Consider the following 70,259-nt stretch of genomic DNA (forward strand, 5'->3'; position numbering starts at 1 on the left):
GAGAAGGACTTCCAAAATGGTGTTCACCCCCTTCCCTGGGACTTGCTGGTGGGTAGTTCAGCCTTGGGAACACCTGCTCCATCCTCAGATGGGATGGGTTCCTCCTGCCCCTGACCCTTGCTGTGGTCCCAGAGGGGCTCCAGGCCACCCTTGTGCTACCCTCAAGCAGCATCTGCACATTTGGTGGTGTTCTGAGCCAGCTCTGCCAATGGAGTGACTGCTGACAGAAGGTGGGCAAGAAAGGCACATGAGTGTCCCAGCCCACCCTCAATGGGGGGATGGTGCCAAGGGCTGTGCCACTCTATCTGGGACACAGTGAGGTGCCCTCCCACTCCTGAAACTGCTGCTTCTGCCCACGTGTTGGGGTTTGTTTTTATGGGGATCATAGTGGGCAGTCTGGAGGTGGGGATGTGTCCAAGCAGTCTCCTTGCCACTGAAGCATGTGCAGGATGTCCCAGGCAGGGTCAAAAGCAGCCCACAGGTGGGAAAAGGCTCCAGTGGCAAGGGTTCCCCCTAAACCAATGCCAGGAAAGATGCATGGGGGCGACGACACCAGGCAGCAGCTGGGTGAAGTCATTTTATTCAAGGCACGGTCATAGCAATAAATCACGAGAAGGTACAGACCTCTGGCACATTCCTGCAGAGGGGCAGCCAAGGGCAATCAGACCAGCAGCCCGAGCTCCCGAGGACACAGTGCCACTAGCAGGCACTTGCTTCCACCCTCAGAGAGGCCACCAGCATCCCCGTGCCCTGCCTGGGACTGCCTCTGGAGCAGGCAGTGAGGGGAGCAGCTGAGCTGTGGGCAGCCACTGGGGCACCTGGGCAGGAGGCCACAACCCCCCCAGGGACTTTTTTGGGATTAGAAGGGTGTGTCTGAGCTCAAGGCTCCCCCCAGGCAGCCCCTTTGTGGCTAGGGTGCCACAGCCACCGCCCCAGCGTGCAGGAGCGCGGGTGGGACGGGGCTGTGGGACTGCCAGCTGGCTGAGATGAGATCCACCAGCCCCACAGGAACGTCCTAAGGGCCCCCTTAATGCTCTCCCTGCTGGGCTGCCTCTTAACCTTCCCCCCAGCCCAGAGCTGGCACACTACCCCTCCTCCCAGCGGCACTGCTAATGCTAACCAGTGCCAAGGAGCATCTGCCTTCACACAACAGCACTTGGCATTCCAGCAGCCCTGGTGCTGGCAGAGCTGTGCCTTCCTCCCTTCCCTCCCTGCACTGCCCTGGGACGATGCAACTCTGGCTGCTCTGAAGCTAGCAGGAGAATCAGGGACAGGAAAATCAGCCCTGAGGCCAAAGCAGGGCTGAGTGAGGAGCCAGCATGCCCAGGTGGGTTATGGTGGGAGAGAAGCTGAGGAGAATGAGTATAAACCTTCATCCCCAGAGGCCACCACAGGTACTCTGGATGAGCTGGAAAACTCCAGGGATGCTGTCTGGGCAGGTAATGGCACATTTACACTAATCACAGCAGGACTCACACTTGAGAGGCAGTGTGGCTACTGGGGGAGCATCCCACAGCTGCAGCTTGTGGACAAGGGCAGGCAGGCAGGATGTGGTGGACCAGGAGGACCTGGAAGTACAGGTCCTGCCAGCCTCCACCTGTCCCCCCCTGTTCTGTTGCATTAGGACAGAGCTATTCTGGGTCCCATGGGCAGCCCCAGTGAGAGCATGAGCACGACAGGTGCTGCCAGCAAAGAGGAGTGAAAAGGAGCTGCCCTCAAAGCCATTAAACACACTTGTCTCTTGATCTTCCACTTCTCCTCAAGAGCCCAAGGGCACAGGCATTGTGCAGCAAGATGGGGGGATGGGGTGGGAGGCTGAGGAAGAGTTGGGCTTGCATTTGATGCCTACCTTGGTGCAGGGCTGTTGGTGCTCATGTAGGGGCTCTGGTGGCAGATGTAGGGACACTCACCTCCTCCACCAAAGCACAGGCATGTCAGCAGTCCCTGCTGAAATGGGCAAAGAGGGGCAGGCAGCAGCCTGCAGGCCAGCAGCAGGGGAGGCAGCAGGACAGCTGCCTGAGCAGTGGATGGCTGGGGTGAGATGCAAGGGTTACGGGTGGCTGTCCCCTGCCACTGAGGACCCAGAGGACAGCGTAGTGGCAGGCACATTCATCTGGGCTGTCTGGGCTGCTTCCTCCTATCAGAGGGGACAGGGCCTCTCTCCTGCCCCCAAAAGCATGGCCTCTCAGAGAGACCCTCTCCCTATTCTGCTGCACCCCCTCTTCCCCACGGTGTGCTGCAAGAGGCAGGTGGGGACAGGGGGGCACTAGGGGGCTCAGCCAGCGCAGGCAACAGGAAGGACCATCAGACCCTCCTGCCACTGCCCATGCAATGGGGTCTCTCCCTCACATCAGTCTTGTCATCCCCTGCCCCATCAGCAAGGTGGCCCCACCAGTGCAAGGAAGGCTCCTCCTGCCCCAGGGCACGTCCTCCGCTCCCAGCACAGTCAGTGTCAGCTGTGGCAGGGATGCTCACTGGTAGCGAGCCTGGCTCTCCATCACGGGGCCGCTCCTGTACTCGCCCTCCACGGTCTCCAGCTCTGTCTCGAAGCTCTGCAGCCCCCCATCCTCCCCATCCTCTGCTGGCTCCAGGTGGTTGCCCATAGTGCCATAGGACTGGTGTGCTGGAGAGGCTGCCGGCGTCAGGCTCAGCTCAGGCTCCTGCAGGACAGTGGCCACAAAGAGCTGCCCCGGGGGCAGGGGGCCATCAGAAACCAGGGGAATGAGAGCAGATGGCCACAGCAGGGCTGGGGAGGGGCACTCACATTGGAGTTAGGGGTGGAGGAAACACTGCTCCGCTCCACGTCATTGAAGGCGCCCTCAGACTGGTCAGACATCTGAGGAGAAGGGCATCATGGTTTGGAGGGCCCAGCTTTGGTAGGGACAGCCAGGTGCTATCTCAGATTCCCCAGGGCAAGCCAGGAGGGGATGCACTGGGGTGAAGGAACAGAGCAGGTGGCTGGCTGTGCTCACCTGGTAGCTTGAAGGTTTCCGTGGCTGCAGCTTCTTCAGGCAGAGGCCAAAGAAGGAGAAGATGATGCAGGAAAGGAGGACCACAAAGGTGAAGAGGGTGACAGGCCGGGTGGGACCTAGAGCACAGAGACACTGGGGTAGCACATAAGCCTCCAAGAACCTGCTGCACATCCAGCTGAGGCCCAGGCTGGTGCCTGCTTTGGGTTTTACAAGCTCTCAACCCCCTTCCCAAAATACAAGCTGACACCTCCTTCATCTGCCAGGTCTTCACACCACCCTTATCACCCTCCATGCCATGCCTAACTCAAGGGTGACACCAGTGGCTCGTCACCCCCAAACATCAGACAGGACCCTCAGCAGTGGCAGGGCACAGCCCCAGGCTCTCCCTACCGAGGCGCAGGACGGAGAAGAAGAGCAGCCAGAACATGCAGAGGATGGGGGCCACCACGACCTGGCTGATGGCCGCGACGTGGAGGCGCTGGTTCAGTTTGGTGGGGATGTACACGTAGTAAATGTTGTACCGGTCAACCATGTGCTTGAGCAGCATGTAGAGCAACCCTGGTGGGACGAGAGGAGCCATTTTGATGGAGGGCAGTGGGGACAGCCAGGCCACAGGGAGAGCAGGGCAGGCCCTGGGAACGATGCCCAAGGGTGCCCTCTGTACCATGCAGGAAGCTTGGACTCCCGTGCTGCTGCTGGTGGCTGGGACAGGCTGTTCTTGGCTTGGCTGGGACCATGGGCATGGGATCATACTCACCAAAGGGGACGATGATAGGGCAGGTGATGCTGTAGGTCATGACAACAGAGAAGATACAGCAGGTCCAGGCGTACTCTAGTCCAAACTGGAACTGGTAAGCTTGACTCTGGGGCACAACCAACAGTGTAATTGCCACCTCTGTCACTGCAAAGCCTGCACTTGCAGCCTGGCCCACAGGACTGCCTCACCCCCACTAGTCCCCAGGGGGCCTGAAGAAGTCCCCACAAGCATCCCCACAGAACCATGACAGCCTGAGTTTGCATCTCTGCTGTGCTGGGGTCACGAAGGCTCCCGGGTGACCAGAGCCACATACCCGCTTGACATGGAGCCGCTCGGGCTCGGACTTGGCGAAGCAGAGGCGAGCAGTGTAGACAAGGAGGCCTGGGATGCGCAGCAGCTCCATGGCCGTCCCAATCAGGCTGGAGGTCACCACGTAGTTGACGAAGAAGGCGCCGTTGTCTGGGAGGAAAACGCACCTGCCCCAGGGACAGAGAGGTGACACAGTGAGAGAATGCTCATGCAGGAGCTGCAAGAGCTGCTGGTGGTGGACAACAGGTGCTCCCGCTTGCCTGGGAAGTTTGGGAGCTTCCTGCTACTCACTGGAACTTGACTTCAGCCTCATCCAGAAAGTGGGTGTCGAAGAGCCAGCGGAAAAACAGGTCCAGGCTGGAGGGGACACAAGAGGAGCAGCTCAGACAGAGGGGGAGCTACAGAGCGATGTGAGAGACACCCAGCAGGCATGTGCTTTTTTCCCCTGTCCTGAGTGGGCAAAACCCTCTGCACCCTACACTGCCAGGGCAGCCCCTTCTGCCACACGAGACCACTGTGGAGTGTGTGCTCGCCTCCTGGATGGCTGCCAGGATTACTGTAGCTTGAGCTATGCAGGACCTGACCGGGTCATTTTAGGGTCTGCTGAACTGAAGCAGCAGCTGATCACTGCCACCAGCCCCCTTGGGTCAGCTGTCACAGCCTGGTAAGCTGCTCTGCTCCACTCCTCTGCAGGGAAGGTTTCCATCTGTGACCATGTATGAGGGGCTCAGCACTGCTAAAGGAGTGTTTTCCTCCCCAGAGATCGCTGTGTTTCGGTGGCCATGGGATCTTAGCCCTTTGGGGCTGGATTGCAGGGGTGAGGGGCCTAGGTGTGATCCTGGCAGCTCAGGAGCAGGGAGAGCAGCATGGCAGGGTGTCTGTACCTGCTCAGACCCAGCGAGGGCAGGATGATAACCATGAACACCAGGAAGAAGAAGCACTTGTGCATGGTGATCTGATTTTCACTTGACCTGCAGAGAGGGAAGACAAGAAAAGAACATTGCACTTTTCTGGGAAAGAGCAGAAGGTGGGGTGAGAGGCTGGGCTTGATCTCGCTTTTCACCAAGGAGTTACTCCCTGCTTCACAAAGCTGTGTGCATTTGGTCTGTACATCCACTGGGGCCTTGCAAAGACTCTCCCAGGCTAGGGTGTGTCACCATGAGGAATCTGCTGCAGCCTCTCATCTCCTTCATCTTTGCCCTCTCCTACCATCCCTGCTGGTATAGACACCCAATAAGAGGCAAATGTCTAGCGTGAATTCATGACCTGTTTCCCCCAGAAAAAGGAAGGGAGGTGGTGACAAAGCTCCTGCAAGGACTTATCAGATGAGGCACAGGGTGTGGGGCTGATGGAGGGTCAAGACAAAGAGAGCTCCTTGTAGGAGCTGGGCAGTTTCCCCTACTTTAAGCATCTTGAACCCATACCTCCGCCTTGGAGGACTGGAAGCATGCCGGGGATGGCCCTGCTGCTGCCAGTCCACCATCACACCGTCCCTCTTACAAACTTCTTCCATCTTTAAGATCCATCTTAAAACCAACTGACTTTGTCAGTAGCCTGAAAGTGTTGAGGACTTTGGGAAGCAAATGGCTCCTTTGTGCATGGGCCCAGGGGGCTCTGCTCCACTGTGGGAGTCTGCTGCTCACTGCCTGCCTCCCTGCAGGCTGGGTTCCCCTTCCACTGCAGTTCCTCCCATCTGTGGCAACCCTTGGGGGCTGTGGGGGCCAGCCCCATTACCTTGTCCAGTGAGACTCGAAGAATGCTGAGTAGTAGACAAGGAAGGGCAGGAAGACGGAGAAGGCCCAGAGCAGCAGCGTGGGGAAAAACTGGGTGATGATGGGGTTCTGCAGGAAGAGAGAGGCCAAACACCCCCTCAGCAACCCACCACAGCACAGCCAGGCTGGAGACTGCACACAATGGTCTGCGCAGCAGGTGGGCTGGAGCACCCCCTCCCTGAGCAGGGGCATTTGTTTCAGGAAATAAGAACTTGAGACCAGCCAAGGGCACCACAGACACGTTCTGAGCCCCAGTGCCCACCCAAAAGCTCACAGGTCAATGAGCAAGAAGGGGCTGTGCTGCTGGCAGCTCCTGACATCTCCTGAGCTCTTTCCAAACCTTTCTTTTTGAATAGACAGCAACCTGCCTGCCTCCATGGAAGCACCAGCACCAAAGCTCAGCTGCTGCCCCAGGGCTCTGCCACTGGAAACACAATGAGAAGGGGATGGATAGCAAGCACAGACATGATCTCATCAATGACTTTGTTTCCCATCAATGCCCATCCTGGTGATGGCTCACCTTAGGACAGTGTAGAGCTAGTGCCCTTCACCTGTCACAGATAAGCCTGGAAATTACAAACTTTCAGGAAAATTGGCATGGGTTAGGGACTACCTTGAGGCTCTCCACAGGGTGTGTGACATTGAACATGTCCATAGTGTTGACAATGATGGCTGGCGTTGTGAGGAAGAAAAGAAGCAGGAACAGGCAGATATTAAGCAGAATGAATCGCACCCACCACGATGTGCCACGGACTGATAAATTCTCCCTGTAAGAGGAAAACACAACTTGAACATGTAGAGGAAAAAATGCCCTGTGTCCTGGGCCTCCCATCATAGCTTCATGAAGCTCTGCCTCCTGCTATCTGCACCAACCATCCTGGCAGACATTGTTCTGAGCTCGCCCTCTTCCCCTCCCCATGCTGCTTTGCTGTCATATGCAGAGCCCCCCAAACCAGAGAATAGGCACAGTGGAGCCTCGTACCATGAGGAGGCTTTGGAACCAGGCCAGACAAATCACAGTCCGGCAATCACCCCTAATCTCAGCTGGCTGGGCCCTGCCACCTTTGGGAGGATCACCCCAATTGCTCCTGCTGACTTCTGCTATGGCAATAGGAGGGATTTTCAGCCCCCATCACCCTTGGAAAGCATACTACGGAAATAGACACAGGTTTCCTACAGCTATATGGGCTCCCTACAGCTATGGGCATAGGCTCCTTACAGCTATGTACATGGGCTCCTTATAGGTATGGACATGGGCTTCCTCATATCTGCTTGTTCCCCCTGCCTCCCTCCCTCCCTCCTGCCGTGGGGGTTCACCAGATGATATCACTGGGTGAAGGGGCATAGCGAACACCCCAGTGGTGTGACTTGACCACGGTGGTGACAGAGGACTGCTGGGGGTGCTTGCGGCAGCGGATGTGGCTGTAGTCCTTCAAAATCCTGCAGGAAGAGGGAGCCAGGGGTCAGGTCTCACTTCTTGTGAGATGCTTCCCACAGCCTTAACAGGGCAGGACATGCTGCAGATGGCAGAGGCAAAGAAGAGACCGACCCACTGCCTGGCTTTGGTGGGAAAAGCTGGCAAGGTGCCCCAGCTCCCTGGCAGTGGTGGCCAACAGGCTGAGGGACATCCCCATGGCCTGTGCATGAGGGGCACTCACACAGCTGTCATCCGCTCGTCCTGGAAGGTGACGAAGGCCATATCAAGCCGCTTGAGTGTGATGCGGTTGCGCTCCGCATTGAACTCATCTGTGAGTTTCTCCTCCAGCTCCCCATAATACTGCTCAGCATCCACCTGTGGGAGCAGCCAGGGCTGTGCTGTGCACGGGGCTGGGGCAGGGGCAAGCTGCCATGCTCTGCCTTGCCCGTGGTGCAGGTGTGCTGCCTGCAGCCCTGCCTGCAGCCTCCCACCTCATCAAAGCCACAGAAGCGGCAGCAGAAGATGCGGGCGCAGGGGTGAGTTTTGATCATGATCTTCCCCTCCTTCTGTGCCTTGGTGGTGAAATAAAGCCGCCCCTTCATTGCTTTGCGCCTGCCAGGAAGCCGATAGCAAAGGTCATGTGGGGAGCACCAGACAGACAAACATAAAGCCAGACTGGGTACCTTGGTGTGGTGGGCAGGAGCAGCACACCCTCCCAGAGAGGCCACAAGGACGTGCATGCACTCACCTCTCTGCATCCAGCTTCATCAGCTTGCGCACGTCAAAGCAGAACTGGACATTGGTGACGGTGCAGCTGGGATAAGCCTCGCTGCAAGCACAGGGACATGGTGGCACCAGCAGCCAGGGGACAGGGACACTCCCTGCCACCTGCCTGCCACTCACCCAGCAAGGCTGTGGCACATGGCTACTCACTGGAAATGCTTGATGATAAGTGAAGGGTCTGTGATCTCCTTGGGGATGTGGGTAACCATCAGTGTCCGGGCGACCTTGGGGAAGAGAAGAGGCAAAGGGATCTGCAGGATGGATCTGCAGGATGGAGCTGCAAGATATAATGCTGCCATCCTGTCCACCCAGCAGCGAGCTGGACCACCAGCTGCAACCCCAGAGGCAAGTCAGGACAGATCTCCTCAATGCCCAGTCCCAAACCCTGAGGGCACAGCCAGACAATGCCATATCCCAGACAGATGGATACAGCAGGACTTCAGTCTCAAGATACAAGACAAGAGAGAGAGATTTCCAGGCTGTCACTTTATCCAGAAGCTGGTGAAAAACAGCCACACCTTTCCTTGCCAGCCCAGTTTCGTACTGTTCCTAAAAATCTCTGTACCTACTGGGACCAGCATTTGTGCAAAGCAAGAAATTGGCCATTAGCAGCACTGAACAAGCCAGGGTTGGAGGAGAGGTGGTTTCTCACCTTCTCATTCTCTCTGTATTCCAGGTGGACAGAGTGGTGAGCCATACAAAGGACAGTGAAGATAAAATAGATTAGGGCGAAGATGCTGTGCAGCCACAGAAGACGGTCTCTGGAAGAGAGGAAGTGGGGAGCAGTGAGCACTGTGGTGAGCATGTGGCACAAGGACCAGCCTGGCACTCAGCATCTCACTTATGGCCACCCCTTCCACCCAGCAGGACCTCCTGGTGCCAGCTGTCAGACACTCACCCCAGGAACTTGAGGGGCAGCACCCAGGCTCTTGACTGAGATACTACAGAAATGCAGCTACACAACATCCCCAAGAGCACTTCTGCCAGCAGTGGGGTGCAAGAGCAGTGCCACTGGCTTGGCAGCCCTAACTGTGCTCATGTAGTAAAGAGACAGGAGAGCCAGTGTGAGTGGTGTGAGGCTCACATGGACCTGTCCCTGTCCCCAGCACAGGGCTGTGGTGAGTTCTGTGCCTAGGTGCTCCCAGCAGTGCCCACCACAGCAGCAGCACACACAGCCCCCCTTCCTGTGGGAGCACCTACTGAGTTGGGATGTTGGCGATGGTTGTCCGGCCAAAGTGGGTAGGATTGTGTCCTGCAGAGGAAGAGGAGAAGCAGAAGGTTAAGAGAACCCAGCGCAGTGTGCATGTCCATATTGCAGTTATTGGCTGTGGTCTTTGGTCCCTTCTTTTCCATCTCCCAGATCCCCAAGTCCCCACTGCCCTGAATTTCCCAGCCTCTTATGCTCCTCTGTCACCCAGCTGAGGGTGAGCTCCTGCTCACATGGGGGCTTCTGAGAGAGGTTTTTTTTTTTCCTTCTTCCCCAGAGGCACAATGTTTGCCCAAAGGCTTGGAAGCTTGCATGGCACTCCTGAGTCATCCTGTGACTAGGGAAGCACCTACCCAGGAGGTCCCCAGAGAAGTTGACAGGCAGGATGACAGCCACAGAGAGCACGCAAACCAGCATCAGCAGGACCAGGAGGTGCCGCTGGAAGGAGAGGTAGGTGGTGGCATCGATCCCACACTTGCTCTGAATCTCCTCATCCCTGGAGAGAGGCAGGTGGGGGTCAGTGCTGGTGGTTCCTCCCCACCACCTTCTTTCATGGGGACACTGGCTTGCTCCAGTTTCCCACAATCCACAGCAACTCATGACACCCTGACAGTGGCACAAAGGATTTGAGCACAGAGGGAATGAGGGACCCAAGCAGCCCTCCAACTGCATCTCATTACAGGATTGGTGTACAGGAGAGGTTGAAGCCCTTTTCTTTGGGATAGGATCTAGGGGCCAGGAGGAAATGCAGAGGTGAGCTGTCTGCTCTCTCTTCAGAGAGGATGTTTTAAGAGGGCTCTTCTCTGCCACTGCTCCCAGCAGCTCCTGGTGATGGGGCACCACCTGTGGGCACCAGTTCCTCATGGCTGGGCAGTGGTGGGGCAAGACCATAATGCCAAGCACACACACTTACTTCATCTGGTAGATAGAAAGGAGCCAGGAGCAGAATCCCTAGAAGGAAAAAGAGTCAGGATGAGACAAGGACAACCACCCCCACCTCCCTAGTGAGGGACCGAGTCACAACATATGCTGGGGAAACACGCAGAGGCGGTGCAGTGCCTGTGGCCTTGAGCAAATGGAGGCAGTGCCCAAGACAGCTCAGCAGAGCTCAACCCAATGGCAAAGGCAGCTGCCTCAGGAGAAGAAAGGAAAACACATTCCAAAGAGTGGATGGGAAGGTGAGCACAACCTCTCTTCCAGCCCTGATAGACCATGTGACCTTCCTGAAAGTAGTGATAATTCCTGTGAGCGGGAACAAGGAGTCTGCTGGGGCAGGGGTATAAAGGGACAGGGAAGTCTCTCTACAAACATCAACCATCCTGATGGATGTCAGCTGCATACTTTTGGCTGCAGGAGGATTTGCAGAAGAAGCTGAAGTCAAGCATTAACCCAGTGTTTCAGGGGTGACTTGCCAGACTTCAGCTTCCTCTGAATATTAAGGAGCATCACTGCAACAGGCTCCTGCTTCCAGAGCTCCCTCCTCTTCCCCTTCCATGACAGTCCCTAACATTCAATGCATGTTTTTGCCACTAGCAAGTGCTGAGGTGGCACTGCTGCAGAGTGCTACATGACAACCTAAGTTCTTGTGCCCTAACTAGCTTATTCCCTGTCACTGTGTACACACGTGGGTTTTCACACATTCCCCTGGTGAAGGAGGACTGAGTTAGAAAACACCTAAGCACACCTGACATCCACAAGTCTGTGTGCCCTGACAGGATGCATTCTGAGAGAGCTGGTGGAGACCACAGCAAGGCAGCTCATGATCATCTTTGAAAGGCCATGGTGATCAGGAAAGGTGCCTGAGGACTGGAAGAAAGCACCATACACTGTAAAAGATTGCCCAGAGAGGTTGTGGAGTCTCCTTCACTGGAAATACTGAAGATACAATCCTGTGCCATGTGCTCTAGGATGACTCTGCTTGAACAAGGAGGTTGGACCAGATGACTCACGTTGGTTCCTTTCAACTCTGCCCATTCTGTGATTTTGTGATTCTGGACTTTTTATGCTCTCTACAAATTTCTCCTCAAAACTGCTCTTCTCCCCTCTTAGTGTATTCTACAACTAACCTGGCAGAGTTGAGATTTTCCTCATTTGTGAACAGTTTGACTTTTTAAAGGATGTCTTCTTGCTTCTAATAATCTCCTTTAATCTGCTCTTTAGTGTGCTGGCTTTCCCTGTAGTCTTTCTCACTTATTTTTTGATGAGCAAAACACATTTGCCCAGAGCACCTGGTACAGAGCCTTTAAAGAGGCCTCCTGCCATCTTGCAAGGATTTTGCGTCTTTTGCTTCTTTCCTACCTAGATTTTTTAATAAGTCATGACATTTTATCATAGTCGTACCAGTGGCTGATTTTCAAGCTTTTGCTGCCAAAAAAGAAAGAGACAGCAAGAAATGTCAGTCTTTGTTTCCAGGAAAGCTTGATGTGCTAGAGAGAAGGAGATTTTACTTTAAAGCCCCACCATGCTGGCAGAGGAGGAAATATGGTGTGGGGGACCCCTTGATCCTGAGGGGTGGGAAAGATCCTTGCAGCCATGCAGCTGGGCTCTGGCCATGCATCGTACTGGATCCACACAGCTGCAAGGAGAGCCATGCAGCTGGGAGATGCTGGCCAACAGGAGCATTCCCCCCAAACTGCCATTCAAAATAGATGCCTCAAAGAATCCAGGACACAAAACTCTCCAGCTTCCAGGAATTCCCCACTGCTGAAGAGTGTTGGGCAGGAGATTTAATTTCTCACACTTAACTTCTGACCAGGGTTTCTGATGAAGAACAGGACAGGCTGGGCTGGGACAAGCCCAGCCCAGGTTCCCACAGCCACAGCCACTGGCACTCACCACATCCTTGTTGTCAGCATCCAGAGGGCTGCTCTCCGACGGGGACTTCTCCTTCTCGCTCTGCTCTCCATAGAAAAGCGACGTCAGGCTTTGCAGTGAGGGGAGGAGCAGAGGGGTGAGGCAGAAGAGAAGCAGCAGACACGAGAGGATAAGCACCCTTGGAGAAGTCTCTCCTAGGACAGCAGTCCAAGAAATCCCTCCCCCCCTCCCCGCATCCTACACTGGGGCTGGTACAGTGATTATCTCTGGCCTTGAGACAAAGGGGTTCCATCTTGCTGCCTCCACACCAACGCGTTCTCCCCAGCTTCTTTGTGGCCTGACCCATGATGGGCTCATGGAGATGGAGCTGTAGCTCCATTACAAGGGACTGTTGAACCAGATATTTTCTATTCCACTGTTTTCAGATGTCTCAATTAGTTTTACAGTAAAAAGGAATCTAATCAGAGCTTGCATTTTAAATCCTGATTGCCCTTTGATCTTACTGGTGAAGGGAAAACATCACATATTCATCACCAGACTCAGCTCCAGATTCAGAGGCCAAGAGGAACTGGAGGGGAGAAGGCAGAAGAAGGACTTTAACAGATCTTACTCTTGTGGGCTGCCCAGCCTTGCACAGACCCCTCCTGTGTGCACCAGCCTGTGCAAGGAAAGATGCTTCACTGCCCAAGGTGAGCTGTGCTCTGGCAGGCAAGCTGTTGTAGGTAGTACAGCCCACCTGGAAATATGGTCTGGGCTCTACTTTTACCAGAAAACTGCTTATTTTTGTGGAATTCTGCACCTAGCCCAGACGATGGGCCAGGCAAGTTGCTGTGGTGACATGAGGAACAGTGTTATTGCTGTGTGTCTCCCTCTGCCCCCTCCTCCAGCCAGTCCCGTTCATCCCAAGAGAGTGGCAGGAGAAGAGGCAACAGCACAGTTTCCACTGAAAAACAGCTCTTTGTCCTTCCCAGAACAGTGCCCCCAATGGCACCAAGAACACTGTCAACAAATGCTAGAGGGAATGAAAGCTGGCCTGGGCTTTCCCTTTCCCTGTAGCAGATGGTGGCTATGTCTCCATGGGAAATGGGGGCACCAGGCCATTCCCAGTAGGGAGGAGGGACAGGAACACCTGCTGAACTCTGTGTCATGCCACAGTGCCGCCCTTCCTTCCAGCCCTCTTGAAGAGAATGGAGCCATCACCTGCAGCACCTCTGCATCCTCCTCACCTGTCATTGTCCATCAGCAGTGCCAGGCGCCCGTAGTCCCAAGCTGCTTTCCGAAGACATGAGAAGACCAGAAGGAGAAGCTGGAAGAAGAAAGAGAAGTGTTTTGCTATAAGGTCTCACCCCATGGGATCTCCTCATATCTCCTTTGTGCTTTCTCAGTCATGAGCCCAAGCTCGTGCAAAACTCTTACCTCAAATTGCTCCTGCTCTGTGACCTCACCACTGCTGCCCAAGTGTCCTTTGCTGCCCACCATGATGTGGGCAAAGCCCTTGGACCCCTGTACTCACCCCTGTTCCCTGGTTTGCCAGGTGCACCAGTGCACTCACCCCTGTTCCCTGGTTTGCCAGGTGCACCACTGCACTCATCCCTGTTCCCCCTCAGCCAGGTGCACCATTGCACAGACTGCACTTGTGTGTGGCTGTCAGTGCCTGCAGGGGCTGCAGAGCCCCTAGAAATGCCCCCCTGCTGCCCCCTCACCAGCCAGAGGATGAAGTTGATGGCGAGCACGGTGGGCACGCCTCCGAAGGGCAGTCCCTCCAGGACGGTGCTGCGGGAGCGGGCGCTGAAGCACTGCTCCTCCGTGCTGTTCACCGGCGCCTCCAGGAAGAGGAGCATGTCCAGTGAGGTGAGGCCAGCACCATCCGGTGCTGGCTCCGTGGAGTATGTGCTCTCCATCGACACCGCTGTGAGGTCCCACCCTGCAACACAGAGGCACGAGTGTGGATGGAGAAGCCTTTGTTTGAAAAGAAGCCATGGCTTCTCCAGGTCCCTTCCATCAAGGTCTGAAGGGCTCACTAAGGGTAGAGAGGGGAGAGGACTGGCTGGTGGTCTCAGAGCTTCCCCAGTCCCAGTCTCTCTCAGGGACAGGTTGCTGGACAGAGGGTGTTGCTGAAGAAATCTCACAGCTACTTCCTGCCCTTTCCCCACCCTATTAAACCTCATGCTGTTTGGTTGTATCTGTCATACCTGAGACAGGTCTCTCACCACCTCCACTCCTCAGTCCTGGAAGCTGGGTTGAGTCATGGCCACCCTGGTGTTGTCAGCAGACAGGAATGAGAAGCTGAAGCATTTGTTTGAATTTCTGAAAAAAAACCCAGCAATGATAATATTGACAACTGGGTTGCTGGGGCTGCACTTGCTTCTCTCCCCACAGCCAGGTATCTATTTCCTATGGAATATCCCTAAGCCTGCTCCAACACCATGATCTGTGTGACTCAGGAGTTAGAGGACTTCCCTTTCATCTTTCCACCTAAGCAGAATTGCTCCTCCCAAGATATCTTGATCTCTTCTGAAGAGTTAGCTTCTCAAAACCCTGAGTGTCAGGCTTCCCACTACCTTCCCCAGGAGCTGATACCACAGGTTACAGTCCTCACTGGCAGGAAACACTTAAAGGCCATTAATGGCCAACACTGTGGCTTTTTTCCAAAACCTTTCCTACCACCATGCTTTAGGTAGGAGAGGATCCTCTCCAAACCTGCCTGGACCCCCTGAGAAGGAGCACCCTGCAGCAGCCAGCATGGCAGTCTGTTACTCATGGGAATGCCACAGGACAGTACCAAATGGCTGCTGCACCCATCATTCAAAGATCAGGGGAGGGCACCAGCACAGCAAACACTAACAAACATGGGGAGGGGACAAGGGGGCCAGAGTCTCATGTCCTCATGTGCCTGTCCTGCGTCTGTGCTTTGGAGTCACCCTCAACACCTTTAGCCAGCTGCTTCTCATGCCTGAAGAGCTGCATGGCCTTCAGAGAAGAACAGCTGTCTGTGGTGAGACGATCCAGTCTTTGGAGACCTTGAGCAGCAAAATATTTTCTGGCCTGGGCCCCGAGCAAGGGCTTTTATCAATGACCTCCAAGGGGGCCCTTCCAACCACAATTATTCTACATCCCTACTCTCAGGAACTTGTGCACCTGACAAGAACATGTTCAGGCCTGCCTGAAGTTTATAAGGAGCTATATAAGTGCCTTGCCTTGCAGACATGATGGGCACAATATATTGAAGTCAGCATACTGTGACCAGTGCAAAGGCTATGTGAAAACTCAAGAGTGGTTTACAACATGTACTCCTGGGAGCTTTGCATTCAAGCCACTGAGCATTCATTCCTCTCCTTCCTTTTTATCTATATTCCAGCCACAACTGAGACCCTGCTACAGCCCCTGCAGTCACCCAGCACCGGGTAATCCCTGCTGGAGGCTGCTCAAAGCCCACATGAACAGGGTGGAGGAAGAGAAACAGGACCCATCGTTTGATTAAGCAGTGGAGAAGAATGCAAACAAAGACAGATGGGACCTCCAGGGATGTGGAGACACAAAGTGTTTATGGCAGTTTTTGTCACCAAGACCAAACAAGATCAAATCTTCCTCAACACTAAAGGAAACCTAATTGAGAAGTCCTTGGGGAGCAGAGACAGCACACAGAAAATGACTTGGCTTAGAAAGGGGATATTCCTGAGTTCTACACAGATTTGCTCTTGTTGGGAAACATTTACTTGTGCTGTGTCAGTGTGATAGATGGGGGACTACAGTAGCACCTGATTTTATATGCATGGCTGTGGCCTCAGCCTCTCTCTCTTAGACCTTGCAGTTTGCTGCTTGAGGAATCATGCCCTCAAGTTCACGAGAAGGAGATTAGTCCTGTCCTCAAGTTCATGAGGAGCCCATGAGGAACCCTCAACCCTCAGCTGACCAGAGTGGGCAGGACAGGAGTGCTGGTGCAGGAACTGACATATGTTACATGCCTGAGAGACAGACTCTCTTTAACCTCCTCATCCAGGGAAAGAAAAAACTGAGGAAGAGGGAGGTTTACAATTTTAGGCTGGCATCTAACTACCTGCATAGATGTCTTGAAGGGGTGTCAGAAGCTGCTGAGCTACAGGCACCAAGTTCCCCAGGACATGCAGACATGTGGCAGTCCCTTTTCCTGTGCCTATGGTGCAATGTCACCTGAGCCATGGGCTTCAGTGTCTGCTACAGACCTGCCCATGCTGCATCTTCAGTTCTCCTGGGAGGTCCCTATCCATATACACAGATACACATCCATCTGTCCAGACTATGATGTCTGGAGACATCACTGCCCAAGTGAGGACAGCTGAACATTAGTGTGACTCTCAAAAGAACTGCTAGGTCACTTGAGATATGCTGATACCTCTCCAAAGGGCAATCCCGGCAGACTTGGGGCTGATACATCCGCCCCATAGGTGGAGGATTGGATGGATGGATGGATGGATGGATGGATGGATGGATGGATGGATGGACGGATGGGCTGGCAAAGCCTCCCTGTAGTGCCCTCAGTCACAGCCTGTCTCTCAGCCATGGCTGGCAGTCCTGTACTTCAAGGGCCAGCGTGGTCCCATCAGGGTAATGACCCCTGACAAGGGACCTCTTCAAGAGACCTATAAGAAGTGAGGGAGCTACTCTGGCAAGCAGCAGCTGTTTGCCCTGGCTTGCCTGCCTCCTGCTTGTCACCTTGGCCACCAGGACCTCTAGCCAGGGTCTGCTCTTTGCTATGGCAATGCTCTCAATCTGTTCCTCACCATGTGCATGTCTCTCTCTCCCCTCCTCCTGTAAGCAGCAGAGCCACTGCCATCTGGCATTTTCAGCTGCTAAATAATTCACTGCCTTTTTGTTAACAAGGAGAGTTGTCTCTGACCGAGGGAGCTGTTAGACCATCAGCAAACAAACAAGGAGACCCTTAGCAATTTCAGAGTCCTTTCTCTGTCACCACCACTCCACTACACAGGAATAAGATCCTGCAGCTTGTTTCTAGGCACCATTTTCACGCTTGTAGGAGGAACATCCTGTCAGGGATGGTAGGGTGAGGGGGATTTTCACAGGGATCTGTACAAGTTGTGTTTCTCTATCAAGTCCTTGTTGCTATCCCTTTCTTTTCCCCATCAGATATTTTGCTCTTGGTGGCCAAAAGCAATGGGTTCCTCGTGGAGATGGTGTTAGTATCTCCTGCTCCCAGCTCTCCTGCCCAGAAAGCTCCCAAATGCAAGCCTTCACCCTTCCAGCCCAACCAGCTCATTTATCTCCACACAGCATTGCCCATAAAATGCCAGACTGCAGAGACAAATTTCAGGAGCAGAAGATACTTGAAGACCCAATCCAGCTTTGTCCCCTCTCTCTTAAGCACCTCCAACTCCAAAGGAGTTCAAAGGAGCCATCATGTCCTGCTCAGGCTCTAAACACAGATTTTGCAATGTATCACAGCTCCTCTGAACCTGATCTCAAGCCACCCTCCTGCCCTTTTGCTGCTCCTTTCATCCCCAGATAGCTACAGAAACTCTCCTCTACATACCCAAATCACTACTTTTCTAGATCATTTGTTCCAGCTAGTCTCACCTTTTATGGTGCTGCTCTCAGAAAAGCTTATGCAAATTATATAGCTGCAACGTTACCATTAAAATAACTACTGGGGGCAACCAGCTAAAAGTAAATCATGTATATGTTCTAGGAACAGCATGCAGCAGAAACAGCAAGAGGAGATTTCTGCTCACATGCACCAAGAACAGCTTAAACTCAGACCTATAGAACATGTTCAAACTCCCTCTGGTTGGAGAAGCAAATTTTTTGGTATACAGAATGAGAAATCACAGGGACACTGCAGGTCATTAAAGTAATTGTTGAAATGCCTAAGCTAAATTTTCACATCAAAAAAAGGAGAAAATTCAGCATTTTGAAATATTCAGTTGAAGGCACTTTGCAATAGTATCTGAAATATTCAACAAAACCCACAGCATCACCAAATCAGTTCCTGTTCCCTGCTACACCTGCCACTGTGCTTTTCCCAATCCCTATGGGCCAAAGGAACAAATACTGTTGTGAATAACAGAGCTGGATGGGTGTCACCTCCAGAAGGTGTCAGGACAACTTCCCATTAGCTGTGTATGAGGCAGGGCCTCTAGATGCCAACCACAGCCAGATGTCCTTCAGAGCAGCCACTGTCCTGGAGAAGTGACAGCAATAGACTAGTGAAGAAATACAGAGGTGTTCAGGATTGCAGGTGGGAAAATGAAGCAATAAGATAAATACAGAAATTTTGATATATGGTCTATCCATTATAGGTCTTACTTAGAGGGAAGACACTAAAACAGGGTCAGAAAAAGTCAGAAAGCATGTAGAGCAATTCCTTCTCCTCTTTGTGGCCTGTGAATGCACAGTGAATGCATGAGATTTGCCACTGAAACTGATTTGCTGGATAATTTCTATGAAGCATTTTCAGTGCGTGTAAGCTTTGCCTTGAATATTCAGTGCCCTCTTTGTTTTGTTGATACATCAGCATATGTTTCTTCTCTCCAGTTGGGTGGGCACTGATCCAGAGAATCAGATTTCCAATTAAAAAATAAGGCATGTATTTTATGTGAATGCAATTTTTCATAATTTGTCTTTCCCTTGAAGCATCCTGCCAGCAAACTCATTTGCTGGGGGATTCACGGACAGCTGGAGTAGCAAAACATCAAAACAGTCTTGGGAGCATTGAGATGACTAAACTGGGTTTCCCAGCATGCCTACGCTCATCCAGCCTCAGCATCCTCCTCTGGAACAGGTGGGATTACTGACTCTGGCTGGCCAGAGGGCAGCCAGGCCATGGGGCTGTTGCTGGAGCGTTTCTGTGCGTGGCCACACAGAAAAGCCAGGCTGAGGACCCAGACCTAGAAAACAAACATCTGTGCTACTTGACTGCCTCTACATCCTTCTTCCATTACAAGTAGATAGTGGCGGGCTGTGGAAGGGAAAATCAAGGACTGCTGGAACAGGGAGATCAGGTTCATGCTCTGGTGTGGAGGACCAGGCAGACAGGAAACCTCCAGCATCCCACTCTGCAGGACTGCAGTGACCGACCTTGCAGGACTGCAGTGACAGGGAGAGCAGGAAACCTGAGCCACTGCCACTTACTCAGCATGGCTAACCAAGTACCTCAGGACTTCAGGGAAAAGGCTCATCAACAGCCTGCACTGAGCTCAGCACACACCCCAGCAGTTTTGGCACCACAGGGCATGGTGACCTCTCCATTCCTGTAGCTTGGTGCATGGGAGAACAGGCACACCATGGGCTACACGTGTCCCCAAGGGGTATGAACACAGAGGGGATGAGACCAGAGACACAGCCCTCCAAAACCCCACAGAGGCCCAAGGCATTCCTCCCTAGCTCTCCTTTCAACCTTCCCTCTTAAGATTAATGGCCTCGAGATCCAAAAAGCAAAGTGAGGATCTGGCTGCTCCTGGTCTGTGAGGTGAGCGCCTGTGGGGCAGCAGCATCCCTGGGCAGGGCTCATTGACACTGGTGCGAACGCTGTGCTCACACCCTGTCAGGGTACGAGACAAACAACCCTCCAGCAGAAGACCCCATCCTATCACCAGCAGGACATGGACATACACCAGCCTACTCTATTAGCCTGTTACAAATCAGATACATCTTTCAAACAAGAAGGACCATACAAGGCTTGTGGGCTATGGAGGGTGGGTTGGTAAGGTTTGGAGGCAAAGAACCATTCTGCAGCAACAGATGACCTCTAACAGGTAAAAAAACACCTGCTCATATATTAATTTTGTCATTGCCTATGAAGATATGATCACTTGGAGAGGTCATGAGGACTCATGTTTCATTGATTCTACTCCATCTCTCACACATACCCACCACTCAATGAGAAAATGAATGTGAGTGCATGACTGCTTAAGAAAAACCTGCTTAAAAATGGTACAGATAAACTTCATCTTCCCTATCAGTAAGCTCTGGCACTGCTCTCTCACTGAGGAGTACAAAGCCAGGCTCACTGCCAGCCAGGCCAGGAAGGCTGGGGAAAGAGCCAACCCATGAGCCCACCCAGGCCCTGGGGGTGCAAACCCCACAGAAAGGTTCCTTCCCCTCAGTGGTGAGCCTGCCTTTGGCACTGCTGCTCCTACCCCCACTGCTTCACCATTCCCCATCTGCCCTGCCAACATCACCATTCCCCATCTGCCCTGCCAACACTGCTCATCTAAATAACATAACGCACTAGGAGTCTGAGACTGACCCCATTTTGGGGAGCTAAACAAGTTTTTCTGCACTTAGGATTGGCAGGTTGCCACTACCTTCAGGAAACCCTGTGCAGGGTCAAGCTGCCCCAGGGACTCACCTGAAACCAACACATCCCCCTCCCCTGCTATGTGCCCCTGTGGTGGCTGCCACATCATCCACAGCTCCCTGCCCTCCCCTTCTTCCACAGCACCACCATGCAGGGCGGGTTTTTGGTACTTGGACAAACTAAGTTCCATGAAGTTTTTGAATGAGAAAGCATCCCAGTCCCCTTGGGACTCTCTGCAGGACAATGGTTGTGGCCTTCCAAAGAGACACCTGCATAAACCCCTCCTCCTGCAGGTGTGCTGAGGACCAAGCAGACCAAAGCTGACTTGCTGCAGTGCTCCTTGGCAGAATAAAGCCAAACCCCAGGCAACCATGAGCAAACAGTGCTTACAGTGAGATCTAAGCCAGAGAGATTTGCAGGGGCCAGTGCGTGGGAGATGCTGTGCAGGGAGCAGTGCTTCTCCAGCCTCCTCCACACATGTGCAAGCCAGCGGCTGCTGGAGCCAGCACACTGAGGTAGGGAAGGAAGAATCGGAGCGGAATTTATTTATTCCACCCCCAGCCATTTTTGCCACATTTGACTAAGCTGCCAGTGCAGGTTGGCTCTAACCCATATTTGGTTTGCATTTCACTCTCCTGCTGTGCCCACAGCCCCTCACACCACACTTTGTGTGTGCAGTACACCAAGCAAACATGAGCTAATGGGGCTGCAAGCTCCCCAGAGAATCATGCACCCTTTGTCCTCTGATAAAACCTAAATCAACACTCCTCAGCACAAGGATTACCTAGACCAGGACCAACCCAAGCAGAGAGCAGGGTGCTGCTGGTAGGTGATGGCTGGGAGCAGAGAGATAGGAAAGGGGCCTTAGAATAAAGATGGGAACAGGCTTTTTAATAGACCTTGTAGTGACATAGTTTTAAACTAAAAGAGGGTAGATGCAGACTAGATATTTTGAAATTTTCCAAGTTGAGGATGGTGAAACACTGGTACAAGTTGCCCACATAGGTGGCAGATGCCCCATCCCTGTAAACCTTCAAGGTCAGGCTGGACAGGGCCGTGGGCAATCTCTTCAGGTTGAAGATGTCCATGCTCATTGCAGGGGCATTGGACTAGAAGACATTTAAAGATCATTTTCAACCCAAAATTTTGTGTGATACTATGACAAAGCCAAAGTTGACTACAGGGAATGGAGACCCAGTTAGCTCACATGTGGGAAAGGGGAAGGGTACCATCCCAGGGTTCCCAGTTAACTTACACACATGCACACATATTCATTCAGAAAAACAGTATTTCAGGAAACCAGTAAAGAGACACCCTGGTGCCATCAGATCCCTGCTCCAAGCTGGGCTGCTGCATGCTGTTCAGAGCCCCCAGAGCAATCCCTGCACTTGCAACTAATTAATGATGATACATGCAGATGAGAACAACTCCCAGCCCCTGCTGCCTATGACTGAGGGACATGGCAGCAGCCAGACCTAGAGAAGGGCTTGAACTTTCCTGCAAAGGGTATCTCTGGGTTCCTTACTGCCTGCCAGCTCCAAGACCACAGCATGTGACCCCATTCACAGCCCACTTTGCAGAGGCAGCTCCCATTTGGCACTGAAGACCAAGGAAGATGCCTTTCAGCAAGGCTGCAACTGTGGTGGGATGTCAGGCATTACAGGCAGATTGCTTCTTCTGCCACCCAGGTTACAGTGCTCACACAGGATTTTAAGGTCTTTGTAAAGGAAAAGTGCCACCTTTACTGGGAAAAGCACTCCCTTGTGGAAACCTGTACAGAAACCAGGAGTAGCTGTGCCTTGGGCAGGGCCCAGACTGAAGCTGTCACCTGAGTCACAGGCATCTTTCACAATGCCACAAGGTGCCAGGTGCACTTTGGTTCCTGGAGATGGGGAACAAGACAGGATGGAAATAGGGAAAAGGCAGCTCTTTCTTCCCCAAGTCCCTTCCACTGTTTGGGGAGCAGGGAGCTGTGGGAGGCTCATCTGATGCCTTTGATAAAGCCACCTGCTGCAGAGACTGTCAGCCATGGGAGCAGCCAGCTCAGCTGGAGCCATCATCTGAGGGAACTCCAGCTGAGGGCAGAGGGAAGGAGACTGGCAAGGATAGGAGTTGGATAGTGCATGAAAGGGATGCAGACTGGGAAGCTCAACACCACACTGCTTGGGCCAGGCAGTTCTGGTGGGTTTGCACCCCAGTGTCCGGCCTGGCCAGGACAGCATGACACACCTAGGAACAGCAGGGACCTCACTGCTGAGTTGGTGGAGAAAACAGGCACGTTCCAAGCCCTTGTGCAGCTGCTCTCAGCTGCTGAGCTCCAGCCAGCCCTCCTCACAGCTGATGCCCATCAGCCTGCTGCACAGCGTGGAGTGAGCACACATGGTGTGCTACCAAGGGTCTGGCACTCATGCTGGGCACAGCTCTGCTCCATTCCAGCCTGCTGCTGCCTGACAGGGACCTGGGAGCACCCTCCCACCAAGCCCCCTCATCACACAGCTTCCTAGGGGCCAATGGGCAGTCCTATGGTTATCCTGATCCCCTTCTCCTGGATCCAGATGTGCACCTTCCTCCACACTGCTCTGCAGGATGCCCTGGTGCCTGGCTGCCCCCAGCCTCTCCACCCTTCACCCCTCCCCATCTTCAAGCAGTCACAACATCCTCCATAGCTGACTCTGCTGCAGAAGCAAAGAAACGCTCCTGGCCTGCCAAGCTCCCCTCTCTGAAAGTACAGGAGCTTCTTCCTGACAGTAGCGTACTATAACACTACACATACACACACACAATGATTTTAGAGCATCTAAAATCTAGAGCAGAGCTAGAACATTTTTATTGGCTGTGCTTGGTGCCAAGAGCAGAGTAAGGTTTGGACTGTAGCAGGAGCCCATAAGCATAACCACTGGCCTTGCACATGCCTAAGCATAATCTTGGCCTTGACAAGACTTTCCTCCCACCTCTGCCCAGCTTCCTAACAGATTTGGGTGCCACCATGTGACTGGGATGAATCACACTGCCCTGTGAGCATGGGAGCTGGCAGGAGTGGGTTGCACAAGTGGGGATGGCCCCAGCAGCTGCTGTGCCAGTCACATCCAGCCATGCTCATTGCATCCAGCTGTGCCAGAGGGATTAGCACTCAGCACACTGCTTTGAGTCAATAGTGCATCAAAGGGAAGGGAAAGCTTTCAATGGTGTACACCATGCAGGGCAATCCTGGGGAAGTGGAGGGAGCAGGTAGTCACTCTCCCCCAGTCACTGGGGCACTCATGCAGCTGTCTCTGCAGCCCACACAGCTTTTGGGGGAGATGAGAGGAAAGCAGCTGCTGCAGCCAGGAAGGAAGGCAGCTCTCCCAGGCACATGTGGAGCTGCAGACATGGGGCTCTGCAAAGCATGACTGTTTCAACCCCCTTCCAGTGCGGCAGGTGCTCTTCTATGGTGACTTGTCCCCATAACTTGCATTTTCACAAGGAATTCCCCTTGCCCACAACACCTAAGCACAGCTACAATCATGTACGTGGTGCAGGGCACAGCAGAGCCAAGCAGAGCAGAGCAGAGAGCCCATCACACCCACCAGCATGCTCTCATCTCCTCCATGGAAAGGATCTGGGGAGTCAAATGTCCCTGGAGCACCAGAGGTAGAAAGGAAATCACAGGACTTTTGGGACAAGAACTGGGGTCCATGATGCCTTCCCCAATACACACCTATCACAGGCCCATGTGATAGGTGGCCCAGCACAGGGGATGAATGGGACACAGATGCTCAGCAAACAGCCTCTGTAGTGCCAGTGCTGCAGGCTGGCACCTCCTGCCCCCACTTGCTGCTGTCCTGCCCTGTTCTGCCCATACCCACTGGCCAGCAGCTGCCCACACCACCGCAAGGCGCACTGGGAGTGACGGACGTGATGGAGAAAAACACAAGAAATGGGGTTTTCCCCTTCAGGCAGAGAAGGAAGTGTCACATCTGGACATGTACAGCAGCCAGGCTGGGAAAGGGACAAGGCACTGGGAGAAGAGAAGCCGTGGGCTGGGAGGCACAGCGTGGCCCAGAGGATGTGAAACAGATGGCAGATTTGGCAGGGGTGGTCACAGAGCGACCTGCAAGCGTTTTCTGCTGCAAGAGCACACAACACAGCACTGTGTAGGGGCTGCCAGCCCAGCCTGGCAGGTTGGCTGGGGGGGCTGCCTCCTTTCAAACAGGCTGCATCCAAAAGGCACCATCAGAGATGCTTATGGCCAATTCAGCCTTGGAAAAAGGCTGTCTGTGATCAGGGAAGGCAGAGACATTGTCCCTGACTTCACAGGCCTGCCTTCCCTGCAAACAGGGCTTCACAGGCAGCTCAGGGAAGGGCTGGCACCCCCTGTGCTGATTTGTCCACTCTGCCAGCAGTACAGGGTCCTCAGGAAGCCACCCCCTGCCCTCCACATAAACACTGCTCACATGGACCAGAAAAGAACAGCAAATTAAACATGAGGCACTGCAGAAGATGGCTGCAAAACAAACCTCCCCAAGTTCACGCCTCCTTGTGCTTCCAGGGCGGTTTGGGTACAGCAGAGCCAGCACTAGGAATACAGCTGGATGAAGAGATTTGGGGACCCAGTGCCCTCACCCTGCAGGGATTAGTGTCCCAGCAAGAGCCACTGCAAGCCTCCCCACAGCCCAGCAGCTCTTGAGGCTCTGTCACAACTAGGAACCAGACAGGCTCTGTGTCCATTTTGGAAGAGATGTTTGGGGATGCAGCATTGAAATGGAGGTGTTTGTGGAATGGCTGGGTATCCTGGCCCAGTCCCAAACAAGGCTCCTGCTTTATGCCTGGCTTTGTATATGCTGTTCTCCCTTCCTGCATCCCCAACCAGCACATCCCAGCTTGCCACCATGTACTGTGGCTCTGCACTGAGCACCCTGAGAACCTGATCCCACATTCAGCATTTGCAGTACTAACAGGGTATTTACTAAATGAGTGAGGGTCTCCACCTCCTCATCCACTATGTGACTGACATAAGGGGCACTTTGGTGCTCACTGTGCTTCATAGCTGCTGTCCCTGCTCTGGGAAGCATCTCCCCACCTAGAAACACCTCCAGCCAGTTTGGGAAAATGCAAAGTGTGAATGCATGAGGCCTCAGCACAGCTGCCACCTCCCTGGAGCAACCAGCACTTCCAGTAAAGCATGAACACATCCTGCAGTGAAATACTCCTCTGCTCCACTACTGCCAGCAGCACACCTGCACTCACCAGAGACAGAAATCTGTACAGCCACAGATGCTATGGAGGTTCTGGCTCATCCCAACATCCCTGTGCCAACCACAGCTCTGGGAGGGTGAGCAGAGCTCTGAACAGGAAGCCCAGAGTGGTGGGCACCAACATTTAAGTGAAGCTGAATCCCACACTGCTGCTCTTTCTCTGAGAATATACTGATATCTGCAGGACACACTGGTCTCCAAACCCTGCCCAGCTGCTTTCCATGCTTCTCCTGGCAGCACAGCTCTGTCACAGGGCACATGAATGTCATGCTGGAGGGAGGGGACCAAGAAGTAACAAAATCCAGGTGTGAGGAGCCACAGAAGAACACTGGAAAGGCTCCTCCTAATGCTCACCATATCACAGAGGGATCCAGTGCTAAATGAGCTGCAGGACTAGACTGAACCCGAGAGCTCCAACAGTGCTGCTGCTGGGCAGAGCACCAGGCTGGCCACACACAGGACATGGCCACAAAACCCAGCTCCCCAGCTTAGCTCTGTTCAATCAGGGGGGCGATACCTGCTGGAACAAACACCCTCCCTGCTTTCTACCCCTCAGACAAGGTGAGCGCTGGGGCACAGAGAGCTTTCCTCAGGGTGCTCAGGGAGCACACCAGCCAGCAGCACTGAGAGCAGCACTGGAGCCAAGGGTCAGCAGGGTCCCATCAAACGGCTGTGCAGCTCTTCTCCTGCCCCAGGGGTGGACAGGACACAGCACTGGCACAGAGGGCTCCCACGGGCAGCTGGGGAGGCGGATGGATACCGAGTATTGCTCCCAGCTTGGACTTTTAAGGCTACACGTGTACAGAAATTTATGCTGCCTCCAGGATATCTTCCACAAAACAAAACCAAAACAAACAAAATCAAAAACAACAAAAACCAAACTTCCTATTAAAAGCAAACAAACAAAATGATACATACACACACACAAACCCAAACAAAACCAAACAAAAAACCCAAACAAAAACACCCCTACAAAAGCAAAAAAAAACAAAGTTCAAAGAAATGTGGAGTGACATCTCGCCTCTGCTGAAAAAAACTGCAACATGCCTTTTAGGAGGGCTGGAAATTCACCTTCCCATAATGGAGGGAATGAAACCCCTCAAGTTTAACTCTGTGCAGGGACTGTCCAAATAAACAGCTGATCCTTCAGACTTAGCTGCCAGGATGAAGGAATCCTGAAAGCTGGAGCAGACATAGAGCTATAGTCATCCAACTGTATGTATGTACCTAAGACAAGACCAAGGGCATGGTTTCTCTCAGTTACTAAAGTTTTCCACAGCTAGCTTTTTCCAGCCCAATGTGTAGGGTATCAGAGGATTGTATTTGCAAAGCCATCCATCCTCTGACTCCTGAAATGACTGAACAAAATATGAAAGTCTCTAAAATGCATCATTCTCAGGAGGTTAAAGCCACTACCACAATTATTATTAATATTCCCTTTGTTTGTTTTTAAAGAAGGAAGAAATTGATGAAATTTTATGGAAGAAAGCAGAAGTAATTAAAAACTTGGATAAAAGAAAATAAAGCTTGATGAAAACCTCCCAACAGAAAAATCAAGTGAAACTGCTTGATGAGAAGATTAGCAGCAATAATATGAAAGGAAAAAGCAATAAAGAAGACTTGGAACCAGAACAAATAAAAGAATTATGGCTCTTGGAAACATACACCTGACTGACGAGTAATCAGATTTTGTCTGAACTAAAAACTTTTTAAATTAAAAAGACAGCCAATTTAAAACTGGAAGTTCTTAAAACCTACATGATAAGACCTCAGATCCCTCTCATCAGTGAAAAATAAGTCACTAGAAATTCATGCAGTATGTCCTTGCTGCCAGATCTGCTCAGTGGCTGAGAACCTGGAGCTAAAGCCTGATGAACTGCAAAAGTGGCTCTGACAGCCACAACCTTTCTTGAGAGTAGAGGGGAAAGAACGTTTCTATTAACTTAGTACACGGATTCGTTTAGTAAAAGTTCTGAAAAATTACTGCAGGTTAATGCAGGAAAGCCTGGTTCCCTTTCAAAGCCTAATGAAGATGAACTGTGAGAGGATAATCTCTACTAGTACTGAATTCTTAAATGTCAAAAATAATCAGATTATATCACTGGCTATATTTTGTATCTCCTATAATAAAATTTTGTTTCTATGACACAGTATTATAATAATACAATATAGTATAGCAGTATAGTATTGTTAAATTCATTACAGATATAAAAAATGTCTTTATAAACTTATTCTTTTTTCTTTTGTGGACTCATACATTTTAAGCAGTTTTCTTTAACCAAGTAGAAACCACCTTTTAAATGCTCACATTCTACATTTTCAATTGGATTGCATTTTCCATCGAAATACAGCTGGACCAAATTTATGATAAATATTTAAGTGATATCTAATAAGAAATGCATCACTCACCATTTTGTAATGCAAGAAATATAGACATTAAGTATTTAAAAAACCATATGTTAGCTATAAACCCACCCACTTAAGCACAGTGCAGCCTCCTGCTCAGCCCTAAGCATCACATCATGCTCATCAGTGAGAATCAACTTGTCCTTAGGAAAAGAGCAGAAGTGCACAAACACAGCAAGATTAAAAACAGGTACTTGGGTCGTGACTTTCTGATCATTTACCTAGTCCTGACTTTAATTCATCCATCCTCTTCAGCAGCAGGTCAAGAGCCAAACAAGGCACAGACCAAGTCTGCTCTGAAGTCTATAAAGTTTGGTTCATTTTTCTGTCCTCTTTGCCATTACACTTCCACATGGTTCTGCCCTCCCTGAGAAAAGCAGCCCAGAAACACAATGAACAGTGCATGTCCTCAGTCTGGAGCCTGCAAGCCCTGGCAGTCTCCTAGTCTTGTAGAAAACTCCAGAATGCTGCCTGCAGACAAAGGGAAGCTAGGCAAACTTCAGCTTCTGGTCATTTCTCTAATGCTGCCTTGGGGGTTACCCCACGGTGACTGAATTTGTCAGAAGGCAGGACTAATAAGCTCAGAAGCACTGAGGATGAAGGGAGGACATGTAGTCCTGCCTTCCTTCTCAAAGTACTGTGAGCTAGAAGAGGTTCCCCAGAGCCGTGTCCAAGCAGGTTTTGAGTATCTCAAAGAATGAATATTCTGCTCCAAACCACAGCCATGCCAAGAAGACCATCCCAACCTGCTGTTGGAGCCAGATCCTCCAGCCAGGTGTGTCCCAAGCCCCATGTTCCTAGAGGCTGTCCCAGTGCTGGCTGGGATCCCAGCTGCACAGGTGTCTGTGGTCCCTGGCCAGCCACTTTTCATGGCTCAGGAGTCACCCCCCAGCCTGCCAGCCCTCACACGATCTCAGCCCCTCAGCCTGTGCCACCTCCCTGCTGTGTCACCTTACTGTGGACACCTTGCTGCATGGGTAAGAGCATTCCTGTGACAGGGTCACCTTGGCTTGGCCAATGCAGAGGCCCCAGAGCTTGGCCCAGGAAACCACAGGCTCACTTTGGGCAACAGCTGGGAGCCACTCCCCATTTCCAAAACTGTTTACATTTCCAAAACTGTTCTTTGCCCTAACTCCCGCACCCCCAGCTTCTCTGGATTTTGGCCTCCCCTTGCCCATCCAACACAGCACATTAACGGGCTCATGGTCTCAATTTCCATCACTTCCTGCCCCAGCTGTCTCCTACCACCAACTCCCAGCATTTTCCAGTCAAGCAGGGCCAGAGCACTTTCCTATCTCTGTTAGAGGAACTCAAAATTACATGATGACATTTTTCCACCTCTCACAAGCTGCCTTTTTTCACTTGGGGGTGCAGTGGAGCTTGTCTTTGTTCAGATCCTGCCTTCTTCTCTGCTCACCCACAAATCTGTGGATGACAAGACACAAGACTGGTGCTGGGGAGGGGGGATCAGGTCACCCAAAGTTTTCACACAGCTCCCACTGAACAGGAGCACTGAATTTCCCTGCTCCGGTACTCCATTTTAAACACATCTTTATTTAAGATCAAACTATGACTGCAAGGAGCCCGTCCTTGGTCAAAATGGTAACCCCAGCTTCTCATGGGGATTCTGCTTGGAACTAAACAACTGATTCCAGTGTTGGAATGGTTCCATACAATGGTGCTCATGCTCCTCAGAGACTGGAAAACATTATGTTAGGTGAGGGTGACACAGGGACAGGGACAGCAGGCTGGGAGAGGTAAATCTGTGCCCCTCACCAAGCTACTCTGCAGAGAGACCCGGGAGGACTTGCCCTTTCTCACCCATTAACCAGCAACAATAGTGCCCCGGGCGATGGGCAGGCTGTGCACAGCTCTCTGTCTGTCCCATTGTTGCAGTAATAGCCTGAGCAAACTGCTGACATTGTCCACACCTAATACCAAGGTGTGATCACAGCCTAATTACTAGTCTCAGACACAGTTGAAGCAGTAACTTCAGACAAGCTTTGAAAGGTTATTTAGGCACCTCAAAGTGCAGGTAGATACCAAGTGGGATCTTTTAAGCTCTAAATTCTCTTGTCACACCTGGTTAGGGACTGAATGTGTTCAAGCCATAGTTCGTGAAGGAAATCAGGACTGGAGCTGCTTCTCCTGAAATAATCTAAAAGCAAACCTGCTTTTGCTCTGAGCACAGTGCATCAGCAATTCAACGTTTTCTTCGATCTTAGGGCTAAGTACACAAAATATATTTACAGCAACTAATTGTAAGTAAGAAATACAGGAGTGACAATAGTAGAAGGCTTTGGTGTTTGTAGGACTCGTGGAGGAGTCAGCATTTGCACAGCACTCTGATGTTTGCCAAGGAGTTTAGGTGATTGATTAGTTTAATATCAATTGAATTCACTTGTGGGTGTAAAAAACATTTCTCCATCTTCTTTGTGTTTTCGGAAATCTCTCGAAGCCTCTTAAGAGTATTTCCTGCAAGGAATATTTTAAAGCAGAGACACTCATCCTTTTACAACTGTGCAGATGCAGGCTCTCAAGCTGTGCTGAAATCTGCCTTATGTTCCCATGGGCCAGAAGGCTCTGCATGGAAAGAGGACAGTATTTACCTGCAAGGGCCTACACACTCCCCTGATCAGCATCCCCAGCAGGCACTGCTATTTCTGTCCTGCACAGGACCACCCTATGCTTACCATTGTCAGCAGCCACCAAACCAGAGATTAAATAGTTAACCTTAGGGAAAGCTCTGAAGAGGAGAGTCATTACAGAGCAATTCAAATGTTATCATAAAATGAAATTTAAAAATAAAATTTAAAAAAATTTAAAAGGAGCTGGAAGACATTGGAAAGGAGTTTCAGGAGCCAGGCTCGAGCCATGGGAAGAAGGCAGGGATTTAAGCTCACAGGGAAGCCAGAAAAGCCCATATGTGCTATGGAGTCAGAGGCTGCAGGGTGCTGGTGGCCTCCCTGCTTTTATTTATTACTTATTTGTTTGCCAGTGGCTCTTTGCCAGGACACTTTCGACAAATCCTTCCTGAAGGAGCTGCTTCTGCTTCCCTCTCCATCTGTTTCCCAGCCTTGACCACCACTTTGCAGGGCAGCAGGGAAGGCAGTGAGGCCAAGGCTCTGGTCTGGTATCAGAGTGAGTCTTTCTGCTTCCTATTTTTCCCACTTTCTCCCCTCTCCTCTCTGAATAAATACTGCAAATCACCACAACAGCACCTTTTCTCCCAAACAGCATATTTTGCTGTCTCTCCTGCTCAGACAGGCAACCTGACCAGTTCTACAGAATTGTAAATCTCCACACGGGGCAAAGTGCTTTCTCATACCTTGTTTCCCCACCCAGTTTTCCCTCCACACCCTGCTCCCCCATGAACCCTCTGAAAGGGGGAAAGGCTGGCATGTACCTCAGCCCTGGAGATGGTGGCTAAACAGTTAAAAGGAAAAATGTTCATGCAGAAATAACATCTGTCAGCCAGACAAAGGTCTCTCTCTCTCATTCTCCTGGAAAACATTCCTTCTGTTCAGAAGGTTTCTGAATAGCAAACCCACTGTGCTGCTAGTGAGAATGGGGGGGGCAAGCAAGGGAGAGGGCAGGGCCTTCATCCATGGACAAATCTGGATGAAGTTGAAAACTGTGGGAGAGCAGCTTGGCCAGAGCATTAGAATGAGCTACCAGCCCTCTCAAAATCATCCGTATAACAAAACTGGAGGGAGAAATGGGGGGAGGTTCCCCCTCCTCCCCCCTGCCAGCACAAAGCATATCTAACACCCTCAGGTGTAGCTCCCAGGACAGTTCTGTGGCCAGGATGACGAGGGGACGAGCACAAGCCATGACATGACACAGCGTTGGAGTGATATTTTATCTCCCATCACAGGCCAGTGGCGTAGGCCAGTGCATTGGGAGAGGGACTCTGAGGGGCTGGGGCTCGCTCCCTGCTTCTGCCACCAAATTGTTCCAGCAGCCCAGGGAAGCCCCTGTGCCGTGCTGGGCCTCAGCCACCCATCAGGCTGGCAGACACAAGCATTAGTTACAAACACTTTGGTACGTGGTCCAAGATAAAGGCGGGCAAAAAGTGTCTGAACAGAGCCAAGTCCCCAGAATCTCCCACAACACCGACCCAAGCCCGTCCGTGCCTCCCGGAGCCGCAGAACGGCCCTGGCGAGCTGTCCCAGGGCTGCCCGAGGAGGTGCTGCCTTACCCGCCCAGTGAGCATCCCCCGCCGCAGTCGCACCCGGCAGGCGCAGCTCGGCGTGGGCAGGCCCGGCCCGGTCCCACGCACGCTTCCCGCCCACCGCATCCACCGCACAGCCGCTCCTGCCCCGAGTCCGTCCGGCCCCCAGTCCCACTCGCTGGAGCCCACCGCCCCGGGGCCGAGCCCCGCAGCCCGAACCGCGGCTCCCGTGCTGCCGCCGCCTCCCGCCCCGCACTGACCTGCTGGGGGGCACCGGCCCCGCTCGCTCCGGGCCCTGCGCCCGCCGCCTCCCTCCTCCCCTCCCCGCGGTCGCCTCGGGCTGCCGGCAGCGGCCCGGGCCCGGCACCGGCACCGGCAGGGGAAGGGGCCGGGGCCGCCGCCGCCCCGCCCCCCGCCCGCCCCGCTGCGGCGGAGAGGCCGCGGTCCGCGGGCTGCGGAGCCCGGGCGCTCCCCCCGCCTCACCGCGCCGGGCCCGGGCCTGTGCCGGGAGCCGCAGCCGCCCCCCGGCCCGAGACGGGTCGGGCAGCCCCCGCCGGTGTGCGTACCGTGCGCCCCGCGGCATCCGTGCGGGGAGGAGCGGGCGAGGCGGCGGCCCCGGCGCTCGGAGCGGGGAGCGGGCGGGGAGCTGCCGGCACAACGGCTGGGTGCGGGGTCTGCGCGTCTCAGGCTATTTCTGGGTGTGAGTGAGGCTGTGCCCGCCGCAGCCGCCGCTCCGAGCCGCTCCCGCGGCGCTCGGGCTCCTCGGGAAGGCCGCCCGGCGTGTGCCCGGGGCGAGCGGAACGGGCCTCAGCGGACATCAGCCACGGCTCGTGGGGCACACGGGGGGCAGCCCACGGTGGTAGGGGCAGGTGGGTGGGTACATTTGAAACCTCAACACCGTTTGCAGAACCTCTCCCCTGGATGAAGCATTGCTCAGATGCTTGGCAGAAGCGGCAGCAGGGGCGGTGGCTAAGAAACTTCCTAGGGGTCCTGTTCCCGCAGAAGGTCTCTCCCTTCGCCAGGAATGACCGGCGGGAGAGAGAGGAACCTGACCCACGAAGTGTAAAGGGACACTGAGAACCTTGTTTTCCATGAGCATCCCAGCCTCCTCCCCAATTCTCCAATCCGTCAGAATGCAGGCAGTGCACTCTGTGCTGGAGAAACCACCCGCAGCACCCTCAGGGCTGCAGTATTGGGGGTCTTGCACGGCCAGCACTGTTCCCAGGTGATGGTCAGAGACACATATGCAGTGGGCTACCAGGGAACAGTCACCAGAAAGTTACTGAGGAGAAGTCTCAATGACATGCCAAGTGCTTCATTGCTCCCACCTGGTATGGAGGACCTGGGGGTCCCACATCTGTGACTTCTCCAGATGCTGAGTAAATAGTGTTGTTCTGCAGCATCCTCTGAAGGATTGTTTTGGCTCTTTTCATCTCTTTTGGGCTGAAGAAGCACAGTCTAGTGGTCTTAAAGTCCAGCCATTTAAGTAAAGGACCTTCCAGTCTCACAAGCATGGCTATGAAAATCACCAGGAGAAGCATAGGGAAATGAACATAATATAACAGCAGCCAGCAAAGAATTTTTGTTCATACTGCTGGTGGAAATGGCTGGCACAGCTCACACACCATGAGGAACCAAGGGGTGAAAGCCTGGTGTCCCATATAGTGTCTTTCTTTTTTTAGGCTCCCCAAGGCTGAGGGAGCCCTCGGCTGACTTCTGGTCTGCTGGAGCATGGTGCAGAGAACGGGTTGGCTACAACTTGATGTCTTTTGATAAAACTTCAGTTTCACGTAAATGAGTCTCACATCAATGAGATCTTTGTCTCCAGCCAGAAGCTACCATAGCCCAATCAACACATACCTGAAACTTTAAGGAATAGCTGAGTAAAAATAAATTTCCCAATCTCTTTCACTGGTATCTTTAGCCATATGTATGATGAGCAGAAGCCAGACAGCTTGCCCTCTCACTCCAGACCAGCCAGTGCCAGTCCTACAGCATCACTGAGGCTTGGAGACCTTGACTGCTGTTGTGCATCAGGAGACACTGTCTACCTCAGCAGAGAGCAGAGACCACCGTGCCAGCTTAGTAATGGGAGCTTGTGGAAGAAACAAATCCATGGGAATTTTCTAGAATGCCTCATGACTGGGTCCCCAATATTTGATCCCCTGCTTCTGAGCAATGAAGAAGCATGGCTTCTCTGACTTACTGAACTGGAAGCCAACATGTTTCATAACTTAAATTGGCAAACACTGCTGGGAAATGTTGACTTCTGAGTAGATCTGGCAACCTTGCTGCTGGTGAGCTGCCCCAGTCCCAAAGGAACACCCTCTCCCCTTCCTTTGGCCTGACAAGACATTGGGGATCACACAAAGCTGGACAAACCTTGCCTGTGTGTAAGTCATTCCCTGGAGATACCTGTTTCTCCCTGCTTCTGGCCCAGCCTGTGCCTAGTTGGAATAGAATAGAATAGAATTACAAACAAAAAAGGAAGTACAGAGCAGCCCCAAAAAGGAGAAAAACTCCATTTTCTGTTTTATACTGGGTCTCAGTGGCCATGATTTTGGCCAAGAAGAGCCTTACAGGCGCGGTCTCACAAGGACTCATTGTTTTTAAGTGCTCCACATGTCTGAGACCCAAGAGTGGTGTGTGGCTCAGCTCCAGCTCTGTGTGTGAAGGAGCACAATACCTCCTTCCTGCATTGCTTATAACCCTGCAGCAGTGAGGGAGGGACCTGGAGCTGCAGCCAGAGGCAGCAGGAGGATGAGGCACAGGGAGCTGTTGGGCAGCTGGGACTCTAGCACTGCATCCTGCTGTCTGTATGAATCTCCCAATTGTAATTCCTCTTTTCCATCATTTATGGCTTTAGTATTTATGCTGAATTTCTCCAGGCAGACTGAGGGACTCAGGCTGGATTTGTCCAGACACATTTCAAGCAAGATGGTGCAAATGTTCCTTAGAATGACATCTGTAGAAAAAGCTATTGTGTCTATGTTTTTCAAAAAGCTGTTGGTTTACCCTTGGGCAGCACCAGTATCTCTGAGCTTCAGAGAATAAATAAATGGTAAATAAATACTGGCAAAGGTGTTTCCTTTAGCTGGAGATGTGCCTTTGAATACTCCTATGGAGCTGATGCTTGTGAAAGTGGAAAACTGCAATTTGCCCAGACTGGTGGCAAACTTGAAGGGTCAAGCATTGAAAACACCCTTTAGTCCTTGATCCCTGCACCTGGAGCCAGCGAGACCATGTTTGTGTCCCAGGCTGACAGCCCAGTTTGGCGATATCCCCATGCCAGCTGCCCTCACCAGGATGAGTGGGCCAGCTTGAGCGTGGTGAGCACAGCATGCCAGCCCATGGCAAATGGTTGCCTGTTGGCAAACATCAAAGAGAGCCCTGATCTCCCTGGTGCAGGGGTGGGAGCCAGTGCAGGGCTCCATGGGGCTCTGCAGAGTGGGCAGCCCTGGATACAGAACCTGCGAGATGAAGCTTGAAATGGGCACAAAATGGCATTGCATAGTCCTGCATGTGGCCCCTGACTTTCTTATCTGCAAATTGCTTCTAGGAGAGAATTATTTATTTCCTTGGAGGGCTGATAGAATCATTACATTATTTTCATGCTGCAAAAGCAGGAATTAATTTCTCCTTATCCCTGGACAAGTGGGGGATTACCCCCTGGGAAGAGATGGAAGCTCACACCTGCGGAGGTCGGAACTACGCTCTCCCCTGAGTGGTTGGATTCCCCTTCTGTGCCCACTCCAGTCCTGGCCGTGGGCGCCCGGCATTCCTCGATCAGGACTGCGGGGCCCCGGGCGGACACCCGGGACAGGACACGGAGCGCCGGCAGTTCGGGCACGGTGTGAGGGGCTGGTGAAGCCCGGGCCCCGCCAGGGCTGCCTCCCCCCGGAGCTGCCGGCCTTTCCTAGCGCTGCCTGCCTCCTTCCCGGAATATCTCCTGCCTGCCGTAACTAAGGAAACGCAGCTCCTGTCGGCAGCAGCTCCTGGCGGTGCGCGCATCGCAGGGGGGAGATGCGGGTACCGCCCCGGGCCGAGGCAGCCCCAGCCCCAGCCCGGCCGGGGAACGCCGGGCTGCCCCAGCCCGCTGCCAGAGCCCGAATGAGGGGCAGCAGGTCCCGCACAGCCCCGGCATCGGGCAGAGGCGCCGGGCAGGGCTCTGTGCCCGGGCAGGGCTCTGGGCCGCACAAGCGCAGCCCCCTGCGCCGGGACGGCTCTGTGCCCTCCACTGGGGAACCCCCGGCTCCAAGGAAGCGTCTCCCTTCCCACAGGAGACCGCGGGACTTAAGCTGTGCAAAAGGAGAAGCTAGAAGAGCTCCAGCAGAGGCTGAGCCACCATCACACCCCCCACCTCAGTTCCGTTAATTAAAAAAGTTAATTTCTTAATTTTCAAGTGCTCACCCCGGACCTTCTCAGGGCTCTTTGAAGGCAGCTTGCCATTGGGAATAGCTGAGACACTGCGGCCGCAGCTACTATGCTGGGAAATCGTCTTTCCCCCCTGCCAGCTCCCTTGGGTTTGGTGTCTGCATGCTTATAATTTCAAATCTGCTTCAAAAATCACCCACCACCCAGGCTGCGTGACCACGCACTAATCAGTTGCATTAAAATATGCTAATTGGCTCTTCCCAATTGCCAGTCAGGTGAGACAGTGTTGTTCAGTACTTGCAGGCACAGGATTTCTCTGTGACTCTATTTCTGTTCCTTGGCTGACCCGGGTAAGCAAGATATTCCCATGGTGCTGCCCATTCACCACCAGCCCTGCTCGTGTCTGCTCTCAAAGCCTAGGACGTGCCGTGTCACTTCCCTGGGGAGATGGACACAGAAAGAAACATGGGTTCATTTACTCTGTGTAAAATACATCTCCCTCTCTTAGACAAATGTGTATGAGAGAGAAACAAAATAAATACATGGCTATATGGAGCTTGAAATGGAGGTCATGGGTCAGAGTGAAATGTTTTCTGGAAATCTCAGGGAAATGACCCCTCTGCTTCAAGAGGTGCAACTGGTAATTCCTGACATAGGAGAAAAAGATCCAGGCTGAGCACTTGACCTTCTGAAGCAGTAAATGGCATTTTTATGATGTTTAGAGCAATGAAAGACTGATTGCAGATAGATGAGGGAAAAGTGGTGGTAGTTTTAATGAGAATAACAGTGGAATATAGGGGAAAGATGAAAGCTAACAGGCTGAGCTAGGAGAGGCAGTCAGGAAGATGCACATCATGTAATGAACCATACTGTTCTGGCCGAATGGGGCTCTGCATGCAGGCTGTGTCTCTGCCCACATGCCAGCCTTCCTGGGAGCAAACACTCCATGCACTGATGTTCTCCCTGGCTAGGACAGCTGCCAGCAGTGCAGCTAGCTAATGCACAGTGGCACAGTCCTTTGTCAGAGTCATTAACTCTAAATAGGCTGTCTCATAAACAAAGTATTCCACAAAAACTTCTTTTTTATGTAGCTCATTGCCCCTTCTTCTATGTAAAGAATAGTGCCAGAATAATAAAAAATAAAATTAAATTTAAAAAAAAAGAGGCAGGGCTGTTTTAGGTCAGAAAACAGGTGTGTTTAGCTATCATTCTGTTTCTGGAAGTGGCTGGCAGCAAACACCTTGAGAAGAGCATAATAACAGAGCAGGTGGATGATGCTTCTTTAGTGTCCTCTCCCATCACCAGCAAATACATTGTTTCTGAAAGAGATTCAGAAGCATATAAAATGTGGATATCCACAGCACTCTGCAGCAAGATATTCCCTGGTGAAGCCACACATTGTATGAAGGACACAACATCTCCCTGTGCCTCTTCTGACCCACTGACAAGCTACTTTCACACATTTCTCTGTCTGGAACATGTGGTCAACATTTGAGCCTAGCTGACATCAAATAATTATTTACTAATTTCCCTGCTCATGCTGTTGGCTTTACCTATGTTTTTACTGTGTGTATGACTTATCACATTCAACTTCATTCATCTTCTGTGAAGATGGGCTGATAGAATTGGGGTTGTTCAGACTGGAAAAGACAAGATTGCAGGGAGAGCTTACAGCAGCCTTCCAGGACCTAAAGGCAGTGAACAAGAGAGCTGGAAAGGGACTCTGACAGGAGCATGTAGTGATAGGACAAGGGGCAGTGGCTTCAAACTGAAAGAAAGAAAGAAGGTTTAGAATAAATATTAGGAAGAAATTTTTTACTGTGAGAGCAGTGAGGCACTGGACAAAGTTGAGCAGAGAAACTGTGGTGGCCCCATCTCTGAAAATGCTCAAGGCCAAGGCTGAGTGTGGCTTTGACCACTTGTTGTAGTGGAAGGTGTCCCTGCTGATGGCATGGCATGACATTGGAACTAGGTAATGTAGAAAATTCCTTCCAACCCAAACCACTCTGATTCTGTGGTTCTATTCTTTGCACCTCTTTTATCCCTCCCTTCCCTTCCACGTGCACTGAAATGAAGGGACCACTCAGGTGGAGATAATATGGAGTTTATCAGGCTGGAGTTACACCTGGGAGAAGCTGGGAATGCTTAACTGAACTGAAACCAGAAGGGAAATGTGAGTGAATGACAAACAACTCATGGCTAATAAAGCCACCCCACGACAAGGAGAGCGTTGGTGGTCACTGCTGATCACAGCCCTACATGTCTCTGGTCCCTCATCCACCCTCCCAGGTAGCTCAGCAACTGGCAGCTCTGCCATTGCCACTGCTTCAGCAGATCTGCTGTGTCCCTGGGAGAGCTCCACCATCCTGGGGCAAGGCAGATGCAGCAGCTCTTTTGCTCTCTGTTGGTGACCAATGTAGTATGTGGCATAACAAACAAGGAGAAGGCACTGCACCTCCCAGGCAAAAGCTTGGAGGACTCCTGGAGCATATTTAGCCATGTTGCAAAAGAACATCCCACTGCAGCAGGTAGGATTCACATCTGATGTATCTTTTATCCTTCTGTACTGAGAATGGCAATCCTGACCAGTGGCAATTTGGGGAGCTGTGCCTGGGGGATGCTGCTCTGCATGTGGGTCCTGCTCGGGAAGGAAGATCTGCCCTCACAAGGTTGATCCCAGCTGCAGGGCTGGGGGCTCCCCAGCGGAGCTGGAGAGGGAGACAGGGCAGAGATTTCTCTTGGGGGATGATGGATGGATGGATGGTGATGGCACTGAACAGGTGTATAGCTCCCACCCCACATCCACAGACGTCCTCGCCCGGTGAGACCGCTGAGACAGCCACGCAACTCCTTCCTCCGCTCCCTCCTCCCGCAGCTCCCGGCGGGTTCCCGGCGCCATCTGCCGGCCCTGCCCGACATCCCTGCCACGCCCAGAGCCGTGCCGTGCCGGGCCGGGCCGTGCGGCTGTGTCTCCATGTGCCAGCCTGTCCCCAGCACCCTGTCGGTCGTTCCCCAGGATGTGACAGACTCACCTGTCACCCGTGGCCCCGCAGCTCCTCCTCGGCTGTGTCGGAGCGGGGCCAGCAGCAGTTGGAAAGCCGGGCAGGGGCCGGGTGCCCCAGGCGGTTTGGCGAGGAGGGTCGGTGCCGGAAGGGCGCCTGGGAAGTGCCTGGGAAGCAGTGGCCCCTGACCCTCTCATCCCGGCCATCACTCCAGCCTCTCTGCTGGATCATTCTGATCCCAGCCGCCCGCGTTCTTTCCAGCTTTCGCAACACACCGAAATCCCCTCCATCCCCACATCTTCATCTCTTCCATTCTTGTTTCCCAGCTCCTTTACACTTTGTCCTCCACCTCATGCCAGAATTTCCTCTGCCTGAGCTCTCCACAGGGCTCTTCTTGGCCCCGGTCCCCTTGAACCCCCGAAAAAGTGACCTTGTCCTTGCTGTCCAGTATACAACCACTGCTTCCTCTGCTCCCAGAGCAGAAGATGCCTCCACCTGCTCCAATCCTTTGGGATAGCTCCCTTTCCCAAGCTGTGAGTGAAGCAGATTCTGGCTTCTGCTTCTGGCATGCATTTTGGAAACCTAGCTACTGGCTGTGCTTACCCCAAATCCACCAGACAGGAATCTGAGAGAAGCAAGTGAAGACAAGTCTGGAGAAAGCCCAAGTCTCACTGTTATGGAACTTCTGCTGTATATTTACTCCTTATTTTTCTATTTCCTCCCTTAGCTCCTCAGTGGGTCTCCAGGTGGGTATAATTCACCCTTCTTCTTGCTATTTACGCTGTGATCCTCAGTAGTTATCCCCTACAGTCCTCCCCTGAGGAGAGCCACTGCTTCTCCAGTGAAGTCCTCTGGTTTTCCTCACTCAGTCACTACTTCTGCAAGGAGGGAGAATATGACTGAAGGTGTTGTTCCACAGGAGACAACACAGTGGCTCTGAAGTCCTTGGACTACAGAGGTGCCTTTGGAGGTGCCCTGAAGCTTGGGAATAAGGGAAATTACCATCTGGCCATCTGACACATGCATGCTCTTTCTTGTGGCAGACTCATATGAAGCTGACCTTGTTGCAGTGCCATTAGCTTAACCTTAGTCTTACTCAAAGCAGTGCTAAGGTCTTCATTAGTTTGATACTGAATACACCAGGTGATTCCTGGAAACTGCCAAACCCATGATCAAATAATGGCTTTCTTTTCCTACAGCTGAGAAAAGAAAGTCACATCTCAATTATTTTTCCTTGGCTCATCTAGGCAGTTGATATTCCTAGAACAAGGTTTACCCTGCAGTCCTGCCTAGCCCAGAGGTGATATTGGCCTCAGGGGCCTGGGCTTTGCTCCCAACGTTTGTAGGGATAGCTTGCCCAGCCCCACCCCATAATTCTGGCACAGAGAAAGAGTTGCCTCCCCTGAAAATCCAGGTCACATAGGGGCTGGGAAAAGGGTGAGTGTGGGACTGCCTCCAGCCTCCTGAGAAGAGGACATAGTCCTGCCTCTTCTTCCTAAACAGTACTTTTAATTTCTTCTCTTAAAGCAAGCAGATTGGCTCCAGGGAAAGATGCTATTCCTCACCAGAGGGACAGAGATCTGCCCAGAGCATGCCCTGGCTGGTGATGGCACTGAGCAGGTACCTAGCTCAGAGATGCACAAAATGCACCTTGACTAGGGCATCAGAGTGGGAATCCCCTCCTTATGGGCACCTGACTGGCAGAGATAATGGCCCTTCTTCTGCACTAAATCTGGGCCTTAAATGTGTGCTTGGAAAGTGAAGTGCCTGGGCTCAGGTCCTCCTAGATCTGCCATGGTTTGAACCCAGTGTCTTTCATACCAAAGGATGGGATGGGATGGGATGGGATGGGATGGGATGGGATGGGACCATTTCCTTCAATGGAGCTGGGCAAGTTTATGTGTTGCACATGGGGACAAAGAAAGCCAAGAAACAAGATGGTTTGACTTGGCATTGAGTGGCTGAGGGCCTGGTCTCTGCTCCCAGTGCTGTTAGTGCATCTTTTGTAAGAGATCATAAATGAAATCTGCAGCCACTGGGATGGATGGAAATGAAGCGGGCAGAGTCTGGCCCTCTGTGCAGCAACAGTAAAAATCAGTCAGTTAAAATCATTGTCAGCTGCAGTGTGGCTGGGTGGCAGTCATGTGCAGTACACCTAGTGCACTGGCTGCTTGCTACCATTTTTGAAGAGCAAAAATAATTTAGGAACTGCTTTTACAGACCCAGTGGAGGGGCATCTTGATAGCAGAGGCAGCAGCCATGTGACAGTGGGGAGAGAGATTGTTTCTCCCAAGAGCACTGCTGCAGCAGGCAGAAGGATTAATCCAAGTCTATTTTCTGGAATTGATTTAACACTGTGTTCATTTATCTGCAGCTTCTGCTGAAACATTTCATATTTCAGATCTGATTTCAATGTTTCCAAGGCTGAAAGGCTTTTTTCTCTAGGGAGGAGCAGTTCTACAAGAGAACAACAAGTAGGAGCCCTAGGGAAGCAGCAGAGGGAAGGAATATTTTATCTTTAGTAACTGGTCATTTCCATTTTGGAGGCAGTGAAAGAAGAACCATCTGGTGTGTGCTGAATATTCACTACTTAAACAATGACTTGGTTATGAATATGTGCATGTGTTATTGTTATTTATTATTATAGGATTCCCTAGGTGTGCTTGACACTTCACCAGCAGAAAGGAAGACCAGGGCTCCTGCATCTTGATGTGCCCAGTATAAATTTGACACAATGCTCAAAGCATCCAGTGATGGCAGACAAGGGTTGGACAGCCAGCTGGGGGTGAGAAGGAAGATGCCAGACCTATGACAAAGGGCAGTGCACAATTTCTGGAGCAGTAGCTGCTTCTACTGACAGAAGATTGCTTCAGAAGGCCATCCTCGCATATTAATGCCTGTTAGTTTGGGGTTTAATCCTCCTTTGCAATGAACACTATTTACATTTATTTGTTTAATTTTCTACTCCTTAAGAGCTCTGCTCCTGCAATGTCCTGCCTGGAAATGATGCAGAATGTCAGGAACCTTGCTCCAATAACTTTCCATGATAGTTACCTAGGAGTGATGGGTCTGCTTAGTTGGCTTGAGCATTATGGCTCAGGAGGTCCAAATCAGTCAGCTGAGACAAATGTTTTTAGAGGTGTTTTATTGTGTAATTTACCTGATAGTCAAAGTATCTTGAAATCAAGAAGAGTCCCATGAAGTGGCACCCTGACACCTTGTTGTCATATCTAGTGCTGAGGATGTCGGGAATTCGAGATCACCCTGACACCTGGAGAGGATGCCCAGAGTTTTGCAGGAACAAAATGCCTGAAGTACTTCCCCCTCTCTTGTCCTTCTTTTTCTTTCCACTAGTGGAGCTTTTCCATAGGGTGTTTTGCCACAGCATTCAGCCATTCCTCTGGTGCTGAGACAGTATTATGGGCAGGGTTCGGTGGAGGGAGCAGCTGTAGGCACTGGAAGGGAAGAACCTTGATTCTCTTAGGGGAAGAATTCCCACACCATTATGAGGACAGAGTTCAGGGGCATTTGCAAGGCCAGGGGGATGGAGGAGAGAGTGGACCACAGTCAGGGACAACAACCCTGGCCTGAGCTTGGGCCCAGGAGTGCCTTCCCTCCCACAATACTCCCTTCCCACCTATCATCAACATTTTCTCTTCCTGCTGTTGTGCTCTGGCACACTGAAATTTACTTGACTGCAAAAATTTGTTTCCTGACACCACCAACAAGCAGCAAATGAATGAAATGTTGATTTTTGCAACAGCTTTCCTGACACAGCAAGGCACACCATAAATTGTGGCTTAGCCTGTGTGAAAAAAGGGCTCTTTCTCCATTGCATGGGCCAGCTAGAATGGACCAGAGCATCATGAACAATGTGGTATCCCAACTCCTTGGAAACGTGTTACCATCTCGTCCTTTGTTAATGAACATCCTCCCTCAGCACAACTGAAGCAGCTCAATGAGCAATCTACATAATTTAAAACCCAGCTGCCTAGAACCACACTGTTGGTCTGCCTGAGCTCGGTGCTGGATGCCCCTCTCAGGTGCTTGTGCAGCAGGAGCAATACCCCAGGACCCTTGCTCTTTCTTTCAGAGGTTTTTGAACACAATCCAAGCAGTACTATTTAAGGACTTGGATGGCTTCATCCAGGGAAGACATGATAGTCTGTAAGAGATTGCAGTGAGGAAAGGATTTATCTTTCTCTGAACCTACTGGGATAAGTACTAAGACCTTAGACTGCTGCAAGGGAGTGCCACATTATGCATAGAATGAATAAGAAGAAATTCTGAATGAATAAGAAGTAGCTGAATGGAATGCCTGGAGGTGGTGGGGAATCTCCATCATCTGAGATCTTCAGGAATTTATCAGACTTTGTCTGCAAAGGACAGCTAAACTTGCAACAAGGGTATGGAAAATTGGGAAAGATGATTGAGTTGGCCTCTGAAGGCCATTTCTCACTATGAGTAGAAGCTTAGCGTTAGATTTGGGTTTATGGAAGATCAGATCCTGACAACCTGTGTAGTATAACCCAGAACTGAATGGGGAAAGGGCTGAGCACCCTTTTGCTCCCAGCATTCATGCCTCCACCTAGGCAGGTCAGCATAAAGGCATGCTGTATTTATTTTGTTGCTAAACTGAAGACATTAGGCTGACCCTGTTACTTTTCTTGGCCATTCAGCTTTACCTAATCAAAGAGGAAACCTCTCCAGACACTGTGGGTATTCAGACTTTGAAGGCTAACTACCCAGAAAAAGAAAAATCAAACCAAACAAGAAAGTAGTTCATAAAACTTGCAGTTAAGTGATAATTTAAATCAAGAAGCACCTGGTTTACCACAGAGAGAACTCATTTCTTTGAAAATGTCACAACAAATAGCAGAGGTTAAATTACTCATTCCAGAGAAAAATCACTATCAGACTGTATCTTGAAAAATAAACTAATGGCTCAGGCTAAGGCAATGCACCTTTTGAGATGGAAGAAATTATACATAATTTGGGATGCAATTTAAAGTGAAACCTTCAAAAATGTTGGGCAGACTGTACCAGAGTATGGCATCAACTGGAACAGTATTTTTTTCTGTTTGAAATCTCCGAGCACAAAGAATTAGAAGATCTGGGTACAAAGCTATGAAAACTGTCATCTGCCAGTCATTATCAAGTGTAGCCCAGATGATTGAATGGGAGGATGTAATCACCAGCTGGCTGACAACTGATAGATTCTGTCAGTGGTTTCCTACTCTGCTTGCTAAAGGACATATTGGGAAAGAGTCCATAGTAGAGAAAGTCCCTGCACACAATTGGCCAGCAGGGAAGAGTGGAGTGGTGACACAGAATCACCAAGGCTGGGGTGAGAGAGGGTCTGGCGGTGGTATGGTGTGCTAATTTCTGGAGAAGTCTGCACAGTAGGTAATGAGAACAATAAACTGTTCTCACATGTATTTCTTATGCCCAGCTGCCAAGTTCTTCCAGACAAAGGCAGATAGCATAACCCTTGCCATACTCAAAAGACAAGAAAATCTTGACACATGGGTGAAGTGATTTTACTAACGGTTGAAAAGCAGAATGAGGAAATACTCCATCTCCTGGGTCACAACCAGACCCAGAGAAGAAAAAAGGAGAAAATATTTTTGAGTGTCACCCACCCAAGTTGTCTCATGTGTTGATTTTACAGCAGGAGAAAACCCAATTCATGCAGTACATGTTACTTTTAAATGCTTGCTCCAAATTAACTACTGTTCCCATTTTTTGCCTACTTCCTGTGCTAATGTCCTTGTTTACCCATCTCTCTCTTATATACACATGCATAGGCAAATTCATCCCCAGTCAACTTCTCCCCCATTCTGCAAACAACTCATAATATCAACACAACAGCACTGAAAGAGGATATTTTGCTATATTGTTAAATATGAATCCACTATTTTGACAAATCATAAGCATCAATGTGCAGAAGAATTTTAATGAGAGTGTGGGGAATAATCTGCCTCACATTTTCTATTCCAGTGGAAACCAGATTTCCCCTTCCCTTCCCTTCCCTTCCCTTCCCTTCCCTTCCCTTCCCTTCCCTTCCCTTCCCTTCCCTTCCCTTCCCTTCCCTTCCCTTCCCTTCCCTTCCCTTCCCTTCCCTTCCCTTCCCTTCCCTTCCCTTCCCTTCCCTTCCCTTCCCTTCCCTTCCCTTCCCTTCCCTTCCCTTCCCTTCCCTTCCCTTCCCTTCCCTTCCTCCCCCTGTTTTGGCTACAGCTTTGATGTTCCCTATGCAGGCAGGCTTAATGTCTTTCATGAGATGCAGTCCCCTCAGCTGAGAGTCTTTCATGACATGAAAAGACTTCTCTGTAATTTTCTTTTTTTATTATTATTTTGATGTAAGCTGTTAAAATATGGAGAAAACACTGTCTGATTATTTAAAGATAAAACTAGACTGGGTCATGTATCTCTATTGCAAGGCTCAGTCTACTTTAAATTGATGAGTTGAGGGAATATTGGAGGATTTTTATTCTCAGTAGTCGTGACAGGAGAATGAGGGAGGTGGGAGTGAGAACTAGATCTGCTCTGAGCAGCTTCCCCTTCAGTTCTGCCAGAGGTGTCTCTTAGCTGCTCATCACTGCAGATCCAGTGCCTACGGGATTGGTTTGCACTTTCTTGTGTTATTGCCACTGCTTTTCTCAGAAATGTCGAACCATTAAGGTTACCTGGGAGAAAAGTTATTTCTAATGAAGAGCCCTTGAACACTTGGTTGCTGTCATCACCTTCCACGCTGGTGCACGTGCAGGAGACAGGCACAGCAGCTCTCTTCTCCAGTCTTCTCTCCCTAGAAACTGAGACGTGAAACACACTTTCATTTTGCTCTGAACCTTCAGGCAAAGGGAGAGTCTCTTGCGGGGTTGCAGAGTCTGTGCTGAGGTACTGGCCAGTAAACCTAGGACCTGAGATTATGTAAAATGCATTTTTCTTTGACTTTTCACCAGTGCAGAGTTGACTGTCTCCAGGGACACAGCTGCAGCCCAACAGCCCTCTTCTCTCCCCTTTTCCTGTCATGGGTGGCTCGTCTGTGGAGGGAGACAGGGATGCTGTTCCTGAGAGCTGGGAGGGTGCAGCACGTAGGTGTGTAGGAGAAGGAGAGGCCGTGCACAGAGCCTGTGTAGACAGTACAAGGAGAGCGTGGGTGGGCAGGGGGGGTGAGGGTGTGTAGCTGTCAGAGAGCAAACACGTGTCTGCAAAACTTCTGCCAGCACCAGGCTACTGCTACTGCCCAGGCACCACCTGCCCACATCAAAGCCTTTCCTGCTTGTGTTAAGGGAGGCTCTGAACCTGCAACGACTCCCTCTCACATTTCCCCTTGCCTCCAGTGCTGGTTCCAACTGGGGCAGCTTTGGGGAGGCACAGGGACACAGAAAACTCACCTTGCCTGCCTCACCCACACTGTGGGGAGGAATGGTGCTCTGCGGGCTGGAGGGGCAGAATGCCTCTTCCCACCCTTCTGCTCTCCCCGTGGGAGTTGTGAGGACCTCAGAGGCCCAAGAACACCTTTCTCTTCTCCTGGGGCGGGTTGTGCTCGGCGGGGGGCGGACGGAGCTGCTGCAGGGGCGGCGGGTGCTGAAGGGACAGCTACGGGGAGCCGGGCCGGGGCGGGAGCACGGGGAGGATCGGGAAGGGAGACCCCCGGACAGGAACGGGACTCGGGAGGGAGATATGGGGAGGGAGGGAGGGAGGAGAAGTCCGTGGTTGAAAAGCACAGGGACAAGGACAGGAACAGGGAGGGACATAAGACACTGGACGGAGAGAGACAGGCAGAGGACAGGGGCAGAGAAAAGACGGACAGGAGAAGAGCAGGAAGGGAGAGGAAGAACAGGGCAGAATCCGGGCGCACTCCGGCTCCGCTGCCGCGGGGATCTCACTCGGCATGGCCGGCTGTAGGAGCGGCTCCGCCGGCGCCTCACACGCCGGTACCGGGCGGCTCCCGGCGCGCCGGGGGACAAGGGGACTGCAAGGTGGCAGCGGGCAGCCCGCAGCGCCGCGGGGCCGAGCGGGTCCGGGCCGCCGGGGCTCTGCAGACACCGGCGCTGGGGACTCCTTGCGGCTGCGGGCGCGGGGGTGCTCGGGGCACCCGCACCGCCACCCAGCTCGCTGCCCGCCGCGTGTGCCCACCGGGCTGCCCCGTGCCCCGAGCCTGCAGGCTGAGCCCCGCGGCCGGGGTGACCGCCTGCCCGGCGGGGATGCGTCCTGCCCGGCCACAGCTGCGGCTGCAGCTGCGGGGCTGCTCCGGCTCGGCAGCCGAGCGCCGCAGGTTGCATCCGGACAGCACTTGACCAGCTGTTTTGTATATTTTCTAATTTCGTGCAGAACAGGGCAGCGGTCGTAGAGGTAATCTGTAGATCCGTGGCTTTAAGGGATAAATTAGAGCACTGGATTTGATCCGTATTGCAGTGGATTAGAGCAACCTCTCCCCCCTCCCCTTCTCCTCCTCCCACCCCTCCTTTTCAATTCACTCCCCCCTCCTCCAGCACCACCTTTTTTCCTCTCATGCAATACCAAAACTGACCCTGCCTGGCAGAGAGACTGCTAGGCGAACAGAGCGGTGCTCGCATCGCCGGCACACCGCGGGAGCCGCCTCTCCCCTTGCAGCCGCTGCAGCCCCTCCGGGGCACCGCTGCCGCAAGTTCCTCCGAGGCTGGCGCCGGGGCCGGGCTGTCTCCTCCGGGAGCCGGGGAGTGGTCGCTGCCCACGGGCCGTCCCTTTGCCCCGGCCCGGCGGGGGCCGTGGGGCGGCGGCGAGAGAGAGCGGCCCCCGGAGGGCATTTCCCGAAGGCAGCGGGGCCGGGACCCGGCAGGAAATGGAAGGATGAAGTGTGCAGCCGGAGCGGCGATGTTCCTTCTCTCCTTGCTTTCCCCTGCAGGAACGTAATCCGCAATGCTAGTTCTCAGGTTGCTCAATGTTGTCGCTCCAGCCTACTTCTTGTGCATCTCCCTAGTGACCTTCGTCCTCCAGATCTTTGTCTTCATCCCCAGCATGTTCAGAGACCCTTCCACCACCCCACTTTTCTCGCCTGCTCTGCTGCATGGGGCCCTCTTCCTCTTCCTCTCAGCTAATGCCCTGGGCAACTACGTCCTTGTGATCCAGAACTCCCCCGAGGACTTGGGCAAGGACTTTAACTTGGGCAAAGGAGCCGAAGTGGCAGACTGGCTGGATGGAAGCAGGTCCCCTGGCTCAGCCTTGCCCGGCACTCACTTCTGTAGACTGTGTTCCAGAGTCACCCAGAGGCATGACCACCACTGTTTCTTCACAGGGAACTGCATCGGGAGCAGGAACATGCGAAACTTCATCATGTTCTGCCTCTACACCTCCCTGGCTTGCCTTGAATCCCTGGTGGCAGGCATGGCTTACATTTCTGCTACACTTTCCATGTCCTTTGCGGACCCACTGGCCTTCCTCACTCTTCTGCCTCACTCCATCAGCCAGTTCTTCTCAGGTAAGGACTCCTTGCTCAGAGGTGAGGAGCATGTTCCTTCTCCAGGGCTCCTGGGATGGGGGGACCTGATCTTCCTTGGATAGTCATCTGTGTGGAGATGTGGTATGGAAATGGGCCAGAGGGGCAATTGGCCTTCTTAGGAGGCTACAGCCAGCCTTTCCAAAAGACTTCACCTGAAATAGAAGCTGGGACCCGCTCCAGATTACATCCATAGCTACATTCCCAATGCATTAGACTCTGGAATATGCCTCATAACCAGCTTGGTGTGGTGATAGAATAGAGCTATCTGTTGTGCAGGACATGTGTTGTAATTAGACAGAGGAGATAGATTTCACTGCAGGGATGACGGATCTTTTGCCTGTCCTATAGGTAGAGATGGGGGTGGTCCTGTAGGCTTTTGTGCCCTACAAATCTGCAGGTTCCCCATATCCCAGCAGGTATATCTTATCCAGGTCTACTCACTCCCTCCACTGTCACCCACCTCCTGCCTCCTGGCAGTGCAAACTTACTGAGATCTTTTCATCCTTCCAGCACAGGAGAATTGGGTTTAGGCAACAGAAACCGAGAGAGGAGTTGATATGACATGATTAGGTACCTGTCGTGTGACCCCAGTCTGGGACACAAGTCCACAGAGAACCATGGGAAATTCTCTGTCCTGCTTTTTGCGAAGGCTCCACACCAAAAGCAAATACATCCTTCTCCTTGCTTCCATTCCTTACCCTTCTTTCTACTTTTTCTCCCTCTCTCCCTGCCTTTCTGTAAATCTCCACAACCCTTCTCCTTCCCTCTCCTCATTTTGTTCCCATAACTCATCCTCTGTTCTTGCAGAGCAAGAAGCCTTGGCTCTTCACCTTTCACATGCCTTCAAACTCTCCAACCTCAACCCTTTCTCTGTCCAAACCCAAGAGTTAGACAGATCCTGACCTCAGAGAAGGGATTATGCAGACAGTCTAGACTGCTACTCTGCCCTGAGAGTGGCTGCAGAAAATTGCCGTCTCCCCTCTATGAGCTCCAGCCTCACGCACTTGCATCAGCTTTTACTAGACCAAAATAGGTAGCCCATATATTTTAGCTTTGCAGGTTCAGCTGAACTCTGTAAGAAGGGGATCTGTTTTGGCTTGTGCATTGTCCCCAGAAGTGTTGATTAAGATCTGAGTGTGGAGACTCCAGTGCTGGGAATACAGGAGCCAGAGAGGCCCTAGCTTGCTTTTCAGATTCCAGGCTGGAATGCCATCTGAAAACAAACAAATATCTCTCAGCTTGGCAAATTTGCAGATTTGTCATGGTAATCACTGAAAGACAATAAACATGAAATCCTGCCATGACATTTTTATGGAATAATTTTTCCAACTTGAAGAATTTTTTGTAAATAATATTGCATGAGCTTTACTAGCATTAAAAACACTGGGAATGATTTTCCCCGGTGCCTAAGCTCTGCTCAGCACAGCACTCTGGGAGGGGGAGCAGGGATATGGGAGGAGATTATCAAGGAATTAGTTCTCTCTGACTCTGAGGGCTCGTCTGCACAGTGATGGGTCCTGGCACATATTTGCAGAGACACTGAAGTGCCCCAGCTCTGGTGGCAGCAACTGTGGTGCCAATACAGCCCGTGGACAGTGTTTGAGTGGGACACAATGGGTCTGGATGCAGAGCTAAGAGCCAGAACACCCTTGAGAGGCAGGAGCTTCCAACAGCTCCCACCAAACCTCTAGTTCTGCTGAGAAGAGACCTGCTGCCTCACAGGGCAAGATACAGGCATGTGGTGTCTTGATTGCTTGGGAGGAAGGGCCCACTGGATTTCTACCAGTACATTTATCCTTCATTTCAGGAGAGAAAAACAGTCTTGAACAGTTACCTGGAAGGGCTGCTCACACAGTATTTTTCAGCTAATGTAACTGTTACTTAAGGGTTGTTGTATCATCCAAACAGAGAACTGCGATAGCAGGGAAAAAACTTTATCTTTCTTCTCCATCATGCCCACTGTACTGCAGAAGTAGTAAAGGAGGATGAAGGGTTAATCTGCTGGTTTTATGTCAACTAAGTGTTCCTGCTTTCATGCTGGGAAAGTTTTCAGCTGGCTCATTCTGCCCAGACTGTACTCAGGCGTGGATTTCAGAATCTGACCCAAAGTCGATAACTACAGCCTACAATACAGCTTTTCTGGCATCGATAGTATAAGGCAATATAACCTTGAGATCAGACTGGGTCACTTAGAGAAAAAAAGAATCCAAGGCTAAAAGAGACTGTGGGGATCAGGGGTAAATGGAGAGCACTATTGTAAACACATTGTATTGGACCACACAAAATAAACTATAGAAAATGCTTTATGTAGGTAGCCTGAAGAAATGGTTTAAAAAATGCTGTCTCTGGAAAGGATGGCTCAGAGATGCTTAATATTTTCAAGGGGAAACAAGGGTAATTACTTCCTGAATGTTGAATTTCATCAAGTCAGATAAATAAAGCCTACAGGTGCCTTGCAAAGGATCTAAAGAAAAGGTGTCTCCCCATATCCCATCTGGGTATCAGCTGTAGGAAAAAATAAATATCTGTCACACTCTGGTCCAGTAAAAGACGAACAAAGAATTCAGTATTTGGCTCTGGGCTTCTTACCTGGTAGATTAAGTTATTCTGACAGAATTGGTATGAGGATTTGTCATTATCCTAAGGGGCTTGTTCTTCTCTCGCTGTGTTGCATACAAGGAGCCCACTGAGCTGAATGGGATCTAATAAGAAGGGAAAGATGACATTGCATTTAGGGAGAAAATGGAATGATTCCTGCACCTTTTTCAAGTGAAGACAGTCTCTGAAAGCTTGAGGCTGTAGTCAGTGTCCTTACAAATTATCCTCAGAGGAGCCTGCCCCAATCTCTCACTTACAGCACTGCCAGGTGGAAAAGATGGGACTCACAGATTGCAAAACCAGGTGATACCACCTAATCCAGCCTTCTGCAAAAGGGACACAAGAGGTGCATATCCAGTGACCGTTCTGTTGAACTTAAAACCTGAAGCACCCATGTACCTCTTTTGGGCAGCACACCTCTATTGTCCAGGCAATCCCTGCTCTATCACAGCTGGTCTTGTAAGGCTCCTGGTCTTCCAGAGGAACAGAAGCATGTGAGAGTTTTTTTATTTCTAAACCTTATAGGGACCGGTGAAAAGATATCAGCTATTTATACCAGTATTGACACACATTTCATTTCCTTTGTGTAAATAGGCCTGTGTGTAAATATGGGTGTTTAATAATATACCAATATGCACAAAATACATGCATAAACATCATATGGGCACACAGAGAATTTTATATTAATGGGTTTAGCTCTGCTTACACACTGAAAGGTCACTCAGTGACACCTGCTGTTATACTAATATTTTCCAGAAGGAGTTCTAAAATCATTGTAGAGAAAAGGGCCTACAGAATATTTTTATTCAAATATATTCATCACCAACATATACTAAAACCCCCCAGTTGGATTAGGAGCTTCAGATATTCAAAGTATTTTGAGTATTCTAGCAGCAGCTAATGAAAGGAATTTGGAATGTATTTTAGAAAGGTTTCTGTTTCTTTCTTGTATTCAAGCGAAAACTGCCTTGTTCCAAAGGTAGGAAAGCCATTATTGATTTATTTTTCTATTTTAACATTTTATATATAGAGAGAAAAAGAGAAATCCAGAATATTTCTGCCTTGTGTTAATACAAACAGTAAGGCTTCTTAGAAGGATCAACATGCTGTAGGGTCCACTTGTCTTTTCAAAATCCTGAAAAATCTCTGATGAGTAGGTAAATCCTTAAATAAATTAATTATTGTTCAGAATAGTGCTGAAGTCTTACAGATATGCTTTACTTCTGGCTGAATTTGTCCCTGTAATCTAGATCCACACATAAAGAGCAAAAGAAGTGTACAAGAGACCACTGTCATTTGAGTATTTCTGCAGCAGGTCCATTCATCAGACACTATGAAGGAAATAATTTAATACAGTTATAGACACCAGCCTGTCTTGTTCCTATCTCCCCACTTGTGGCCAGAGAAAACAGCTGGTTTGTTGGTTCCTGGGGCTGTGTTAACTGCTTGTGGGGTGTGTCTAAGCACTTTCTTTTCTTGTCCTCCCTCCCTCCTGGTTTTCAGGAGCTCTCCTTAGCTCTGAGATGTTTGTGATCCTCATGCTCTACCTCTGGCTTGGGATTGGACTGGCGTGCGCCGGCTTCTGCTGCCACCAGCTGCTGCTGATCGTGCGCGGGCAGACGCGGTACCAGGTGCGGAAGGGAATGCTGGTGAGAGCCCGGCCCTGGAGGGACAACCTGCAAGAAGTCTTTGGCAAGAAGTGGCTGCTTGGACTTCTCATCCCTGTGCAGAATGTGGAGAGTAGCTACCGTAGGCAGAAAGAGAAATAAAATCCTCGTGTGTGTGTGTGTGTGTGCGCATCCCACGCACACAGCACCTTCCCTGCTCTCTCCCACTGTCTCCTGGATCACTACAGAGCTGGGCTATTCCATCTTTTGGGATTGCAGTCGCTGTGGGAGGAAAGGATGGGCTATCAAACAGAATAAATTAAGCATATTTACATGGAAATCACAAACCATGTAGATGAGATGCTCCAGCTTAGTAGTCACATCACTGCACCTGCATAGGTGGCAACAGCCTTTGAACTAGCAGAAAACTTAGTCAGACCCTCCTGTGGCTTCCTGTCTGAATGCCTCAGTCCCCAGCCCTATTAGTTACCCTATATAGTCTTTAAAAACTGCATCAGGAGCCTGGGCTGTTGTGGAAGACTGTAAAAATGGTGTCTAGTCTTAGGGAGGTTTTTGTGGAGTGACTCTTTGGCACTTATATACATTAGGTAACTTCACACGAGAGCATCATTGCAGAATTGTTTGGACAATGATCTCAGGTACTTGGTGTCATTCTCGAGATTGTCCTGTTCAGGGCAAAGAGTTGGATTTCAATGATCCTTGTGGGTCCCTTCCATCTCAAGATATGATTCTTGATTCACAATACTGACAAGCCCTTAATGACAGAACTGCAATGCAATCAAGTTGTCCTAGGAACAGGCTATGAACATGGTTAATGCATCAGATAAACCTGCTCTCCACAGGCTAGAAAATAAGGAGGAAAACAAAATCACAGGAGGAAAACAAGAAGAAATGGAGAATTTCTCATTTCTGTTATTGATCTGTTCCCTATAAAATGATAGGTCAAGACTGTAGCTGTGCTGCTTATTTTTAGCAATTCTTTGTCCAATGACAGAGTCCAGGCAAAGCTGCCCTTCTGACAGGGAGCAGCAAACAGATAAATCACGGTCAGATGGAGGAACAAGGAGAGGAAACCACAAAGGTGAATGAAAATGCGGTGTTTGAGAAGCTGTGTGATGAGACAGGCTATGCATACCTGTGAGAGAGACAGAGGGAAGTGTGGCCACACAGCAAGCACTTGGGAGGGTGCCAGGAGCGTTGCTGCTGTGTCAGAGCCCTGATGCATCGCCCTCTCACAGGGAACACCTGCACCATTAGGGCTGTGAAGTGTTCAAAATTCCAGAAAACAAGGCAGTTTTCCAACCCATCAGGGCGCTTCACTTTGCACTAAAACAGACAGAAAAATGCTTTTCTCAGACATCCCTGTCACACTTTAGTTACAGGCTCTCCAGGGCAATTCCCTCTTGCATTGCTGCAGAGGGGTAAAATTATCCATGTTATAACTCCATTAAGGGTGTTAATAGAATTACTACAGGGATTAATCAACTTCATGTGTCTGTTGCTTTTTAGCCGCAGCAGCAGCCCATTAGATCAGTGCTGAGATTCTGTGCTTACAGATGTCCTAACAAAGGATACCACAACATCTCTACCAGGGTTAGAGCACTGAATTCCCCAGCAGCTGCAAGAGAGAAGCCTCTGCTTTGGCAAACTGCATCAGCTTATGTGGGCTGGGTAGGAATCCATTGCTTCTCTTTAATAGGCTGAATGGGAGTATGCTGACAAGCCATGAAAAATGTTATTTCTTCCTCAGAAAGGCTCTTGGTGCATTCCTGGTAGTGGAATGCCCCTTGCTTTTATCCTTGAGTTTCTCACAGGCCAGAATGGAGTCACTCATTTCTATAGGCTTTGTAACCATCTTTGACTACTTTACACTTGAATACACGTTTGAATCAATAACAAACAAAATATATTGTGATGAGCAGAATAACCTTGAAAATATACTGAAAAACCCTTAGCTAGATAACTAAAACACAGAGGATATACATCCTTCCACACTGTGTGTGTTCGCATGAACACACAATTGTTTCTGTGGGTAATATGATGTATTTTCTCTAATAGTGAAAAATAAAAGGTATTCTGATTTTTTACATGAGCTGTATCGTGCTTTTTGACAGTTAGCTGTCATTAGCTGTCTCTATGCATTTGTTACAGCATACACACAGATGTGTCAAAGGAAGAAATTAGGATTTGTTTATTGGCTTTGCCAGTAATTCATCATGTGATTTTTGACAAGTCCTTTCATCCTCCCTACTTTAATGTAATGACCAATCTAAAAACGCATCTAATAACCAATTTGCAGATCCATTCTAATTTCTATTTAAAAATTACACTACCGAAATCATGCCTTGTCAACTCAAAGCTATGGGAAAATTAAGCTATTATCATCAGCCACAAACAGCATCTCAGCATAAATTTTTCCTTCCTGTCAATCGGTGTCAAGGTGAGCAGACAGTCACCTAGACACTGGAATCAGAGCCAGAGTCTCATGCCATACACTTTGTCTTGGAAGGATTATTCCTGTTCCACAGACTCGCTGATCCAACTTCTCCCCTTTTGTAGACTTAATGACAATAGGCTTTCAACATTCCAGCTAGAAGCCACCTCCCACCAGCAGAAATTATGGTTTGACATCTCTGCCCTCTGCTTTTGGCTTTTGAGGGACACTGCAGTCTTGGGCAGCTTATGGCACTTGGCACCTGCTGCCACAGTGCCTGGGCTGTAAAGCTCCTTAGGGCTGCACACTGAGAAGGGCAAAACAACTCAGGTTTCAGTGGGCCACTCTGCAAGGACAGAATCCATCCCCTACATTAGTTGCCCATGAAGCCTGCTGCCTCTTCACATCAGGGCTGGATCATACCTAGCCTGTGTCAGGGTTACAGCTGCCTGCCCTTACCACAGAATTTCAGTCCTTGCAGAAGCACAGACAGATCCCAGTTTGAGTCACTGCAGCACAGTCACCCACAGCTATTCTTCGTGTCAGACACCTGTGTTACTGGCTGGAAATTGCTGCATCACCATTTTATGCAGCTAAATGGTTCATTTGCAGCAAACTATTAGATTTCAGCAGTTGTGGTGGGACTTTCAGATGGCCACATCCTTTACAGTTAATATCCTCTGGGATGGAAAGAGCTATAAAAATGTAACACTAGATCGACCCTGTATATTGGCTTATTACTCTGCTTATTCCAAAGTGTGCAAACTGCCCTGCTTGGGGTAGTGGTCCTGCAGGAACAGTTAAGAGTATTTTTTAAAATTTGTCAGCTGCCCTGACATCCCTTCCTTGTCATACTTCTCTATACCTACATAAATCCTTGGCAAGAGAATGTAACAGGGCTCAACAACTGTGAATAGAACCTTTGCTCTTAGCCATGATTTATTAAATGAAGGCTGAGCTCAATGGCAATGTCACAAATTCTAAATCTGTTCAATGACTCTAAAGTTTTCTAAGGATAAATAATAAAAGCTTCTCATCTTCTGTACTTAAAGAGTCATTACTTACTATTTGCATTTCATAACATAGCAGCTGCAATAGCAAATATATTTTGGAACATGATTTCTTGTGACAATGTCTAAATACTTGCAAAGGTTTTAAAAATAAAGCACTTAGGCTTCTCTGGCTTTGGAAAATCAGATGACCACCAGATTTCTTCTCTGGTAATGGTAGTGGCTGAAGTAAAAACTCCCTGTTGCTAAAGACCTTGCACAGAAACCACAGACATTTGCTTAGTGGCTTGTCTATTTTAAGTGGGATTATCTGAAAAAATGGTGTCACCTCTAAGGTCTCAGAAGTCTTTGCAATGGCAGTATAGAGGAAATGAGGGGATGCAACTCTGAAGTAAACCAGAAATCAGTTCTTATGCACAATAAGAATCTCATAGAAAGTAAGTAGTGCATGGTGTTCCTCTCCATACTGCACTGCTGGGCAGCCCTGAAGGCCTGCATGCCACAAGGTCTGCATTAGATATCCTCAGAGGATGTAGAGTTAAAATGTAAAAGTAATAAGGCACAGGGAACATAGGAGGAAAGATGACGTGAAATAGCATTTATCTTAAGAAACAGCCAGCTCAAGGGAGATGATCACAGTCTAAAAATACTTTCAAGGAGACAGACTGAATGAATGAGAAGACTCATTAACTGAAGGGATATAGCTGGAGGAGGACAAGCAGTCCTGGACTGAAAGAAAAGCTGAGGTCGAAAGCAATCACAGAAAGTGGCCCCAGTGAGAGCAGAAGTGATTTGGTGTGCACAGGGATGATGAGAGCCATCAGGCAGTATGAGGTATGACAACAATTTCAAGTTCATTGATTGTTGGCTGAATGGACACAAAAAAAGTTAAGAAAACTCATTGCTAATCCCTTTCTGCTCAAAAAACCTCAAAGCCCCAGCAAAGCCAAAAGGGTTTTTCTCTCTTGAACAGCAGATTATGTTACAAGGAGGACATGCATGGATAGAAAGCATAAGCAGCAACAGCAGAGCCCGTGTAGTTCTCTTTGAGTTATTTAAAGACAAGACAGAGCTATCATAGTTGGAGAAAAGCAATGCCCTACTTGTGCAATACAAATGAAGGGAGAAGAAAATTTAAACCTATGTGGAGTCTCTGTGTCCTGCCTGATACTTAAACCTATGGAAACGTGTTAGACCACAAAGAGCGAGATGGTCTTTAATAATGACATATCCAGATGTGGGTTTTTTGATTTTCCAGTTCTTTTCTGGAAAGCCAGGGCAATAAAGAATCCTTGCAGATTATACCAAAAGTCAGCAAAAGTGGACCAAAGAGTGCTTCAGTCCTCTTATGGAGCTGTCCTGGCAGCAGCCTTCTCTTCATTACACCAAAGAGCTTTTAGCGTTTGTTGTCCTGCTGAATCTAACTGGCAAGTGATGTCAGAGCTCCAGCATGCCAGTCCCATGTCTCTTCAGTTTTTTGGAGCCAGATTTTTCTAGCCTCCTCAGATGTTTACAAATAAAAATTTTAAGTTCTCAGGTGTGTAGTGGGTTGATTCTGGCTGGACACCAGGCACCTACCAAAGTCCCTCTATTACTTCCCTCTGCATCTGGACAGGGGAGAGAAAATATAACTAAGAAAGGGTTCATGGGTTGAGATAAGGACGGAGAGGTCACTCACCAGCTACTGTCTTGGGTAAAAGAGATTCAAACTGGGGATATTAATTGAATTTATTACTAACAAAATCAGAGCAGGATGATAAGAAGTAAAATAAATTTTAAAAACACCTTCTCCCCACCCCTCTTTCCCCTCCTTCCTGACAACTACCTCCTCTCCTCCAGAGGAGTGCAGGGAGAAGGGGAATGTGGGTTATGGTCAGTTCATCACTCGTTATTTCTGCTGCCAAAAGGGACAGGAGTCCCTTCCCTGCTGCAATGTGGGGTCCCTCTCATGGGAGACAATCCCCCACAAACTTCTCCAACAGAAGTCCATACCATGGGCAACAGTTTTCCATGGACTGCTGCAACATGGGTCCCTCTTCCATGGGATATAGTCCGTTAGGCACAGCCTGCTACAGCGTGGGCCCCCACGAGGTCTCAAGTCCTACAGCAAACCTGCTCCAGCATGGCTCCTCTCTCCATGTGTCTGCAGGTCCCTGCCAGGAGCCCGTCCCAGCACAGGCCTCCCACAGGTTCACAGCCTCCTCTCAGGCATCCACCTGCTCTGCTGTGGGTCTCTGCCACAGGCTGCAGGTGGATCCCTATAGCCCTACGGCTCTCTGTGGGCTGCAGTGTGACAGCTGCCTCACCATGGTCTTCACACGGGCTACAGGGCAATCTTGGCTCTGGAACCTGCAACTCTTCCTCCCTCTGCTCCACTTGGTGTCCTGCAGAGTCACTCCTGTTATGTATTTTCACCCCACACTTCTCTGACTGCAATTACATCTGCTCAACAACTTTTTTTCTTCTCAAATATGTTATCCCAGAGATGTTACTATAATTCCTGATTGGCGCAGCCTTAGTCAGCAGCACATACACCTTGGAGCTACCTGGCACTGACTCTGCTGGACATGGAGGAAGCTTCTGGCAGTGTCTCACAGAAACCACTCTGTAGCCTCTCCACTGCCAAAACCTGGTCCTGCAGACTCAATACACAGTGTCATACACTGTTTGCACAGTGCCTCATTTAACATGTTGCCAGTCACCTTAATAATTGTTCCAGAGTTCCTATCAGTTAAAAATAAATGGAGTATGCTGATCAGTTTACTTCACAAGAGGCAAGGTGGGGACAATAGAGGCAAGGCTGTGCCCCTAAAGATTCTTCAAGGCATGCAAAATTTCCATTCATTAATGAACTGCGATAGATTAGAAGCCATCTGAGATTATTTTAAAAATGTATACTGTCTCAAAAGTCAGTACGTAGAAGTCCTTATCCTTTTTACCTTAGGCTCTGACAAATTCCAGCATCTCTCCAATAAAATTGTGCAAACTCTGTAAACACATGAAAGCAAGCAGGACAGAAGCTTCATAGATTAAGACAATAATGAAAACACTCAGTCCTGCAGGTAGCAGAGATCTGTATCTCAGACCAGGAGAAAAGATTTGAGCATATTCTTAGCTTCTAGCATAGACATAATCCCATAACTGCAGCTGCACTACTCACACCCTTCATTTTATTAATGTTTTCCAGGTATGCTGGTTAGACTGCAGTAATCAATAACTTCCAGCACTGCATTGAGGGTATTTTTCTGACTTCAAATATTGTATCTTTTTAGATAGAATAATGTGACATCTGATAAGTCTTCAGGCTTTTGACTCCAGTTTCATATGTTGCATAATTACAGTTACATGAAGAGGTTTACATGCTGGAAAGGAAAATTGCATGCATAGGCATAAATTAATACATGATGGAGGGGCACAACAGACATCTGTTTAAACCACAAAAGGATTTTTTAGTGTCACACACAGCCAGCTATCACTCTATCCTTTCCTCTAACCTTATCAACCTTGAGATGTTTATAAATGTTTCCCTGCATAGGCATAGAAGTAGAGATTTTAGTCATCTATATTTTTTCCTTTCAGTTTTCCAAACTATAAGAAAACAGTCTCTATACTCACTTGTGGAATTACATTAGGGAAATTAACCCAGTGAGTGTGTAGTTTAATCTATTAACATAAAACAAAATGTAGGTTAGTATAACTACACAAATGCTCAGCCTTTAGAAAATCTAGCACCAGAACCATGGTAGCCCACAGCCATGACTTGTTGTTCCATTTCTTATACAAGGAGCTTGAAGCACTTTTGAATAGGGAATAAGTTTTGCTTTTCTCATTTTACAGCTGAGAAGATAAAAGTGCCTTCTATAAGGGGAAACAAGAAACTGAGCCTGGGGCCATGTCAATTCTAGCCATATGTTATTGTTTGAATTATTTAATGCAGCAGTACCAATGCCAGTGCCAAGTGCTTCTGAGGTGGGTGTGATTTGTGGGATTAAAGCGACAAATTTAAGACTACAGCATATTTTTTGGCTGGAAGAGAGGAAGGAGCACTCAATGAAAGCATCAAGTTAGTTCCTCTTCATCACCAAGATACATTTCAGCTTATATATCTAAATCAAATGGGGAAAAAAATCTTTGTGCTTAAAAATAGATTTTTAAAAGGAAACCTGGAAAATTGGCCTACTGTGTGGACAGTTACATTAAAATCTATTTTCACACATCTGTGAGAAAAATCTTTGGTAGCATTGCTGTTCAGTATTCTTTTCCTTTCCCTTGCCTTTGTTCTTTCTCCTTTACTAACAGTTGCCACCTACTTATGGCATTAATTTTGTGGAATTTACTTCATCTTTTTCCACTTTCTTCTTGCCAAATTGCCGAGATTTTAGGTATCAGCCATATGCCAACCACTCCTTCACTCAAAGTTCTCTTATTTTATCTTCTACCTGATGTGACAATTTAGACTGTAGAAAAGCAATGGAAAATTACAGTGCATTGACAACAGTGTGTGATTTAAAACAAATACTCTGTCCTGCCAAGGAAATACGGAACATTAATAGTAATCTCTAAAGCAAGACTGAGAGCTGATGCTACACATTGTAAATATTGCATTTTCATCAAGATCTTTTTTGAGTTAACTAGAAAGAGACTGGGGCAAATCTCAAAATAAGGAAGAAGTTGAAAAGCATATGTTAGACAGTCAATGCTCTTGGCACTTGTAGAACATTAAGTGTGAACACAATTGCCAGTATCAATTTCATGCTGTTGTGTCTGTGTAAGTTAGAGAAGTTCTCACCTGGAGCTTGAGTGCCATGGAAATGTATGAAGATCCAAGAAGAATTGAGTGCTACTATACTTGTTCTCATCTCAAACAGAAAATGATCTCAGGCAAATTGAGGCTTATTTTTAATTATATTTATATTTTGAAGGGGCCTAAGATGGATGCAATAGCCCATTTACTGAAAAATTATGTGTAAAGGACTGATCTTACATCAGAACAGGGTGTGATAACGAAATTACAAAAGCATGTCCAAAGATAATCTAAGCTGTGGAGGACAATGGAGTGTTTTCCTCCCTTCCCCATACTAATATGAGAGGTAGGCAGTGACTTGTCGTTATATTTTATGAGATAGTGAATGTCTTTGTGGCTACTGAGCACTTGGTTGTTACTGAGCTGACTGCCAGAGCAGTGAGATGAAGCAAGAATGTGGCACTCCTCTGAGGCATTCATCTGCAGATGAACAGATATCATAATGTGGAAACAGAGAAGTGGTATCAAGGCATCCTGGCCCCCTGGAATTGAAGGCATCCATCTTCTTCCACTCACCCAACAAAGCTCACTGATACACATGCCACATCAGATGGCTCTAGTATCTCAGGCTGGTAGGTGTTTAGATGCTGAAGAAGCAGTGGAATTTGAAAAACAACAAGCCTTAGAAACTGCAATTATCCTTCCCATAACTCCAGTGGCTCCAGGATCAGGCAGAGGCAGTTCATCACTCTGCTTCTCCTAACACCACTTCTTTAAGTTTGGCTGTGGAAAAAATTGAACGGGGTAACAATTTTAACGTGCAGGCACATTTGAACTTTGCATCCCAGTCTTTCAAAGAAATAGAGGCTTTGGCCATGAGGTGCATGTTCAGACTGCCCAGCTTGTTTCTGAACAGCTAGAAGGTAGTCAGAACCATTAGTTTATTTGTGCACCAACATCTCACTCTCAATGCCGACACCTGTCTTAACTACAGTATCTCAAGATTCTCTGCCCAAACGCTGCTACTGCACAGGACCAGGAGCACTACAGCTATAGACCTCAGTGCAGTTACTTGCTTTCCTCTGTCCCAGTTTGGGTTGGCTGCAGCTCCCACTATGCATCTGGAGGCGTTTCACTATTTAGATGATTACCATCAAGCTCAGACTTTCATCCTTGCACAATAAGGATCAGTTTGCAATTAAATGTTTTGGAATGCTTTCTGGCCATTTATGACACAACTAATCTCAGCAACCCCCTTTCACAATGTTCTAAAAAAGCATTAATGTGTAAGTGTTCTACAAGCATGGTTAGTGATAGGATGTTGAAAGCCATTTTCAGTTTGATACAGACTATCCTATTCTGACTTCTGAGCATGTTTGGATAGGTATAACATTATGATTTGCATGGGAGATAATATTTAGCAAGAACACAAAACAATAGGCATTGCTAACATTCACCCTGGGTAAAACAGCTTTGCCACTGTCCAGTCGTATTTCACACTTTGCACACTAAATGCTGCTCATTTCACTGCACTGAACTCTGCCTCTGGCAAATGTAGAACAGGACCTATCCAGAACCATAATGTCCTATGCCAAACAAAATCATTGATTTTTTTTTTAAGCTAGATTTTTTAAGGTGAAAAAATGGTATTTGTACTGACTAAGCCAGCAATCTTCTCAGGAGAGGCTGTTTTATCCCCACTTACTTGAGATCTATTAGTCTCCTCTGCCATTGCAAACAACTGAGCAGTTTTGATTGGCTATGTTGGCTTCTGCATCATCAGCCTGAGGTGGTGGAACCACTCATCAAAGCTGGGGTCCTGTTTCTTGTACAACCCAAAACAGTGCAGGTGAAGGAAATGAAGGTTTACCTCATTTCTTTAGAGAAATAACATCTTCCCCCTTTCCCACAGTCCAGACTTACTTCCATAGTGCTTGAGATTCAGTGAAAAATGAATGCTAACACTGAAAACAATTAAGCTTTAAGCCAAAAGATTTTTCATAAAAAAAAAAAAAAACACCTGAGTTTTTCACTGAAAACATACAGATTTTTCAAGCAGTCCTATTTGTTAAAAACCACTAATGATTGGTTGCCTGTCTGTTACTGGATTTCTTAGTCCTGGCCTAAGTACGTGGCCTAAAAAAAATCCATACTACTGTATGGAAAAACAGTAAGATTGTGTTAAGTGAGCATGGTAAAGAAGCATTTCAGTTCCCATTAACTAAATTAATTTAATCACAATTAGAACATGAAGAAAACAATTAAGAATTTGATGAAACTCCCCTTTTGGCCCTGGAAAGTCCATTTCCTCCATTTCTTAAAATGTATGAGATGCAGAAGAAATCTTTGCTGGCAGGGCTTCAATTCAAGATAAAAATTATAACGCTGCAGTGCACAATGGCAAAAGCATTTCACAAAAATTCCTGTTGAGCAATTAGAAAAAAGATGTATTATTCCCCTCAGATCATAAGAGTAGCTTGATTTTAACTTCAAAAAGTAATTCACAACATTTCAAACAACAGTTATTACGCATTTTAAATTAAGCAAGTCTGAATAAGTTGTGACTGAAAATTTGACAGAGCTGATTAAGAAGCTGTCTGGACCACCAATACTATTTAAATGAATTTCCCACTTCTAGGAAAGATTTCAGCGGACTGAGGTGGGGAAGAAACTAATACAGCATCAGCTTTTCAGTAAGTAGGTAGACTAATTTAAATTGACATAGCAGGAAACGGAAAGAAAATAATGGAATAACCCATAATTTTCGATCATTCCAGAACACAGAAAGCAAAACTAATTGAAATTAATAAAGCTTACAAGAAATAGGGCTGGTCAGATAAAATTGACTCCTTATATTGATCAGCTAAAATTCAAAATTGGTTGAAAACAAAGCCAACACACATAGTATTTCTATTACTGATTGGCATTTAAAAGTGTGCCACATGACAGACTGAAGCCAGATTTATACAAAATTAACTGTCTGGGATGAAATACGTTGCAACCATGGTTTCTGAATTGTATACAGACATCCATTAAGCACAACTGTCTGTTCTTATTTTAAAAATTCCTTCTTTACTATAACGTTATTTAACATTGTTTTCAGGAATAGAAATACAAGATAAAATTACCTTTCAAATCTCATCTAAAGATGAAAAAGTTTCAAAGGAGAGAAGCAGAGAAAACTAATGAATACAACTGGCCACTTCCTACAAACCAGCTTGCTTTGTTTCCTGGCTGCAAACTGCATTCAAAGGAATGTAGAAACACACAGGGGTTCACCAACCACAGGAGCAATAGGCACAGGGACTATTTATATATCAAATCTGATATAACTTTATATCAGATATATATATCTGATATAAAGTTATATATAAAGATATTTATATATCTTTATAAAGATATAAAGATGTCTTTATAACAGCCAAGACTGTTATAAAAATGAGGTAGAGGAGCAGTAGATAGAGTTGATACTATACAATTCTTTTAGCAGTCCTGCTTTGCTATTAGTGCTCCAATTAAAAATGCACTTAAATTATTGTAAAGGATCCAAAGGAGAGTGCCACCAACACAGGATCCAGAAGACTTGAGTCTATTTACTTACTTTTAAAAAGAAAGCTGAAGAGTGACTTGTTCAGTTTGAAATTGCCTACAGTGAAAACAGCAATGTCACTCCATGCACTTCAGTTTGGCAGACAAAAGACAAAAGATCTGACAGCTGGATATGGAAAGATGACAAATTCAGGCTCAATGTAAGAGGCATGTGTTTAATAGTAAGTAATTATACTTTAAACAATTTGGGTGGATTCTTAATTGTAGGAGCTTTCAAATCAATGCAGGATACTTCTTCTAAGAACAGCTTTAGTTCAAACAAGAATTTGAGGAAGTCTTGGAAACTGCTCAGCAAGAGAGCAGACTGAACACATGGTGTTTCCTTCTGCCTTCTGAATCAGATTACACTGGAACTGTTGAATTTTTCTCACGCAAGTACCTCAAAGGAGGTAGATTTAAAAAGGGAAGAGAAGCAGGCATGAGCATTTTGGACACATAAGACCAGGCAATACAGTTGGGACTATATGGCTGCATTACACCACAACCTGAAAGAAGAATCACCTAGGTACAGCAAGGGTGTAAAATTGTGTAGATAGGGAGGGACCCTACATTTTTGTACTAGAAATTATGAAAATGAAAGCAGGAACAGCATGCTATGTTCAATCTAGTGGATGCCAGAAATTTTGCATGCCAGGAGATTGCTCAGCCCAAGCCTACAGGGGTACTGTTTCTTTCAGACTGTTTTTATCATGAGAAAGAAAAATAAGACAGATGCAGTGCACCTGAAAGAATTCACGTTTTTGGCCTAGGTGAAACAAAGGTGAAGATGCCCGACACGCTGCAGATAAACTTAATCATGTAAAGGAAAAGGTAGTCAGAAGAGGCAGAAACCTGAGAATTTCCTGCTTGAATTGATCCATACTTTTGTGAACATAAAATTTGCAAAGACTGAGTTTCTAGTCTCAGGAAATAAAATTATTCCAATAGATGGCACTCCTTTTTGCATATAAGGCCATGAGATTCACGTTGTCTTGTCTGGTGTCAAGCTTTGAACAGAACCTCTTGTATCTTAGGAGAAGATCTCATGCCATAAGGCTGCTGGATGTTTTGAGCATGACTACCTAGTTCTCCCTGCAAGTCACGTTTGAACAAAAAAAACCAAAAAAAAACCCACATAAAGATGGCCACATTTTGAAGAAATGTGTTTTGGTGGTATACAGATTTAGTTGGAGAATGTTCTTCAAGAGAAGAGAGTAACATTTTTTACTCCAGTAATTCTTCCAGTAGCCAAGATTCTTACTTCACAATTTCAAAGTTCTGCATACCCAGCTGACAGGATTAAGACACAGCGTAGGAGTTCACCCTGCACAGACGGTGAGCATAATGTACAGTCATCATGGAGACAACAGCTCAGAGATGGAAAAATCCTCCCAGGTTGTTCATGACAGATCTATGGCAGTGGTCACCCACGACAATGTATTTTTAGAGTTCTGTACAGCCCATTTCTATGCATGCTCCTCCCAGAGACCCTTTAATTCATAGATACTGTTAAAGCTCACATGACTCACTTCAAGGAGATACATCATAGTATCACTTTTGTATCTGCACTTTCCCACATGGGCAACATGCTGATGTGGAGCTGTATTTAAAGCACGCTTTGGAACCAGGGACTTTGCAGTTCAACAGCACTAAATAATCCATAAACTTTTTCAAGTACATACTTTATTTAATTCATATTTCACAGTCAACTTCTGTAAAGTTTTAGCAAAAAGGTCATGTTCTATAACAGAGGTGTTAGGCTACTGTATTCAGAGCTAGCAACGGGCTTTGAAAGTACAGAAAATACCTGCATTCCAACTAGAACAGTAGAATTTCAAAAAGATATAGTAAAAGTAATCAAAAATATCAACATTTATTAAAACTTAATACAAAAACCAGTCTTTCTGACACATCAAGCTACCCCATTTGTAAGTTTTCAGCAATAGCTGAAGTTGCAGCAGGCCATTTGATTGATTAGACCAAGACTGTTTCAGCTAACTTCTTAACACCAAATCTTGCTGCTTTGAGGATCAAAAGAAACTGTGAATTCACTGCTTACAGTTTCCATTCAGAGGCTAACACTTCTGTTCAAATTTACTGGACCACTTTCAGATCCTGCCCAGAATCTGGACTTATCCTGGTCCTGATGTAGTCAACTAATTTTCCAAATGCATTTCCAAGCTAACCTATTTTATTACATTGCAGCCAAGAAAGGAAAGCCCTTATTGTTTTAAAGCTTTATCAGGGCTCCCAGGAATAAAGGCAGCTAAGAAAACGGAACAGAATGGTACCTGATGACACATTTATCACCAGAAACCTCTAACATCCTTATTTTTTTATAGATGTTGAGTTAAGGTTTCCCATTATCCAGGGATATGCTTCCTAAGGAGCCCCAGATTTAAGTATGAGTTCCAGAGTGGATTTTTCTAGTTCAGTAAATACTATTTAAGTCTGGACTGATGCCCAGTAGGAGATTTCTAACCAGCTGCTGAACTTTATTCACAGATTTATTGAACATATATTTATACAAATTACACCAGCAGAAAGGCCCATTAGCTGTAAGCACACCCACTTCAGCCCACCCTCCATACTGTCAGAGAAAAAGTCCATGTGGTACTATAAGGACTATGAGAGATTTCCACCAGCTAAGTCTCCCTAAGTCAAAGGGTACTGCCCTGCAAAGCAAGTTTTTCATTCCTTTATACTCTATTAAAGCAGTGGATATAGAATGGAGAAAGTCACTGGTGGACTCATTTTTCCTTGTCTCAAACAGCTACAATAGGACTTCATTTTTTCTGCCTCCCTTTCATCTCTACGTACCCTGAGCCCATCATCTTGTTTTCTAGGGCAACCGCTTCCTAAAAATACATATTCTGAACTTCAAATTCTCCTCTCTATTCCATTTCTCTAAATAAGAAAAATAAGGAAGGGGATGGGAGAAGGACTTCTTTCACCTCACACCAACTCCCTTCACCTACTTGGAAGTGATGATGGCCCAACAGTGGGGCCTGTTCTGCTGCTGCACTCTCAGAAACAACTATCTGAAATGGGAATAAGAAGATGGTTGCAGAATACTGCAAACAACTGTCTTCACTTCAAGAATGGAAACATGCCAGCAGAACACATACAAACTTCTTCAGACCAACGAATCACACAGAGTGAGCATGAAATTCAAGGTCACGTTACAGTACTAAGTACCCATTCTGCCTGGAACCCACCATGCTATTCCAGTCCCACAGCCGGCTCTGAAGACAAATTGTTAATGGCAATGCAACGCTACAAATCTTGGACTAAAAAAATGCTCAAGTAGAAGTCTGAGACAGGAAAAAGGAGGCACAGAAATAGCTTGACCAACAGCTATGCACATTTTTACTACATGTTGGGATAAGTGGGGTCTTCGAGGTTGCTATCAGCTTTATCAGATCCTGTTAGGGATGCTTCTAGCTCTGCCCATGACTGTGGAGCATTGTTCTTTATTGCCTCTATGAAAAGCTGTGTTTGGTGCTTCAGCTGGTCCAGCTCAGCCTGCGTCACCTGGTTCTGATGAATGAGCTCCTTGGTTTTTAGGGTGATCTCCAGCAGTCCCGACCTGCGCAGCACCACCAGCGTGTTCTGAAAGCGCCTGCACTTGCTTTGCTGCTGCAAGAGCAGCTCGGGGGTGCTGCAAATCTCCTCTGGTACCAACGGAGGGCTCCACACTGCAGCAGGCACCGCAGCCTGTGACGCACTCTCGCCCTCGGGAAGGGTGCACTTTGCTGCCTGCAGAGCTCCAAAAGGCAAAAGGGGAGTCAAACCTGGCACCTTCTGAGCATCGCTGGAAACACGATGAAAACCAGGAAGAGCTGACAGTTTTCCACTTGTCACCAGTGCTGAAGAACTTTGCTGGCTAGAATCCTGAGGGGTCTTAAAGCTAACTGGTAGGTGGGAAAAAGAACTAGTAGGCAAGCCTGTGCTCATCAGTCCAGGAGAAGCCTCCATCTTGGGTGCTTCTGTGCAGAGTCGTTTATGGCAAGTGGTTTCCTGACATTCTTCTAGATCAAAGGAGTGATCTCTTTTGCAGGGCTGTGGTGCTATTTTGGGATAAGAATTCAGGATGGGTAGGTAATTAGTGGAGTCATTTCTCTTTTTCCCAACAGGGTGAGGACTAATGGGAGGTGGGATTGATGGACGAAGAAACACTAGCTGTGGCTGAGCTGGAATCACTTCAAAGGATGGCTGCACAGTCCAAGACTGGAGCTGTGATGAACTGCCCTGGGAAGCACAAACAGGGAAAAAACCACAAGTCTTACAGAAGTGTCGTAGAAGATGATAAAAACAAATTTAAACAAAACAGGTGGACTGTGCCATTTTTCTACATTTGATATATACTGTCCAAATAATGTGTGAAGAGTTTTCTATCAAACTCATCCTTCTCTTTTTCTGACAGTGGAGTGTAATGCTGGAAATAAAGCTGTAACCCATAATCCTTTTACCATGCAACAGCAGATGTATGTAAAAACAATTCAATCTGAATTTATATATGCTTTCCTAAGTGAGGATTACAGTGCAAGCTTATATTGTAAAATGTTCGTTAAAAGTTCGACCCAGACTTAGGGTCAAATTACAACTGCACAGGAAAAACTGAAAAATAATTAAGCTTTCTGTTATGAAATATCTTAAGAGCCAAGGAAAGATTGCATAGACTTTTTAGGAACAAATCAGGCTCCCTCTTTCTGGAAAGGTAGCAACTCAAATCTTTTCAAACCTACTCTTATAGCAAGATTTTGAAATGGTTATTTAAGATACACAACAGCTGTTCAGGAAGCCTTGTAATTGGAAGTACAATTTCAGTAAATTTAAAACTATATAACAGAAAAAAAAAAGGCTGAATATCAAGCAATGCAAGGAGAAAAGCCTGCAGTAAGCCCAGAGGAGTTTAACTTCATATACCTCTGGGGAAACAGTGTGCACTGATAAATCTTAAAAGCATTTCATTTCAAGAACAATGCCCAAGGCTTTATTCCCTCCCACGAGCCATACTCTGGAATATAGGGGAAAACATCAATTTTTACAAGACATTACCTCTTTTTCCTCCAACACCTTACTACAGATCTTCATAAGATCTTCTGGCCAAAAACATGTCTGCTTTTCTCCAAAGACATCAAATGGTCCAGTAAGAGACACTATTTCTGTCTAAAGCAAAATCTCACTTCTTGATCTATTTAAGCCATCACTGCTACAATTATACTAATATATTGTCAGCTGCTTTTCCAATTCCTT

At 48.9% G+C, this 70,259-nt stretch overlaps 3 protein-coding genes across 7 annotated transcripts in view; 1 reads left to right on the forward strand and 2 right to left on the reverse strand.

The window, feature by feature from the left end:
* Nucleotides 1-564: 564 nt before the first annotated feature.
* TMEM63C (transmembrane protein 63C) lies at nt 565-32,861 on the reverse strand. Of its 3 annotated transcripts, none has more exons than XM_064716052.1 (24): nt 32,705-32,861; nt 14,224-14,338; nt 13,735-13,955; nt 13,258-13,337; nt 12,053-12,140; nt 10,131-10,168; nt 9,571-9,713; nt 9,211-9,262; nt 8,663-8,771; nt 8,161-8,234; nt 7,976-8,056; nt 7,719-7,839; nt 7,469-7,602; nt 7,128-7,250; nt 6,424-6,577; nt 5,773-5,879; nt 4,923-5,009; nt 4,330-4,395; nt 4,043-4,205; nt 3,730-3,835; nt 3,363-3,530; nt 2,973-3,088; nt 2,765-2,836; nt 565-2,684 (listed from the first exon to the last, which is right to left on the reverse strand). In XM_064716052.1, exons 3-24 carry the CDS (start codon nt 13,930-13,932, stop codon nt 2,472-2,474), a joined length of 2,493 nt encoding a protein of 830 aa, XP_064572122.1. In that variant the 5' UTR covers nt 13,933-13,955; nt 14,224-14,338; nt 32,705-32,861; the 3' UTR covers nt 565-2,471. The 3 variants fall into 3 exon arrangements, with proteins under 3 accessions (XP_064572122.1, XP_064572121.1, XP_064572123.1); XM_064716051.1 differs by lacking the exon at nt 32,705-32,861 and adding an exon at nt 32,399-32,536; XM_064716053.1 differs by lacking the exon at nt 32,705-32,861 and adding an exon at nt 32,166-32,266.
* Nucleotides 32,862-47,322: 14,461 nt separating this feature from the next.
* Nucleotides 47,323-55,316, forward strand: ZDHHC22 (zinc finger DHHC-type palmitoyltransferase 22). Its single transcript, XM_064714502.1, has 2 exons — nt 47,323-48,977; nt 53,100-55,316. The coding sequence occupies exons 1-2, from the start codon at nt 48,419-48,421 to the stop codon at nt 53,363-53,365; spliced, it is 825 nt and encodes a 274-aa protein (XP_064570572.1). The 5' UTR covers nt 47,323-48,418; the 3' UTR covers nt 53,366-55,316.
* Nucleotides 55,317-66,663: 11,347 nt separating this feature from the next.
* The window catches only part of CIPC (CLOCK interacting pacemaker), a 9,302-nt gene continuing 5,706 nt past the window's right edge, over nt 66,664-70,259 (reverse strand). For all 3 annotated transcript variants that reach the window (XM_064714383.1, XM_064714386.1, XM_064714385.1), the window contains exon 4: nt 66,664-69,251. In XM_064714383.1, the coding sequence (XP_064570453.1) occupies nt 68,373-69,251 (879 nt within the window). In that variant the 3' untranslated portion in view covers nt 66,664-68,372. The remainder of the gene's footprint in view (nt 69,252-70,259) is intronic.

The sequence above is a fragment of the Zonotrichia leucophrys genome, chromosome 5, assembly GCF_028769735.1.
Source record: "Zonotrichia leucophrys gambelii isolate GWCS_2022_RI chromosome 5, RI_Zleu_2.0, whole genome shotgun sequence".
Lineage (NCBI taxonomy): Eukaryota > Metazoa > Chordata > Aves > Passeriformes > Passerellidae > Zonotrichia > Zonotrichia leucophrys.

What these genes read in the sequence shown, in the direction of transcription:
- ZDHHC22 (XM_064714502.1), top strand. Translation starts at nt 48,419, where the DNA reads ATGCTAGTTCTCAGGTTGCTCAATGTTGTCGCTCCAGCCTACTTCTTG. An exon ending in CATCAGCCAGTTCTTCTCAG is followed by an intron (nt 48,978 to 53,099) that starts GTAAGGACTCCT and finishes CCTGGTTTTCAG; the next exon opens with GAGCTCTCCTTAGCTCTGAG.
- TMEM63C (XM_064716052.1), bottom strand. Translation starts at nt 13,932, where the DNA reads ATGGAGAGCACATACTCCACGGAGCCAGCACCGGATGGTGCTGGCCTC. An exon ending in ATCGCCAACATCCCAACTCA is followed by an intron (nt 8,772 to 9,210) that starts GTAGGTGCTCCC and finishes CCTCTCTTCCAG; the next exon opens with AGACCGTCTTCTGTGGCTGC. An exon ending in AATACAGAGAGAATGAGAAG is followed by an intron (nt 8,235 to 8,662) that starts GTGAGAAACCAC and finishes CTCTTCCCCAAG; the next exon opens with GTCGCCCGGACACTGATGGT.